Here is a 72,089-nt window from a genome sequence, read left to right on the forward strand (position 1 = left end):
CGGTGCCTCCGATCATTTACAACATTCATCATAGGCGTTATCATAACTCGGCGCCTAGCTAGTTGCGGCCGAGGGATATGATGTTTTATATTGATATACTATTAATTTTCTATATATGTGTGCTTGATTTATGATTGTCAACCGACAATTTGTCATATTTTGTTCACTTTGTTTTTCCTCTTTATCTTCAGCTCTCGAGACCACATTTCATCTTCTCCAACTCATTTAGAGGGTCGTATAGTAGCAAAAATAGCATCTCAGCCCTATAGAGAGACCCCTCGTGTGTATGCCAGTCACTGCACAATAAAGATGAACGTCGTACCATTTTACATATCTTGTGTGGACAATTTATAAATTTTATTCACGTTTACGACATTAAGCATTATTGTTGAAAAAACTGCATAAGTTTTTCGATAAGCCTGATCTACCATGCGTACACTTAGTGTGGGACAATTATTATCCCAATGTCAAACTACCAGGGTTCACCAAAAAAAAAGGTACTGTAGCTTCTGGTGGAGAAGCAACATTTAATTGCTCAATACTCACAAAAATTTAGCAGTGGCCACATCAGATCTTTAAGCTGCCTCTGACGGTGGAGGGGTATTAGCAATATCAAAGACTCTGTCAAAGCCTTGATGATATTCATCTTGTGCAAGCACATGGTAACTAGTCGTACATTTGGGGTAATAGCTCCTACTCAGTCAAAACCTACAAGAGGTTGATTGGACATCAAGAGGTCCATCCTGCCTTTAAATGGTCATGGAAATCTTCATGCCAACCTAAGCACAATGTATTTTTCTGGTTGCTTTGGAAAGATCACCTTAATACAAGAGGCCTTTTGCTTTGCAAAAAATATGGAGCTGGCATCATATGATTGTGTTACATGTGCAAGCCATGATGCAGAAACAGTGGAGCATCTCTTTCTTTACTGTGATTTTGCAAAGGCATGTTGGATTACTCTGGGCTTGATAGTGCCAGCACATCAGACACCGATGCAGATTCTTCAACACTTCAAAGCAACCTTGTGGGTGCCATTCTTTATGGAGATCATCATCCTATTAACCCGGTTAATTTGGACTGCCCGAAACAATCAGATATCTCTCCTCTTGATCTCTAAGGGCGCCATTCTTTATCAAGTAGTCATAGGCGGAAACACAAATATAAAGACAGATAGGACACATGCAAGGATCGAGCAGTTGTAAACACGATCAGCAACAAAATCATTGAACCAATGATTGGTAGATGAAACATGAAGCATGAAGCTATTTACGTAAAAGACGTATACAGAGATGAAAACTCCATGACCAACACTGCAACTTCCAATAAGACCTATAAACCTCCTCCAAAAGAAAAAATCACCTAAACAAGCTACATGATGGCCAAAGATGTAAACCAAAAATAAGCAACCCAGCTAAGGTAGAGTAAACAACCCACCGCCCTCTGCCCTCTTGTGTGTGGCAGCCTGGATGTGTCTGCACTTCATGCCCTTGATCGACACCATCTTCTCAATATCTATAACAAAAGGAGAATCACGAATCAGATCGAACAATGGACACCCACAAAAAGTTCGAACACTGACAGCCTTGGCGCAAAAGTAAGCAATTACCGGACGGGTTGAGATTGCTCAAGCAAATGGACGACTTGAGGTTGTAGATCCTGGCCTGGACGTGCTTCTCGAAGAGCAGCTCGATGCGTGCGACGAGGTCCATGAGCACGATGTCGAAAATGGCGAGCACCTCGAGCGGGCAGCACACCATCTTGCTGTAGAGGTCGGGGCGTGGTCGAAGACGTCGTGTGCGCGTCGACGTTGTCGGACCCCTCCTTTAGGGTCACCTCGTGTAGCTCATACCAGTCCCTGGATCAGTAGCTGGTACGCACGAACTCCAACAGAAATAGACATAATAGTCATACATCGAATAAATACGACAATAAAGTACAATACATAGTTCATTACAACAGAAACCCGAAGGCATAAATTAACAAACCCTTAAAACACAGCGGAAACACACAAAAGCGACACAAGCCCTTCAGGCAGCTTGAGTGCAAACGAAACCGGCTTCTCTAATCTTCATCTTCTCTTTCGACAAAGTCAGCCTCTGGATCATCTGGATCCACAATTAGCAAGTGTGAGTACATAAGGTACTCAGCAAGCTCTACCTCAAGGGGAAAGATTAGATGCTTAAGGGTAGATCAAGATAAGGCTGTAGAGTCTTTTAGGTTTTACGGAAAGCTAATTTTATTGATGCAAGGTTCATTTTGCAAAGACCAACTTTAATAAAAACATTTTCGAAGAGAACACATAAGTTGAGCTTATGGGGGTTGACGGCCCTGGGGGAGATATATCCGTCCCGCCAGTTCCCACAAGTCTTTTGCCAGAGGACACACAGTCCAGGAGGCTTAGGGCACAAAGCCAAAATCCTTCTTTTCGAAAACACGGGCACACAGCCCACTCACACACCAAGGAGATACTCACGCCGAAAAGCTAATCATTGTGACCAAACCATAGCATGTCCTTGACCGAGGACACGGCTATCTAGATAGGTTTAACACTCTGCAGAGGTTGTACACTTTACCCACAAAATATGCACAGGCTCCCACCTTAGCAACTGGTGAGGCCGTCATAACGAGACGCAACGACCTCACAACGAAGCCACAATATTCACCCATAGGGCACTAAGATACCAGGGGCTTTAGAAGAATCACGGGAAAGATCACTTAGCAATCCCAAGGTTTTGACTTAGCCTCAACAATATCACCAGCCGGACCTTGGGCTACACACTACCCAAGTCTTCTCCTGGTCCCCATTGCCACTACGGGCCTCCGGGTGGGTACCGCACTAAGTCAGAGGGGTTAGGTCAAGTCCTGCCCATACAGACCATGTGGTTGTACGAGTGGTTACTAGGTGAGATGTCACATCGAACCGGTCCTTATATGACCGAGGCAAGAGTCTCCCGGCAAGAACACCACAAAGGCGAACTTTGCTCCAAGGTAGTTCCCACCTTCGTGGGGCACCTTACTCACCCTCGTCAACACTACCCTAGAGTTTTCCCAAGAACACAATGTTTTACACGCACACGCACAAAGCACACATAACTTTACATTGTAAAGCATGATTATCACATGTAAATAATTTAGTTCTTTCTTTTGAGCAAAGCAATCCTAAGCATACTAGTAAACAAGTATTCATCCAAACAATCATTATAGTTGATGTTGGAAACCTTCTAGGGTTTTAACGGAATAAAGATAACAATGACAAGGCATGGGATAAACAAGCTGGGTCATAACTATTCTAGCATCTCTTTAAATCACAATTATTAATTTAATCATGCATACTTCTATTGTTTGAAACAACGGCTCTACGGGTTGTATTTAAAAACATAGGATCAACATGTTCAACGGTTGTAGGACTTGCCTTCGTTGAAGTCCTCGTCTGCTCCTTCTTCAAACTCCGGGTCCTCGGAGTCTTCCTCGAATGCTCCTTCCTCTAATAATTACAACAATGACAAAGGCACAATCAATCAAACAATTAAAACAATGACCAAATAATTTACAAAAATTATGAAATTGTTATGATTGGATAGATCTCGAATTTAGAGGAATATCGGTGGAAGAATCGACGAAGACGGAGTTAGGACGGAGGAGAAACGGGCTTCGGAAGTTTTGCCGGGAGGGAAATTCAGAAAAAGAAAAAGGGGAGAATATTCCCGGAATATTCGGCTGAGTCGGCTCGGGATTAGACTCGACTCACAGCTCAGCTCAGACTCGGCTCACGGCTCAGCTCTATTTGGGCTCGGCTCAGTTTTCGGCTCGGCTCGGTTTTCGGCTCGGCTCTCGGCTGTCCGTGGGCTCGACGGCTCGGCTCGATCTGTTGGCTCGGCTTCAACGGGTGGCTCGGCTCAAAGAAACGGGCCCACCCGTCAGCTACACAGAGAGAGAGCAGAGAGAGGTGGAGAGGGGCGGCTCGGGTGGAGAGCGCGAGGGGGAGAGAGAGAGGGGCGGCTCGGGTGGCGGCGGCGCTGGCGCGGCGGCGCACCGACGGCGGAGGGCGGCGGCGGCCGGAGGGAGGCGGCGGACCGAGGGAGGGCTTCGGCTGGCATGGAGAAGCAGCGGCGGCCGACAGCGGGGAGGACGGTGGCAGCCCGACGATGAGAAAGCGGCGGCGGCCGGCGACGGAAGGGGCCCAGGTACGCTTCGGGGAGAGGGAAAGGAGGGAGAGGGAAGAGGAGAAGGGGGTGGTGCTCACTGGCGGCGACGCGCTCGGAGAGAGGGGCGGCGGTGGGCAAAGGGGCTCGGGAGAGAGAGAAGTGGAGAGTGGGAGTGAGGTGGGGGGGGAGGGAAGCACTGTTCATCGCCTTTTATAGCGGTCAGCGACGGAGCGGCGCGCAGGACGAAGTGGCTCGGGGCGCGAGACAGCGCGAGCTGCGAGGCGCGAGGTCTGCCGACGAGAGGCGACGGGACGGCGCGGCGCGGCAGTGACAGTCGGGTCACGGGGAGAGAGAGAGAGAGAAGAGAGAAAAGGAGGGGGAAAAGGGGAAAATTTAGGGATTTTACAAACCTACCCCACTTAGGAAAATCTCGTCCTCGAGATTTGAGGTTCTTCTTCGAAGAGGTAGGGAAACTCCTTCCGAAGATCATCTTCACGCTCCCAGGTAGCTTCAGCCTCAGTGTGGTTGCTCCACTGTACTTGACAGAATCTGACCACAGATCTTCTGGTTTGTCACTCTGTTGTATCTAATATTTTTATTGGTCGCTCTTGGTACCGTAGGTCCGGTTGAAGGTCCATCACTTCTAACGGTACTTGCTCTTCAGGAATCCTTAAGCACTTCTTCAACTGTGATACATGAAAGACATTATGAATATCCGCCATTTCCTCTGGTAGTGCGAGACGGTATGCCACGGCACCTATCCTGTTTAATATCTTGTATGGTCCAATATATCAGGGTGCTAATTTTCCTCGAATTCGAAATCTTCGTGTGCCTCTTATCGGCGATACCTTCAGATACACATGATCTCCTACTTCGAACTCAAGATTTCTCCTTCTAGTGTCGGCATAACTCTTTTGCCTGCTTTGAGCTGCTTTCAAATTCTCTCTTACTTTGGCTACATGCTCTTCAGCCTCCTTTATCAAGGCTGACCCATAGAGACAGCGTTCTCTGACCTTAGACCACATAAGAGGAGTTATGCACTTTCTCCCATATAATGCCTTGAAGGGTGACATCTTCAGACTTGTCTAATAGCTGTTGTTATAAGAGAACTCTGCATAAGATAAACTTTTCTCCCAATCTTTTCCATACGTGAGCACACAAGCTCTTAGCATATCTTCTAGGATTTGGTTCACTCTTTCTGTCTGCCCATCGGTTTGTAGGTGATAGGCTGAGCTGTAGTCCAGCTTGGTTCCTAAGGTGGCATGTAAGCTTTTCCAGAATCTTGCGGTGAATTGAGGGCCGCGATCTGATACAATTCTACTCGGGACACCATGAAGCTTGAGGATATTGTCCACATACAATTGTGCTAGCTTATCTCCTCCATAAGTTACTTTTACCGGTATAAAATGAGCTACCTTGGTCAAACGGTCTACTATGACCCATATAGAATCATGTCCTCTTTGAGTATAGGGTAATCCCACAACAAAGTCCATCCCGATTTCATCCCACTTCCAAACTGGGATAGGAAGTGGTTGCAATAATCCTGCTGGTTTCTGATGTTCTGCCTTAACTCTTTGGCATATATCACAATATGCAACAAATTTAGCTATGTCCTTCTTCATTCCTGACCACCAGTATTTCTCCTTTAAGTCCAGGAACATTTTTTTCGACCCAGGGAGGATCGAATAGGCAGAGTTATGGGCTTCGTCCATAATGAGTTTCCTGAACTCTTCTTTATTAGGAACACATATCCTATCTTTGTACCATAAAGTTCCTTGGTCATCTACTCGGAATCCAGGTGCCTTGCCTTCTCCGGTTTGGACCTTAATTTTCTGTAGCTCTTCAACTTCTTCTTGAGCTTTTCGGAGTTGGCCTTCTAAGGTAGGTTGGACCATCAAGGTATTGACATAACCTTCATTGACCATCTAGCTTCCGTTTCTGAACTTTCAGGTTGTAGCAATGAGCCTTCCTGCTAAGTGCATCTGCTACGACATTGGCCTTGCCTGGATGATACTGGATATCCAGATTATAGTCCTTAATCAACTCCAACCATCTTCTTTGCCTTAGGTTTAAGTCTGGCTGGGTGAAGATATACTTCAGACTCTTGTGATCAGTGAATATCTCACACTTATTTCCAATTAAGTAGTGTCTCCAGAGCTTAAGGGCATGCACTACGGATGCTAGTTCCAAATCATGGGTCGAATAATTCTTCTCATGCTCTTTTAACTGTCTAGATGCGTAGGCAACTACCTTACCATCTTGCATTAGGACACATCCTAATCCTTGTCTAGAGGCATCACAGAATACCGTGAAATCCTTGTGAATATCTGGCAAGGTTAGCACTAGGGCTGTGATTAATCTATCTTTTAGCTCTTGAAAGCTCTTCTCACAAGCCTTGGTCCACTGAAAGGGTTTTTCCTTTTGGGTCAGTTCAGTCATAGATTTTGTTATCTTTGAGAATCCTTCTATGAACCTCCGATAGTATCCTGCCAATCCAAGGAAACTTCTGATTTGAGTTACATTAGTCGGCGGTTTCCAATCCGCGACTGCCTTAACTTTAGCAGGGTCCACTGCTACTCCTTCTTCCATTATGACATGTCCAAGAAAAGCAACTTTCTTTAGATAAAATTTACACTTGTTAAATTTGGCATAAAGCTCATGGGCTCTTAATTTCTCCAAGACTATTCTTAGGTGTTGTTCGTGCTCTTCGGCACTCTGAGAGTAGATGAGTATGTCGTCAATGAAGACTACGACAAACTTATCTAACTCTTCCATAAATACCCTGTTCATTAGGCTCATAAAGTAAGCAGGAGCATTGGTTAATCCAAAGGACATTACTATGAACTCGTATTGTCCATACCGGGTTACAAAGGTTGTTTTAGGTATGTCACTTTCCCGAACCTTTAGCTGGTAATACCCTGACCTCAAGTCAATCTTAGAGAAGAAATTGGCTCCTTGTAGTTGATCGAAGAGGTCATCGATCCTGGGCAGTGGGTATTTATTCTTTATTGTTACTTCATTTAGGGCTCGGTAGTCTACACACATCCTAAGGCCACCATCTTTCTTCTTCACAAATAAGACAGGCGATCCCCACGGGGATGAGCTAGGCCTTATATATCCTTTCTCTTGCAACTCTCCTAGCTGCTTCTTTAACTCTACTAGTTCATTTGCTGCCATACGGTAAGGTCTCTTGGCCATTGGGGATGTTCCAGGGATAAGATCTATGATGAATTCTATTTTCCGGTCAGGTGGCATTCCAGGTAGTTCCTCTGGGAACACATCTGGGTACTCCTTCACTATGGGCACTTTGTCCGGAGTTGTGGCTTCCAAGTTGCACAACATGTGCTTGGGTTTTGGCCCCTTAGGCTGACATTCCACTTTAATACCACGGCTGTTAACTAGGGTGACCTTTCGAGTGCCGCAAGCTATGTTGCCTTGACATTTGGCTAACCAATCCATCCCAAGGATGATATCTATTCCATCAGATTGGAGAACCACTAAGTCCGCTAGGAACTCTACCCCACTTATTATAATTTTAACCTGGGGGCATCCTAATAAGCACTTGATTTCCGCTCCGGGAGAGCGTATCATAAGGGGGGTTTTAAGCATAACAATTGGAATTCTATGCTTAGCAACAAACTTTGATGATATGAATGAATGCGAAGCTCCAGAATCAAATAGTATTGTTGCTAGAGTTAAATTGACAATGAACTCACCGAAGACGACGTCTGGTGCTTCCTGGGCATCACGAGCATCGATGTGGTTGACGCGGCCTCTTCCAAAGGATTGCGTTGTCCTCTTCTGCTGTCCTGAGGCTTGCGGTCCACCACGTCCAACTCCCGACGCTGTTGTCCTAGCACTTGCTGCGGGGTTCGTCAGGGCTCGTGCTGCGATGGGGTTCTTGTGTGGACAGTTGGCTATCACATGCCCGGACTCCCTACAATTATAACAGACTCTATCCTTATTCATTTTCGTCACCTGTGTAACAGTTCCACTGCTATTCCTGCCTTATTCCTGCCTTGCTTCTTTCCCCTGCAATGATGGTCGACCCTCGTCAGATAGACGGACGTCATGCAGGGCAAGTGTGAGGCTGTGAGCCGACTGCCCTGGCGCCAAGTGGCCAGTTGGTAGCCGACGCCCAACAACTCCCGTCTCGACCCAGACTGAGTCTGCTGTCTGCCTGGCGATGTCAGCCACCCGCGCGACGCCAACCGAAATCGCCCGCCGCCTCCTCTCCTCCGTCATCCAGTGACAGAGTTGTGACTTGTGACGCTACTGCGCGCGAGCAGGCAAAGTTTTTCCACGCGCACCGCGTCGGCTTAGTTTAGTGTAAGCGACCTGGCGTGAGAACAAGCCAAGAAATTACTTCGCTGATCCCGCCCTTCCGCGGCGTTCCCGTCCCCTCCTCCTCCTCCTCCTCCTCACACTCCGGCTGCCGCGAGCAGCACCCGAACCGCCGTCCTCCTCCGGTCTCGATGATGCCTCGGCGTCGACAAATCGAGCATCTTGACCATGAGGACTGCGGCAGCCCGGAGCACTGGTGCTCGCCTCCTCCGGCTCCGGTTCTTGCTCCCCCGTCACCTTACGCTCCTCCGCCCTCCTCTCCTGCCTCCCACGGCCGCAGTACCTTCGTCACCGCTCTCATCATAGCCGGCTCAGCGCTTGCCTTCCTCGTCGTCTGCCTCTCCATATTTCTCGTCGCCCACCGCAGGGGGCAGCGACGGCGACGGCGACGGCGGCGGCGGGACGCGCTTCTTGAAGCCACCTTGGCCCCTGCGGCGCCCGCTGCCTTCCCCGACGGAGGCCTCGGCCCCGAGGAAGAAGTCGTGCACCACGCGTGGAACATTCGGACCGTCGGGCTCGACGAGGCGGCCATCGAGTCCATTGCGCTCACGCCGTACCGCGCGGGGACCGCCGGCGTGCTCGGCGCCTCCGACTGCACCGTCTGCCTCGGCGAGTTCAGGGACGGCGAGCTCCTGCGGCTGCTCCCCAAGTGCGCCCACGCGTTCCACGTCCCCTGCATCGACACCTGGCTCCGCGCCCACGTCAACTGCCCGCTCTGCCGCGCCCACGTGCTGGACCCCGCCGCCGCCGCCGAGCAGCTCGACTCACCCCCGGGCGCCGACTCCAACACCGAACAAGCCGTGAGCGGCATCAGAACCACGGAACCCGAGCAGTTGGACCAACAGGCGAACGAGCAGCGAGAGCTGCGTGTCCAAATTGAGCGTCGCGACCAGCCGAGCAGCTCGCCGGAGCGACTGCACCAAGACCCAGGCCCACGGGGCCGTAACTTTCGGCGCGTGGCTTCCATGGACTCGCCGTCGCCGATATCGTCAGCCGAGGAGGCTCCAGAAGAGGAGCAGGCCGGTAGCGAGAAGAAGCAGGGGACAGGCGGTGCTGTTTACTGCGAGTTATCAACAGGCTCCGGCCATCTGAAGAACCACCGCGGCATGAAGCGGTCCTTGTCCGTCGGCAACCGGTGGGCGCTCCTCTCTCGGCACTGCCGCAGGTCCAGCTCATTGCTGCCGTTGTGATTGCGGCCGAGACCTCTATCTGTTGTAGAAAGATGGATTTTTGCCTGTGAATGGTCATGCGTGGTAGAATATGCTTGTTCTTCAGCAGTGTTGGTTGTTCTCTATACAATTTGCGAGTTCAGAGGGGTTACACTTGCACACTTGCTCACAAGTCACAACTACGCATCAGAGCCTCTCGTTGGAGAATCTCCTCCTCGCCTTGAGACTTTGTGTTGTGGTGTTCAACTTGTTCTTTGCGAGATTAAATCATGAATACAAATTCACATGTTCTTGGTGCCATCATTTTGTCTTTGGGTTGTTCATTACGGGTGAAAACAGACTAAGTATGTCCAACCACGTAGGTGTATGGGGGCTATCTGATACCACTATGTCAGAGCTCACCTTTGGGTTTAAACATTATTAATCACTGGATCAGTAGCGCTGATATACACAATTTTAACAGAAATGGATATCATATACATACATTGAATACTATACTGAATTAAAATCTTACGATGAAATATAATCTTAACGTGCGGACCTAAGATTTAGGCAACTTGGATGCAGACGAAACCTTAATCTTCTACCCTTCATCGTCATTGGCATAGTCTTTCGCAGGACCTTCCACTAAGCAAGACTAAGTATATAAGATATTCAATGAGTCTTACCTCAAGCGGAATAAATAGATGCATAAGGATAAAACAAGGATAATAGACTATAGTCTTTAGGTTTTAACGAAAAGCCAATTTTTAATGTAGGGTTTGGTTTGCAACAACCTTTTTAAAGTGGTAGAGAAAAGCATACACTACTTAGAATGCATTTAGTAGGACGCATCTGTACAGACAAACCTATAGATCCGCCTATATAAAGGGTACTATAGATGGCTCCAAACTAGAGCCGTGTGAGAAAATGATAACAAACAATTGCAATAAAACGGGACGCTAAAGTACAGATAGTTCTAAACTAGAGTCGTCTATACTATTAGTACAAACGGTTGTAGTTTATAACTATTTATACTATTGGCAGTAATAGTACAGATAGTTCAAAATTAGAACCGTACAGAAAGAAACAGTATAGATGGTTGTAAATTTAGAACTGTCTGTACTAATAGTGTTCCACTCATTTTGAGTATATATCTTATATATCTTATATTTATACAATGGCCAGCAATGAACGACAGGTGAGATGGTAAGAAATATTCGCGCGAGGTTAGAGGTTGCAGGTTTGACACCTAGAAATCGTGTGACTAGCGATGGCACATACATAATAGTATAGGGGGCTGGTGTGGGTGGAAAAATATATTTATATATTCTTTTAGCACCAGAAAACTTAGTACATATAGTTCCAATAATGAGTCGTCTGTACAAATGATTTGTGCAAACGGTTCAAAAACCGTTTGTACAAATATGATATTTACAAACACTTTTCCACCGATGATTCAAAAAGTGTCCCGCGCGGAGTTTCCAAACCATCTGTACAAATTATTTTTCTACTAGTGATAATTGAGTTTAAGGTTATGGGGTTGTTGGCCCTAGAGGAGATATAATCCATATCGCCAGTTTCTAAATTTTCCAGTTGGTGGACACCATGTCCTCGCCAACTCAAGGCAGAGAGCCTGCTCTTTCAAAAAACATGGGTATTCTTCCTATTCACACACCAAGAAATACTCATACCATTGAGCTAATCATTAAGACCACACTGTAGCATCGCCCATGACTGCGGTCACGACGATCCCATGACTCAAACATGGCCTAGTATATAACATGGTCCTCACAATAACATCAGCCATACCTCAGATTGCCCATAGTCCGAGTATTCTCCTAGTCCATGTTGCTACTACCGGCCTCCGAGTGGGTACTAAACTAAGTCGAAGTGGTTGGGACAAGTCCTACATATACAGGACGTGTGGCTGCATGATGGTTGCTAGGTGAGATATCAAAACGAACCATTCTTTATGCGACTGAGGTGGGTGTCTCCTAGCTTCTTGCTCACCTTACTCACCACGTCAAATCATCTTTGGGGTTTCCTTATTAACTCACTCGCTCTCATTAAGCACACACACATTACACACATTTTGAAATATGTGATCAACACCAGTATTAATCATTGTTCAGCATTTATGCAAGCAATCCTAAGCATGCTGGTAGTAAACAATAATCCAAACAATCAATATAGTTGATGTTAGGGATCTTCTAGGGTTTCAACGGAATAAAGGTAAACAATAACAAGGCATGGTTTTAACAAGCTAGGTTATAACTATCTCAAACAATTTAAACTAGACATAATAACTTAATCATGCATGTTACAATGGTTTAAAACAAGGCTATACTAGTTGTGTTTGAAAATATAGGTGCAATATGGCCAATGGTGTAGAACTTTCCTTCGCGAAGGTCAATTCTCGATCGGTCTTGATGTCCGAGTCTCATGGGTTTCTTCATGACCAGGTCTTGCCTTTAGTTCCTCCCTCGTACTTCGGGTCCTCGGGGTCTTCTTCGAATACTTCTTCTTCTTGTAGTCTACGCAGGTGAACATCGATAAGCGTTTGATTGAGAAAACATCTACATGGAAAATCTAACGAGGAAAGGATGCTAATGAAAGAGGGTCTAGAAATTCTAGAGGGATAGGTGCTACTACTAACTACTGCTATCTATTGCTATAGGAGTTTGAAGTATCTGGTCTAAGTGATTACTCTAAGCTATTAGGTACACTAGGGTTTACTTCATAAATCTAGGAGTGCATGTGTGTCATATTCCCTATTTTCTAACATTTTTACCTAATTCACTAATAATAGTTATTAATTATTATTTGTCCTAAGGGGATATTACTTTTAATTATTATCTACACAATTTAAACTAGTATAATTTAGGCACTAAGATTTATTTTTAAATCCTAAGCATGATTACCTAAATTATCTACACTTAAAACTACTCTTAACCTAGCTAAAAGCTAAGTCTAGGCTTATGGCAACACATATACAACCTAAATGAATTATATGAAAACTAATTAATTAAATTATGAAATTATGAAATCGACATGGTTGGTTAGACTCGAATTTAGATGAATATCGATTGAAGAATCATTGAAAACGAAGTTAGAACGGAGGAGAAACAGACTATATTCCTAGAATATTCATGGGCTCGACTCAACTCTAGCTAGTCGGCTCGACTTGGTTTAGGTTTGGCTCAACTCTTGGGTGGCTTGATGGCTCGGTTGACTTGGTGGGTCCTACCTGTCAGCATGAGGGGAATGGATAAGGCGGCCGACTCAATTCTGTCGATTGGACTCGAGATTAGAGAGAGAGAGAGAGAGAGAGAGAGAGAGGGTGGGAGAGAGAGAGAGAGAGAGAGAGAGAGAGAGAGAGAGAGAGAGAGAGAGAGAGAGAGAGAGAGAGAGGTGTGATGTGTGGTGACAACGCCAACAATGGAGGTGGTAGCGGTCATATCTACACTTGGGAGGAGGCGGTGCCTTCGTTGGTAGCGGGGGAGAATACTAGCAATGGTGAGGCTCAGGTATGGGCTCGGTCCGGGGTGGCTAGGGTTAGGGTGTGGATTAAGGGGTCTTGAGTGAGGGAGAGAGAAGGAGAGGGAGAGAGGGAAGAAAAAGGATAATGAGATCACCGGTGAGTGGTGGTTGGTGATGGCGGTGAGTTTGGATGGCAACTGCGATGACCAAAATTGGGTGTTATAGAGGGGAGAATAGGGAAGGGTGAGGTGGTGGTGCAGAGAGTAATTGAGGGAGAGATTGGTGGCTGTAGTGAGGTGAGAAGAAAGAAGGGGAGCTTGGCCTCCTTAAATAGGTGGCTCGGGGCGAGATGCGTAGACACGATCGTGAATCACACTACATGTGCGTCGTGTCCAACGAGGAGGGACGATATGTGGCATAGTGTAGCAGTGGGATTCACGCGGTGTGCTAACGCAATGGGGTGAGGTGATGACGATGGCACAGAGGTGCTGCAGTAGCATGAGGACAAGTTGATGCGAGCGGCAGTGTGGCTATAGTGCTAGGCGGCACACTGTTGGACAACACAGAGAGAGAAAGAGAGGACATAGGTGACGACAGAGAGAAAGAAATTTTACTTTTTATTTTTCTCTCTTGCTCATCTTTTTTATTCTCTATTGTTTGATGAATTCACAGGTGTGACAGATCTAACCCACTTAGAAAAAAAAATCCCGTCCTCGGAGATTTAGAAGTCTTCCACGAAGAGATAGGGGAAATCTTTCTTGAGATCATCCTCACGTTCCCAGGTGGCTTCAACTTCTATGTGAATGCTCCATTGTACTTGGCAGAGTCTGATAGTTTATCTTTTCGTTCGATGCTCTACTATATCCAATATTCTGATTTGCCTCTCTTGGCAGCGCACTGTTGACAACACACAGAGAGAGAAAGAGAGGACAGAGGTGAAGAGAGAGAGAGAAAAAGAAATTTTACTTTCACTTTTCTTTCTTTCTTTCTTGCTCTTCTTTTGTCCTCTCTGTTGAATGATGAATTCATGGGTGTGATATCATATTTTTGTTTTGAGACTTTCATATTGTACAGCACACTCAAGACAATTTTAACTGAAGTTCCAAATAGTTACGGAAAATTTCAACTGTAAAGCACACCTCGATGTTTGTAAAACCACTTTCCTGGGATCTCCTGTGCCTCATGTATCAGTCCCTGGATCAAGTTGTTGATACGTATAGTACAACATTTGTGGCATCTACGGATTGGGGTGAACATTTGTGCCTCATGTATCAATAGCAACAAGAAATCGTGGTGGAGCTTGGCTGAAAAAACTCACTGGAGTGCGTTCCCGTTGGATATTCATGACGAGGGTTACGGGCCAGGCATCTACGGACTGGGGTGAACCCATTTTGGCGTTCATCCTCGGCAAGCGACGACTGGAGCACTCCCAAATGGCGACTGAAGAATTGGGAAGCGCCTCCTCTATTTTTATCATGTTTTTGGCTCCTTGCAAAAGACCTAGACTAACCTATAGCTACTTGGCATGATGGTCGTTGCACAGAGAGGGGCGAGGGTCACCGGCGGTGACCACATCGTGGTGGTTGGGAATAAATCCTACTGCCAACCTTTGCCTTGTGGAGGCAGGTCACAACAACTTAACAAGCTATGGGGAGGGGGCATCAAGGAGTGGGGAGGCTCATCGGTGTCCGAGAGAGGGTGTGGTGGCCACAGGTGTAGGATGCGTGGTGGTTGTGGCGGCGGCAAGCTTGGCTTTGCATCCTCATGGTTCCTCCCGGCCTCTGGACAAAGAGGGATGGCACCAGGTGGACGGCGAGCTCCACGTGCTTCTCGGTTGCCCACGAGGGAGAGGTGGCGACGGCGTTGCAGTGGCATCGACAAATTTGGGATGTAAATAGGGGAGAAGAGGAGAATGGGTTGGCGTGCCCATTTTATAGAGGGAGAGGAAGCACAAGGTCACAACGTCGGCTTGTGCTCCCAGTGAACAGAGAGGTAGGTGGGGCGGCGCCCATCGGAATTTCCGTAGTGCGTGGCAGCGCAACAGCCGGCCATCCACTTGTGGCAGGCGCCAAAGTCACGGGCGTGCCAGGCTTTCCTCCTAGGTTGTGCGCGTTGGTAGCAGAGATAATGAGAGAGAGAGAGAGAGAGAGAGAGAGAGAGAGTGGCGAGAAGTCGTCGGTGCTTTGAATGCGAGGAAAGCGGTGGCGACTAAGCACAGTGCAACAGAGGTGAGCTAGAGGTGGAGGAAGGCCCTGGACGGTGGGGTCTACGTGGCGGCGAGAGATAAGAGCAGCATCGCTGTTGGGTTGCGTACGCATGAGTTGGGCCGTGTGCCCATGTTGTGGCCCGCACGCGGAGGAGGGGGATGCCGAGCTACTGAGGTTGGCTGTGCCGGCGTGGTTGGGCTATGCACAAGAGAAAGGAGAAAGAGCAGCCCGAGAAGAAGAAAACGAAAATAAAATTAAATTGGGATTAAATTCAAATAGGGTTATTTGAATTTGGTATTAATTCAAATAAGTTTATTTGAACTAGTATTTGGATTTGAACCCTGATTTTTGGGAGGGGTTTGAACTCAAAGGATTTGAATTAATTTGGCTTTCAGCTGAATGGAAACTAAGGATTTAGATTTGAATTTGAGAGACGTTTAAATTCAAATTTCCACTTAAAGAACCATAAAAACAAATAAACCAAAGATGCATATGATTGTCTTATTGCAGAGATTAATTTAGAAATTAAATCGCACTTTGGAATACTTAACCAAGAATAATATATTTGAATATATACATACAGGTATATATGTATATATATATATATTCAAATATATACTTCCTTGATTTTAAGTTGCTTTAAATAATTAGATTTTTTTTAAAAAAAGAGTGAATTTTGGTATTATCTAAATGCTAAAAACTCAGGATGTTATTGTTCACAACGACAAAAAGGGATTTCTTAGTTCGGTGTTTGCCTCTTTGGGACAGTTTTTACTGAAATCCCTACCACTGAAAATGACGTCCATCTAAATAATTTATGGTCGATACCTACTACTGAAAGGGAAATCTATCTAGTTATGGCCAATATATACTGGGCCGATCCAGTAATCTTACTGCTATTGAAGGAGTTGGAGCTAAAGCAAAACGCTAGCTGCCTCAATTTCTGGGCAACCTGTCTGATTCCAAGTGGAATTTGGTTTGGAAAGCTCGAGCAATACGAAGATGTAGATTCTTGTTCCCTCGAAAAAGATGTAGACTCTTCGCATGGATTCTTTTACACAATAAAGCCCTCAGGACCGACAACCTAGAGAATAGAAACTGGCCATGCAATCCAACAAGCTCACTCTGCTTCTCTGAGCCTGAGAATTAACACTGTTCTTAACCTTAACCTCCCTACAAATATCATGGACTATACTTCCCTGGATGAGTGGCTCTTTGATCTCACGAAGACGGCAGAAAAGAAAGAACGGCGTCGGGTAACCGGTATCCTCTTATTCGTCTGACGGGAAATCTGGAAAGAGCAAAACCATCAGGAGAGTTCCTTTCTACGCATTGCTCCTCAAATTACAGAGGCCACGCACAACATCCATTTGGAAAACTCTGCTGCTAGGTGGAGAGGGCCGAGTCCTTGGTCGTGTTTGATGCTCCTCTGCTGCTAATTCCTTTCAGTTCTTTGTTGCCGTAACCCTGCCTTAGCTAATTTGTTTTCGTTTTCTTTCTTGTCCTTAATGAACACACAACGGTTCCTGTGCATGCAAATTCACGCACTCATCGGGCAGCAATAAGAGGCGAAGCTTGAGCTGAAATTACCTTGGTGCTACTTCGTATATCGAGCAACAACACAAATTTATATGTTCGATGTGAACATATTACTAGTAATTTTTTTTTTGCACAAGCCCAGATAAACTAGCTTCGCCTTCTGATGGCAATATTAAGAATAGAAGAGATTTTGAGGCATTTGAATTTTGAAACGCCTTTTTGTTGCCAACTCTTGGCTATGGTTTGAAAATGCAATGGTTATCGGTCGATTATGATTACCAGCCATATTGCTCCGAATCGAATTCATAATGCGATCGATTATCGATTTTGAATTTAAAAAATTCAAATCAGTTTTGAAAAAAAATAAAAAAATTTAGAAAAAAATTCTATAAAGAACTAGAGGTAATTCTAAGATTATCTCTGAAAAAACAAATTAAAAAAATGACGTTTGCATTAGCAAATATGTGTTCAAGCATCGAAACATTGAAAAAAGCCCGAAAAAATGAAAAGGTCGAAATGGGCTGAATGCACAGTACAAACAGCCCGTTTTGGCCTAGCTGAGTGGATAAAGGTGTATGAGGTCTTCTCGTCGGCGTCGTCACAGCTCACTTTCCCCTCGCATCGTTCCATAGCAAAAACCGAAGCTCCATTGCCCGGCCGGCCAGATCCGCCGTGTTGGTGCGGAAATCCGATGGAGACAGCTAAAAAATCGAGTGAGAAAAGTTGGTAACCAACCGCATTGGAGCGGTTACCGTTCGCATACACTGAGCATAGCGGAGCGCCTAACTCCGAGCGCATTTTGACGTGATTCGTTAGGTAACCGTCTAAATCCTTGCGGTTTTTCGTTAAATTTGTTCGGTTATGACCTTGAGCTGGTAAGGGTAGTTAATATTAGTGAAGTTAATTGTTTTTTAAGACATTTATGCTTAAATAGCAATATGACAGAATATGTTTATCAATTTAACATGCATGGACATAATTAATTTCACTTGAAGGTTCATTTAAAATAGATCAATACATTTAGTGGGTCTATGAGTGTTAAGACCCTGATGCTCAGTGAGAGACTCCTATTCAATGGGTCTATGAGTGGCAAGACCTTAATGCTCAGTCAGAGTCTCCTATTCAGTGGATCTATGAGTGATAAGAACCTGAGTTTTATGCCATATTACAAGAACAATGGTCAACCACTTCTGCATGCATGGGACAAAGTTGGGTAAAGTTTAAGGAGAGTTGCTATCTACATGACAGATAATGCTCATGTCCACCGATGACTACAATACAGCCGAATTTAATCCCCTCCGTTAGAAGCTGGTAGTACTGAAGGTGATGATAATTTAATTTTTGCAACTACTTTATTTGCATACCATAGTATTGTACTAATTTTTTTCATACAGTAGGTTTTACGTGGCGTGAATACTATGCAAACTATATTTTAAACATAGATCATTACTTTGGTAAGTATCGATGGATGATATATGATTGTGTTTCTACCTTTTGTATGGACAACGCATATATTCGATAAAACAATTATACGGTCATGCTCGTATTGCTATTAGTATCTATTTGTTTTCTTAGAAATATCCAAAATATAGCGAAGGTTATGCCAAATGTTTTTTTTGATTAAAAAATATAGCAAATCTCATGTCATATTTTTTCCTATTTTTTTTCAGTTTTTTATTTTCTTTGAATTTTGTCCAAATTCAAAAATTATGCAGTCGTTTATTGCTGTAATTCGGTCAATAAATCATCCAATTTGGTTGCGTGTGCTCGGTTATCGTTAAAACCGATCGATAAATCGTTAAATTCGCTCGATAAATCGTAAAATGCAGGCGATTACTAGTTATTCGATTTGGTCTGGATTCTTACTAAATTTACAAATTTAACTAGATGAATTTTTTTAAATTCTTGTCAAATTTTATCTGATTTATATAGTAACCGTGAATTTTCGGTAACCGAGGACCTCGGAACGCATTTTTTGAACCTTCTCTTGGCTGGCAGTGCCGCACGGCATGATCCCATTCGGAACAGATGACATGCCTGCCAGCCAGTCATCTTCGCGTCCAAATCGCACGGCCGAAATCAATTCTGCTGGCGTATCCCACACGCAATTAGTCTGTCATTCTCGGTCCCCAAAACCTCCCCGAGCCGCTAATTAAACCCACCACCGAGCCTGCCCTCTCCGCCCAAACCCTAGTCACGCAGGGGGTGCCATGTCCAGCTCCGCCGCCACAGCCGTCTTGGCAGCGGCGGCCACCGCTTCCGTCGCTGCGGCGCATTCGCCAGAGCCGCGCGACAACCCGACGGTCGCCGACGTGATGAGCATCTCCGTCTTCATGGCCGTCTTCTTCCCCGTCTTCATCGTGCTCCTCGCCTTCGCCTGCCTCCGCCTCTTCCGCCCCCCCGACGAGGACGGTCCCTCGGTGGGCACATCCGCGCCGGCGTCGGAGTGGTCCAGCCGCGGGGGAGGAGGGCTCGACGCCGCGAAGATAGCCGCGCTGCCGCTAGTGTTCTACCGGGAGGTGAGGCAGCACCGGATCGTAGACGGGCGGGGCGACGACGACGCGCTCGAGTGCTCGGTGTGCCTGCTCGAGTTCGATGACGCCGACGCGCTCCGCCTCCTCCCTACGTGCCCGCACGCGTTCCACCCGGAGTGCATCGGCCTCTGGCTCGAGAGGCACGCTACCTGCCCACTCTGCCGCGCCAGCGTCCTCGACTCGCCGCCGGCGCCAGTGACGCAGCTCCAATCCTTGCCGCCGCAGGAAACCGCGCCACCACCACCGGATTCCCCACCCGAGCGTGCAACAGTCGTGCTCATCGGCGACGACAGCGACAACGAGGAGGAGGACAGGATGACGATCCAGTGCCTAGCGAGGAACCGCCGCGCGGCGGGTCGGCAGGCGCTGCCGCGGTCCAACTCGACGGGGCACGACGGCGGCGGCGGGGTGGAGCGGTTCGCGCTGCGCCTCCCGGAGCACGTGCGCCTCGAGATCCTCATGTCGCACAGGCTGAGGCACGTGACGAGCGCGGTGGCGTCCGTGCGCGTCCGGGAGGGGAGCGCCCACGAAGCCAGTACGGTGGGCGGGAGCGTCCGAAGCGCCGTGGCGCGGCTGCTGTCGCTCTTCGTGCCGGGCGCTGGGTGGAAGGGCGACGGCGACGACATGTCCGGCAAGGTGGCGGACGCCGGGGCGTCGTCTCTCCGCCGCCGCGAGAACTCGTCACGGGGAGGAGTGAGAGAAGAGAAGAGAAGCGTCTGATCAACAGAGGCGTGATTAAGTCAATTAAGCCGAGGTTAAGCGCCAATTGGTACGTTGGCACGCCTATTTCCTCGATTCGACTCAACTTCTGCTGAATCCATCACTTGTTCTTTGGATTTAGAATTTGAGTTCGCGCGATTCGCAATCTATTTCGGTAGCGATGTCCGCTTCCAAGATTGAAGCGGTGTAGGTTGATGAACAGTTTTGCGGAGTTTTTTTTTCCTTTTCTGCAGTATTGGTCAATTGTAAGAGCAAGATATCGGATCAAAGATAAACAGGTGAGAAGAGGCATAAAGACCCAAATCGAACATTTGCATCAGATGCATAGGTCAACGTGTTTGGATACATCGATTTGATAGAGATTCTATTCTATAACGGGCTTAAAACGGGGTTAATTAGATTTATGTTATTATAAATATTGCAGTTTTTAAATATGCCATTATAAATTCGGTATTTGAGAATATGTTATTATAAATCTCTTGAAATTAGGACTATGCCATTATAAATCTTCTAAAAATTGTATCCATACTATTACAAATCTTCTGAAATTGGATCATGCCATTACAAAATGTATCTGATTTGTAACAGTAATAGCATTGATATAATTTCAAGAGATTTATGATGACATGTTTCTTAATACCAGATTTGTAATGGTATATTTTAAAACCACAATATGTATAATGACAGAAATCTAATTAACAAAAAAATATCTTGAAAGTACACATGGTCGCTCTTGTTTATAATAACAATTTTGCTAGATCAGGTGACTGAGATGCTGTAAAAATTTAAGTCACTCAAATTTGATTTGGATTTCGTACCAATTTAGTGTTAGGGTTTGAGGATCGTGGTTCAATGGTAGGAATTATCTACGTCTGGCTGGTTCAGAAGATGCTCGGGAGGCAAGCGGCCCAATGGTGGCTACGGGAATGATTGTGAGGTTGCGAGGACACAACTAGCCATGATGACGGAGGACTGGCAGTGAGGCCGGGTCGGGGAGGGGGTGCCTAATATTTGATGGGTTAACTTGCGGTGGCTGATGACCGTGAATCCAATGGTAGGAGCCACCAAAGGCGAAGGAGGCTAGGGAAAGAGAAGCCCACTAGAGTCAAAGAAGGTGAGTGGTGGCTCGGCATAAGGGAGGGAGGAGGTGAGCCGGTTGGCCTTGCCGGTGCTAGAGATGGTACTTGTGAGGCAACAGGTCGAGCGGAATTGAGACATCATCGAGAATGATGTGAAGAAATGAGAGAGGGGTGGAGGGAGGGAAGATAGGGAGGTTGGTTTAGAAAGGAGTTGATCCAGATGGTTGGTTTTTAACCCAACAGTTCAAAAAGTGAAATCGACACTTTTCCTACATATGAAGAATCACCGTAGGTTTGAACTTCAAGAATCTAATTCAGCAAGTCCGAATAAGCTTCGGTTAAATGGGGTCAAATCGTAAGCAATATTGATCTTATGTAGAGAGATCACATTACAAACATGAAAATTGAGTTAGATGTTTATTTTAAGATGCTAAAGTTCAGGCGGCGTAAAACAATGTTTGTTACACTCGACTTTGCTCCACTGTGGGATGGCAATTCAACCACCCACAAGTTGTCTTCCCCTAGGCTATTCCCCTTTTCTCTGTAGCGCCTTGCCTCTTCCTCACATCGCTTTGCTACCCCCTCCTCACGTGCCGGTTCTGTGACCATCATACAATTGCTTTTCCTCCCCACTGCTGGCACTGTTCATGGCTCCACTGCTATTGCCCACAGCTAATCCAACCACCGCTCTAGCCATCCCTCTGAGTCAGGGAATACCTCCCAAACCTCGAACTCTAACCTCACCGACAAGCTGTCAAGTGTAAGCATCCGTATTTTCAATCGATTGGCATATATGGGAAATATTATTTTAAATAAAATGAGCTTTTTTATAGGAAAAGAAACAAGCTTTGAAATCATGAAATTGTTTTCTCTAGGCAATTACATAAGCAATATAATTGGTCTTGGAGATGAGGAGAGGGACGCTATGTTTCACGCCGCCCGAAGGGGTTCCAATTTTTTTACAAAGTAAAGGCTAACACAAACAATTTTTCCAAGAAAAAAGGCAAAAATCAAACACCCACACATAGAAACTAGAAATTAAAAACAAAGTTCATTTTCTTTTTCGTTGTCAGTGTGTGTTTCTATTATCCTTGGTTTTCTTTTCCTTTTCTGTTTTTTTATGGACATTCTATTCCTCCTTTAATGAAATGATGTGCGCTCGATAAAAGAAAATGAAGTCAAGCCAAATTCCTGGCTTTGCATCGGGCCGGCCACCGCGCCGCTGTGGAGCATACCACATGACTGCACGGTGATCTTCCTTCGCCTTCGTCGTGTCCCATGTCTCCCCTCCGCTCCGACCCTTCCCCACCGTCGTGTGCCCACGACGTCGACGTGGCCATTAAGGACGGCCAACGGCGCCGTGCGCCATGACATCTCCCACCACCACCTGCACACATCGAGCTCCCCTTGCAGTTGGAGGCGCCGCCTAGGCTAGTTGCGTGTCGCAGCCACCTCGACTGGCACACCTCCTCCCGAACATGCGGCGGCAATCGCACCGTGAACCTCTTGTGGTCTCCCATCTCAGCCGCGGCTGTCATGGACATCGAGTGCCCTGTCGACCGCAACCGCGGCATCCTTGTCGTGACCCGCGCGCAGCGCAGCTTCTCGAGCTCCACGGCCTCCTCCCTCCTCTCCTCCTCCATCTCCACCCGCACCGCGACGACCTCCGGCGTGTGCGGATGCGGCTCAGGCGAGGAAAGCATCACCGCCGCCGGGGCGGGCTTCTCGAGGTTGGCACGGCACAGTGAGCCAGGGGTCAATGCAGTCCTGGTGGGAGGTGTGGGAGCACTGCGGCAGCAGCCGGAGCTTGAGTTTGAGTTGTAGATTGATTGAAAGTCTTTAGTTTAGATATTTTATTTTTATTTTGGATTGAAATAGATATTTAAACTAATTTATTTTATCCTATAAATTTTAAATCCTACATGGATCTTAGAGCTAGAGCTCTGCCAAATAAGACCTTAATATAACAGCTCTAATATAGAGCTACATGTACTATTATTTTAGTACAAATAGTTCCAGTCTAGAACCTTTTGTGCTATTAACTTAGTACATATCAATCAAGCTTTTGCACATGTTTTTCTCTACATGTATAATGTCGATGCAGTGGCGAATTTCAAGGTGTTGCTAATACGGCAGCTCCCACAATATTGATATCTTCTTCCATATGCCATGGATATTCTTTGATTTTTTACTCCCCTTTTCAATCACATCTTGCCTGCTATAGTGCTTTGGACATAAACCTCTATCTCATTCTGTCGAATCGTTCCTTCACATCGTGATACGGGTGATTCATGTTAAGGAACCTATGGTGGCGCATGAGGGCAAGCCGTGCCTGCTCCTTTACTCTAACCTGAAAGGTTACGTAGCGCAGGAAAATTATTGCTCATGCAGAATGATAAGACATGTATCGTGAAATTCTCTCTTTTGTACGCATCCCATATTTATGCCCCTTCCTTTCATTGTGTTTTTAGATCTTTCACCAATGGTCTTAGGTATACATCAATATTGTTCTCAGGTTGCTTCATCCCTGAGATAAGCAATGGTGTCATCATGTACTTCTACTTCGTACATAGCCAAGGAGGTATGTTCAAAAGGATTCATTCTATCCATGCTCAATGCAAACCTTATATTCCTCGGTTCCGCACTGAAGTTTTCGAAGATCATGTCGATGTTTCTCCACTAGGGAGAATCAGTAGGGATCTTAGCTTTCCATCTTGCTTACGGTTCTCCAAGTGGTAGCACAACAATTTGATCTCTTTTGAATTCGCAAACAAACACTTCAGACGTGGAATTATATGCAGATATCATACCACCTTAACGGGAATTTCTTTCTTCACCTTACCATCATCTGGTTTGACTCTTATACTTCTATCGAGATGATTTGTACGCTGGATATGAATGCAAGTCTGATATATCTTTACGATTGAGGATATAGTTGTTCGGACATGTACATATTCTTTCTATATCCATATCTAATGGACAAAGAACCTGCTTTGCTTCGTATGTGTTTTTGGGTAGCTCATTTTCAATCGAAAACATGTCGGTGGGAGAACTAATATCGATGTGAAACTCTTGCCTGGCCAACCATCACTACTACAGAAAAGGTAATAATGCTGGTTCAAAATTGACATCATTGCTAGTTTTTTAAACGACATTGAATAAGAGACAGTGATAATCCATGATTATCACTGCTGATTGGTAAGTGATAATCCTGATTATCGGTTCTGGACATCCTTCCGCTCGATTTCTATACTTATCACTGTAGGTTCCATCTACGAACCGGCAGTGATACTAAATCCAGAACGAAAAAACATTCATTCATTAATCTAAATGAGATTAGCATTACTAATGATCATATTAATATAGTTTATACAATTATAGCAAAATCTATCGTCATGTTGGTGACAGAACAAAAACCCTAACGCGCGCGAAAACTCTAGCGCACACGTCGACTAACCTAGCTAGCTAACTAGTTATGCTCGAGTTAAAACTCGACCCACCAACATAAGTCCACGGTCTCATCATTGTTATCATCGTCATCCTCATCCTCATCACTACCATCATCGTCGTCGTCGTCACCGTCACCGCTATCATCATCGTCGTTGTTGCCACTGTCGGTATTGGTGTTGGTGTTGGCATCAACGTTGGCATCTTCCTCATTGTCCTCGTCCTCCTCCTCCGACGAGCTCGTAAAAAATCAACTTTCTGGTACGCGGAGAATATTAATGTCTTGCATTTCCTACTAATTAAAAAGATTCAATTCATTCCACTAACGAAACCTTTCCTCTTGAAGTGTATAAGACAGCCACTTGACAACAATCTCTACAGGTTCTATGTTCTTACTTTCATGCACGCATTCAGCAGAGACAAAGACGTTATCATATTTAATGATGTTGATGTATGAAATTACTTATCGATGCCTTCTTTTCAATATCTATGTGTGTTCAAAGACTAATTTTTATTATTCTTCAAACACAGTGCTTTAAACAATGCACAAGTGCGATACTCCCTGCAGAAATACATGTCATTCAAGAACATATCGTTGGTTTCTTCATTGAACATGTTATCAACCCAAACGGCGATTTTGGACATGGTAGTTTGTTTCAATCTACATTACAACAAGTGTGGCATGAAACCATGTGGACTGTATGATGGAAGAAAGAGTAAGGCTCCTTTTGGTGTTCCTTTCTGTACAACACATCTCGTGAGATCGCTTTGATGAAAAAAATCAAAGATAGGTTTAATGGTTTGTTAGCACGGACTTCTTGCAATATTTTGCTAAACAGAGAAAAAAATTAGCATTGACAGTGCACAAGTGGAAGACACTCTAGTTGTTCCATACTATGTTTAGTGTTTATGCCTGTTGTGGGCATGAATAATTGGACCTTGATGATGTGGTGAGATAGAGAAGATGGTGGTTGGAAATCAGAACATGAGATGAGCTGCACCAAGAAAGAAAAGAAACCCACAAAAAAACATTCTCATCCAATCCTCTGAATACCAAATATATCAACTATTGTATGTGTGGGCTGCTTTTAAACATTATCATACCAAATTTGAATATCCTTTGAATTCCGTATCATATGCAGTAATAGACAAAATATATATTATACTTTGAAAATATATGATTGTAATTCAATCGGATTACAATGCATCATAAAAATACCTCTTTAAGCTGTTTCTGGTGTCCCTCCACCTGAAATACATCAATAGCACAAGCTTACCATAGGGGAATAGGTAACAAAAAATGGAAGATATTTGCGTACAAATGGACAATTGGACAAGCTCTAGCCACTTAACTCACATTATTTAATTAGTGCAAAATCATGGTTCCATGCATCATTTAGGTCATGCATTGCAGGGAAATGAAAACTGAATTAGGATAGATAACCGGAGAAAGAACACAAGATGAGCATAGTGAAGAGAACTTTTCAAAAATTCAACCCAGCTAGATTACCAGTAAACATAATGCAATGCCTATATGCATTCAAACTTATGTGTGGTTTCGTAATTTTTTAGAGATAATCATATATAAGAACTTCTTTTGCTACTGTGATCTATGATGACAAAAATCGTGCCCTTAGAATCATTTAAGAAGTCCTTTTGAGGTTACTGAAAATAATTTTTACTGCAGGACACTGTTATTTACCTGGACAAGGGGATAGCAGGGCTCCAGGGACAGCGACGGAGGCGTTGGCTCCAGGGACGGTGATGGGAATGAAGACAGCGGGGAGGCAGCGTCGGATCCGGGGACGATGACGGGGATGATGAGGCGTCAGCTCCAGGGACGATGACAGGATGAGGAGGTGTCGGCTTCGGGGATGCCGATGAGGATGAGGAGGTGTAAACTCCGGGGACGACAACGGGGATGAGGAGGCGTCGGCTCCGGGGACGGCGTTAGGGATGAGAACGGTGGGGAGGCGGCGTTAGCTCCGGGGACGGCGACAGGGATGAGGATGGTGGAGCTCCGGGGACGACGACAGGGAGGCGACGTTGGCTCCGGGGACGACAGAGTTTGTGAGACAGCGGGAATTGGCACGCGCGCAAGGGAGGAATGGAGAGGCTACGGCTAAGTCCTGCTTATATAGGGTAGAGTATCAGTGCCGGTTGTGGTCTACATCCGACACTGATACTAGAATCAGTGCCAGTTGTATAAACTAGCTGGCACTAATAGTTAGAATATCAGTGCCAATTTTTAACCTCCAGCCGGCACTGATAGTTGGACTATTAGTGCCAGTGTTAAACTCCAGCCGGCACAGATAGTTGGACTATCAGTGACGAGTTTTTCCTAGAACTAGCATTGATATTGTTTTCCTTTTTTTGCCAAAATATCTTGTTGTATATCTAGGTCTGCAATTTATTTTATATTAGGGTTTGTATTAGACCTATAATTTGTGTAGTACTTGATCATTATTTTTTTGCAGAAATTAATTTATTGTATAATTTAGGTTTGTAATTTATATTCTTACTTAATATATGTCCTTGATACAAATTACAGTGAATCATGATTTAATTATTACATCAAAGTTGCTTTCATTTAACGATTATAGCTTCTTTATGATCGCAGCGTATGTAGGTAGATTCCTCAGTGTCGTCAATGAGACGAAAGTCAACATCCTGTCCAAAAAAAGGCATGTCATTGAATTGATTGTAGTCTTCCTCATTGACACATCGTCAATGCTCTTTTATGCCAAAAAGGGAGAAAGACCAGCTAACCTTGGCACTGCAAACCAAGGAGCACCCAGGTCGCACCAGAGGCAAGGGTGTGGTGTGTTGGAAAGAGGGATTCCCATAAAACACCGAAAGTTACAGGAGTCGGAAGATAACCAAAGAAGAATTGGCACATGTGTTGGCTTTTGTACGATAAGAACTTATACAAGAGCGACAGATGACATACGTCAAAATTGAAGATGAACTTCAGTAAGAAAACAGGTAGCAGCAAGCCAAAGATAATATTTTGAGCCCTGGTGGTCGTTGGAGCAGCTGCACATTCGCGAGATTTTTAGAAGAAGAATTGGTCTGTTACCCCTTGGACGATATCACAGAAAGCAAAGTGTGCAAGCTTGTCATGTCCACTTGAACATTATCACCACGGTGGCTATGGGGCAGGTTGACCAATGCGGGGAAGGGGCTCTCTTCAACGATCTCCTGATACCACGGGGATACACCAAGGTCCACGTGGACTCATACGAAGGTTGTACCATAAGATTCACATGGATTTCCCTAGAGAGATGAGTTCCAAGAGGCTTGGATCAAACGTAGGTGGTTTTGTTATGTGGCACAAGTGCTACATAGTATTTAAAGAAGCAACGGACGAGCTGTCTGATGCAGAGTTGGACCCACCATCTAGAATATCTCCAACTCCTCCACAGTCGCCATCACCACCACCGTCACCAAGAAGATCTCCAAGTACTCCTCCACTGAACTCGCCACCATTGCCACCAAGAGAGCCAACTCCTCCCCCTCGAAAGTCACCACCATTGCCACCAAAAGAGCCAACTACCCCCCCCCCCCCGTGGAAGTCGACATCACGTGCATAATCTGAGAATTTGAGTTCATCTCAGAAATCGACTTCATCTTAGAAGCAAAGGTCACATAAGAAGGTGGCAGCACCTGAGAAGTTGCCTTATGAACAAACTACAGAGGAAACTAGAGCGATAGTGGATGCCAGTATTAAGAAATTCTTACAAAAGCCAGAGTCTGAGAAGAAAATAACAATCCATGCAGAAACGCAAAAGTTTTTATTGAAGGTGGCAACACCTGTTGAGCCTAAGCATAAATCAGACTACGAGCACATCAGTAGCAAGAAATACTTGAAGGAGTCCTTGATCTAACAGATAATATAAGAACAAAATTTAGGAAGATTTCTTGAAGAATCCAAAATGACAAGAGAGTAATTTTTAGACAAGTCCTTGATACCAAAAGCAACCGAGAGATGTAAATTTAAGCTGGGTGAACTGTTGGTCGCACCGGACGTGTGGAACAACCTAACATTTCAACTTTAGAAATTTCATGCGTGGTACATGAAGGAGTCGAGTGAGGGTATATAAATGTTTGAATCCAAATACAAGCATCGAGATTTTCTCTATGGGAACAACACTATTTTTATATTATTCAAGGAAATATATCGAGTGTACCAGCAAGATGCCCTCGATGTGTCTATCATGAGTTGTTAGAGTCTATTAAGTGGCATATACGTATAGTTCATAGTATACATTTTTGCACCATTAGATTAAATGTCCTAACTTATTTCTTATGTAGAATGGAGGTATGCAAATGTAGGACAGATGGCATCCACCATATGGGATTCATTGACCAACATAAAGTGAACCCGGCAAGGATCCAAACCATACCAAAAGAAGCTGAGGACTATGCATTGAAGTGTATTTTGGAGTTACAATTAAAGAAATACATACTTTTACCTTATCACTTTGGGTATGTGTTTCTCTCCATGAATGTTCTACTCTTTTTGAGCAATACAACATTAAAAATTAGGACAACCTAACCTATGATGATCTATGTGCAGTTTTCACTGGATCTTCCTGGTCATCCAACCAGACATTAGCAAGATCGTTATCTTGGACTCACAAAATATTCCAAAAGAAACCTACCATCCTATCATTGACTTGCTACAAAGGTAAATTTGATCATTTCATTATTGCTCTTGTAATCTTTGATTTGATTGAATCTAAGTCTACTTACGGTAATAGTCACACACATACAGAGTGTACACACAATACATCAAGAAGAGTGTTAGACGTCGGTTATACATGAAAGAATGGATAGTCTAATATGGCTTTCCTTGTAGGAAGCAAGGCCCGGACAACAATTTATGTGTTTTTTTATGTAATGGAATTCATGCACGGATTCACCGAAGACGCATCTCTCCAAGTGATCGATTCTGAGGTAGGCGACATACATATTGATGATTAATTTTCAAGTCCAATACATGTTCATCAGGATTTATTTCTTCAATTCTTGAAATTGCAGCTCATCAAGTTGGCTACAGATTGACTCTTCGCTTTTGAAATCAACGCACTTCAAGAATAACTTATCAGGTTCATCAATGATCAAGTCATCAATCCAACTGGAAAGTACCATGAACTTGGATGGTTAATCTCGTTACCTTCATCTAACAAGAAAAGGCAAAGTCCAGACCATTTGATTAACAAGAAGCCTTAAACTTCTTATCCTTATTGTGATGAAACTTGATATGTATGTGGTGTATATATACTATGATAAGACTTGATCTTTTATGACTTAAATTTATATGTGCTTGTGCATATATGCTGCGATAAAACATGATGTCTTGTGAATTAAATTTATATGTGCGTGTCTATAATTATATCGTACATTGTTGATGGCAACAACCATAATTTGAAAATGGGCACAGTATTAGCGGCAACTGCCAAAATTTGAAAAGGGCATGAAACACTTATCATTGCCGGCTGGATCCATGAACCGGCAATAATGCTGATTTTTAGTGCCGGTTCTATACCTAGCACTAATAGTCACTGACTATCAATGCCGAGTAATCAGTGGTGGTTTAATACCCACCACTGATGGCAATTTTGAAGCACCACTGATGACCAGTTCTGTAGTAGTGTCGGGTGCTAACATTCTTTTCTAAGTGAATGCCAAAGCTCCTAATATAATCTTTTAAAAAGATACTAAGAGTGATGTTTCACCATGTTTGTATTTTCGTCTTTGCTACTTTAAAATAAGGTAGTTGTTGGCTCCTACATAAAGATAAATTGAAGAAGCCCGCAAAAACCTAGAAAAAGCGATATATCTCACCATCAAATCTCAAGTGTGCTTGGAATCTCTTTTTCTTTTCCTAGGTTCTCCTCCCCTAAAGCCCAAATAAAAAAAAATTTAGGGTATTTATGCTATAGTTTTTTCCCAATATTGTTGAGGATAGTTGAGTTTCTGCTCCAATATGAAAAGATGGTCCTTCCTATCCGTCCAAGTCATTTTATGGTATTTACGCTGAAGGATCAAATGTCTAATAGGGGGTGAAATGTGTTCTAAAACTATTCTTATTTAGAAACTATTGCAATGAAATTTAACTACCTTAGCCTAGATATACACTAGTTCCTAGGTGAACTATCCTAATCATAAAGAAACTCAACCAAGTTCTGTACCTAGTCTAGCATGGCAAACCTACTAAAGGAAATTGGAAGAATGTAAATTGCAAAAATTAAATGCTAGAAGTAAATTGCTCAAAAATAAAGAGATGGATATGGACATTCGATTTTTTTTCCTAAGGTATCGAGGAGTTGGTGCTCTCCTAGTTCTTGTTGAAGCACCCGCGCATGGGTATAGCCCTCTTGATCCTGCGTAAGGGACCAAGCGGTCTCTAGTGATAGTCCTTCTCCACTAGATAGATTTCAAACTGGTACATCTTCATCTTAGGGCTTCAACAATCACTTCACCATGAAGCTCCACCAAGACCAAACACCATCAAGTCATCTAGGTGGCACCAATCACAAAGAGTAACAAGCTAAGAATCTCACTTGACCTAATCTAAGCCAAAAAGGTAAATGGATGCACACTAGCTACTCTCCTAGCACTAATGATATCCTTAATCTTGCAATTAAGGAGCATGAAAATCACTCAAATGTTTCTTCTTCCTCTTGAATCTCCAAGGATGTAAATGAATCCCAACCAACCTAGAGAGCCTTCAAGGAGCGGGTCGTATTTATAGCCATCAACCAAAAAACTAGCCTTTATCCCCACATCAACAGGAGAATGGGGTCACCTTATCATACGATGACTCCACCATATCATACAATAATCGGTAAGTGGACTCACCAATGGCTAGTTCCTTAGTCGTTACTGCTCTGTACAAGTCACCATATCATATGGTGACTACGAACTTCCAAGCCAACTAGTTCCCAAAGTCTTTGTCTCGCGGCATGACGTATTGTATCATATGGTGACCTAATCACCGTATCATATGGTGACTATAAGTTCAAAAGGTGCCAACTTCCCAAAGTCTTTGTCCAACGGTACGGTGCACTGTGTCATACAGTGACTAGACCATTGTATCATACAATGACCAATTCTCAGATCCTTCACTTATGTTCAAAAACTCCCGAAGTCATCGTATCATATGGTGACCTCACATTATCATACTGTGACTCTGAAAAATCAGGAACTGGTCCAATTCATTCCAAATTTGGTCCTATCTTCGATCTTCAGTTTCCTAGGCTTCATTTGAGTTACCTAACGCTAGATTTGACTGGTGTGCATCACAACTATATCTCTAGCTCAAACTAGGTACAACTACTATCCTCAACCCCTTAATAGTACGACCAAAGAAAAAACATGAAATCTATCTACTCTAAGTGGTAACCCAACTCCTTGTGACACTTAGAATTAAATAGTCCCTAATCTTCACGCATATCCTTTGCCGATAACCATGGAAATCAATATAAGGGGACGAGAATACCCAAGAATGATCATGGTGGCCTAACTTTCAATAATCCTACAAAACACACATTAGTCACGATGATCGCATTATCATTAATAACCAAAACTTCAATTAGGAACCTAGATGCTTACATACGCTAATTTTTTTTCCTAATGATGGGATTTAAAATTTTGCAAAAGATGATTTTATGTAAGTCTTGTATTCCTACAATAAGGTGCAACGTACTCTTTCCTAAATGATGCATTTTGAAGGGAAAATTCTGAATTTTATATCTGTAGAATCTTTTATGTTATTTGTTCCGTTATGATTTGTTTGTTCTTCATATTAATTAGCTGCTTGGAATGTGTAATTATACTTCGCCTGTTTGCATTTTGTGATTTATAGCAAACTAACGCTACTCTAATTTGTGATGTATTAAAGAAAAATCCAGCTCAATTTAAACACCAAATAGAGATATTTAGGAACTGGCAGAAAATCATCTGAGTTTATGAAGAAATAAAGGAATAGAAAAAGAAAAGGAATAATCAAGAGATCCTAGCATTGTTCTGCATATAAAGGAATGATTTTTGGACTGATCTACGGACATCATATTACAGTATTTTATGTTGGTTGGTGAATCTCCAGTGAAAAGAACCACACGGAAGATTTCTAGTATCCACACTACTACAGAACAATATATCACTGCCGACTAACAATTCTGTCACGTCCCAAATCCGAAATCACATAATTACGCATAAATATGCTTCTTAAGCATTATGTTTAATTTTGTGTGATTTTTTTTTAACTATAAAGCAATTCGTTTAAAGTTATTCGGATGAGAGAAACTAATCCGAGAGAGAAAAGAATAGAATTCACAGTTAAAGTGGACTTCTTTCTCTAGCACGTGGGCCCCACTCGGTGGGCCAACCACCTCTCTCTCTTTACAAGTTTCAGCAGCCCCACTCACCTGCTCCCTCACCCGTGCCTCTCCCGTGCTCAACCGGCCAAGCAAAGGAGTAGCTCCCTCTCCCTTCCCTCTCAAGCTCTCTTTCTTTTTCTCCCAAAATCCGACCTCAAGAGAAGGATTTGAGGTATGCATGTGGTACTCACGCGATTCTTAGCTCATAAGCTTCCCATCCCTCTAATCCGTTTGCTCTTTTCCGAAGGATTTGGGCTGGATTTGATGTCTTTTGGTATTTAGGGTTGAAACGAGAAGAACGTCAGATTTCTTTGTCTCCCGAGCGATTTCCTTCGTTTCCTTCGTCATCCGACGGTCACCCAACTCCATAAGCACCGTGGGTGAGTCTCCTAGGCTCCCATGGCATGGATGCACGAATTAGTTGATAAAAATCTAAGAATTTGGAGATAGGATTGAAGTTCATGAGTTCTTGATGTTTTGATAGCAATAGCTAAGTTTTGGTCGATTTTGGCTTATGCATGTGGTCCTATGCGGCAGAGGAGGTCAAGATGATACTCTAGTTCCAAATCCCCACCCCAAAAGCCACCGGAATCGCCGGAATGGTCGCCGGCGAGCTCGCCAAGTTCCCCCGACCGCATACAGTGGTCTGACCGCGTTTCTTAGCGGTCTGACCGCCGTTCCAAAGTCCGACCACCCCTTGGGCTGGTCTGACCGCCAGAACCCAAACCTCTCTGTTCGCTGGCGGTCTGATCACGATTTCTGGTGGTCTGACCGCAACCCCCGATGGCCTGACCGCCACTGTTGGCGGTCTGACCGCGGTCACTCAGACATAATCGTTTTAGCACAGTTTACTGTTGGCTGAAACTTGTAAAATTCATAATAAATTGTTTGTAGCTCTAAAAATTATGAAACCAATTTTTGTTGGTTTCATAATAACCTAATCTACCTATTAAAAATGTTCCGGCCATTAAATAGTTAATTAAATTTCTGAGATTTATTAATTAGGTTAAGGCTTCATTATTTCGCCGTTAATTCTTCACAAGTTCAAAATGGGTGAAACCAAATTTTCTAGTCTTCTTATGACTTGTTCTATCTAGAAAAAATATTTTCATGCATTATATGGCATATTTGATGGCATTTCTTCATTTGCATATTGCGGCATGCATTATTGAATTTCACTCATGCTCATCATTGCATGCGCTTTTCTTTAGTGAACAAGGAGCTGGAGCGTGATACGACTGTGGTCGAAGACGACTCTAATCTTTCAGATTTTTGTGAGTGTTGCTTGGGTAATTATAGGCAACCAACTGAGCAGTAAGGCAAGCAACTAAGCATATTGCACCCTTTTGTTCAATTGAATAAAGTCTAAAATTGATAAGCTATGCCTTATGTATGTTTGCATGGTTAGTAAGTCATTATCGGGTTGGTGCGGTAGAACCTATGTTAAATTGCATATCCATATCCTTGTAACCTTGGTAGCTTGGTCGATGTCTAAGAGTATTTCTATATGCTTAGCAATGCATAGGTCAACGGTAGAAGTAGAACGACAACGCATCCGTTGTTCACGAGCATAGGGCTCACTTATGGATACAAATGTTTAATGATGTTGAGATGGTTGGATGAGTGGTGAGTATGAGACGAGATGTGGGCGGTGCTATGGGTGTTATCTACTCCGGAGAAAAGTCCTAGGGGTAGGTCGGGAGAGGAACTCGGACACCGTAGACCGTAGACCGCTTGCATCGTTTAAGCACCGATCGTCGGTGTAGTCGGCTTTAGCACTTACCTTACACATCACATACCGATCTAATGGTAAGGCGAACCGAACACCTCTGTAGCTGTGATCATTTGGACGTGAACATCGGCGGTATGAGCGGGCGAGCTTGTAAGAGGTGCTAGTTTGCTCCGGGAGTAGTTCTATTATCTCAACGCCGAGCGATACATGATCCAAATGGTTAGAGCTTATTGATAAAAGTTGACATGAGTACCCCTTATATGGATCTGTGTGGTCATGCAAGCCATATGGTCCTTAAGTCGTGTGGGTCCAAGAGTATCCCCTACAGGGTGTAAAAATATTTCGAAATACCGCGCTCTCAGTCATGAGTATGCTTCTGTCCATCTGCATCGGTTGTAGAGTTTTCGTTTGTGGTTGATGGTTGGATATGTGGGAGATGGTTAAGTTGGTCTTTGTTACATGTATGTTCATAATTGTTTCAATTACTTATGTTCAGTTGGTTTTTGCAAGGTAGAATTATGTTTTGTTGGTTAAGTTAGTTGCTCACACCTATATGTCTAAGTTGCTTACCGCTTATGCTTAACTTAATCATGTGGCTTTTTACTTGCTAATGGCTCAATACATAATCCTTGAAGTCGAGCTATGTATATGTGCTCTATATGGTTTAAGTCTTGCGAGTAACTTCGTACTCATGCCTGTGTTTTCAGATGCTGCTGGTGAGGAAGAGCTGGTGTTTGGCTACTTCGTGCCTGCCGATCAGGGTGACGGACAAGAGTAATTCATCCTACTCTCGGAGGTCGTGCTTTGGGATGGAGCCTAAGGGCACATGACTCTATTCTCTTTTGGTTGTATATGTTTATGTTTTCATTACGCAGATGTTGTTACCTTTGTATGTTAAACTGTTGAAAATAGTTGCATGTTAAAGACTTGTAATATAAATGTTAATTATTTGCACTTTCTTAAGTTATGTTGTGATGCTAAATGTTAGAAGGTATGTGTTTCGATCTTGGACACAAAATACATACTGGGATTACCGGGATGATATTCTGGTTAATTATCGAGGTTGTGATTATAAATAATAATCTTCTTGATGATTAATTAGAATATTATTTGAACGGTTCCTCACAAACTCGTGTCAATATTAGTTTTGAAACCGGCAGTAAAAAAACGGCAAACGCCGGTGATAATCTGAGCTCTATCACTGCCGATTGCCAACCGAAAGTAATACCACTTCCAAACAACAATAAAAAAAAAAGCCAGCTCAAATTGAGCCGGAGCTACCATGCATGACTGCTCAGCCGCCCCCGCCACCGGTCCGGCTTTACCCTATGTCACTGCTAGCTGGTGGACGCGGCCGTGTCCCTGCCCACATGTCCGTCGACTTGCACGATGATGAGCCAGAGCTGCAAGTACATTTCCCCGCCCAGCGCGCTAGCATCAGGGACCCACGCTACTGCCTCCTCCCGGGTGACGTCGCTCGCACGGTCGCACCTGTGTTGCTGCCGCTGCCGCTGCTCCACCCATGGCCGAAGGGCCCCTGGTGGTGCATCTGCGCCTACGAGTGCGATACGCTACCATTTTGCCACAACACCTCCACGAGCTCACCTTCCGGGCTCCATCACGTGAATGGAACCAGTTTTTTTTTTTTTATTTGTATGGATCAAGAACTTGAAAGAAACACGAAGCACACAAGAAAAAATTAATCAACTGAGATCAGAGAGTAGGTCATTCTGCCACATCTTACGTAAGCTTTGAGACTTACGGAAGTGGCCTCTTCTAGGGCGGCGCTGACCTCGCACCGCCGTCCATGGCAAGTAGCCATTTCTTGGACGATCAGCAGCGTCGCACACTTGGATTGCGGTTGAGACGGCCCCTGCTCACCGTCGATGGAGGTGGAGTTATTGCGCACTTGGAAGCTCCGCTGCAAGCAAGCCGCAAGGATAAGCCTGTGAGACGAGAGAGCAAGAGGAGGAGATTAGGGGCTGAGAGAGAGGATGAGTGGATAAGGCCTTGAGCTGTTCGCGGAAACAAAAAAGAGATAAGGGTGAGCTATGAGCCAAAAGTTGAGACAACAAAATTTTCGGATCTAAATCTTTAGTATTGTCGGTTAGTATTATAAACTGACCATAATACTATATATTACACTATAAACATTACTTACTATGAACCAACAACGATACTCCTAAGGAACTGTTGGCCCCTAAGGAATCAGCGATACTCTGTCACCGTTGATCCTAAGGAACTGGCAGTGACGAAGTAGTAAATATAACCATTTTTTATAGTGCCACAAGCTGGTACTCAACACTACCGACATTATGTTAAAAAAAATAGACAAGTGGTCATCGTGATTACTTCAGTGAGTCCAGTCTAGCATTTACAGGTACTACTACAGTTTCTTTCTTCCAATTGGTACACCAATGGATTTTCCTCCAAAAAAAATTGTAACAATTAATGACAACAGCCACAATGCAGAATAAGAAACAGATCTGTCTTGTTAGCGAGATTCTGTACATTGTACTACATAACAACCAAGATGTCTTGCTGATGAATCACAGCTATTGGAAAGAATTTCTTTAGATGCTAATTACATCGGTGTCAGGAAAGACTGGACTTCAACAGGGACCAATAATTCTCGGCCGCAAATTAAGGCTGGACTGAAGGGGAAAAAATCGATGTACTCACCTAGTTCTAGATTAGAATCACAATGCCGTAGCTATTTGTCAGAGCTCTATACGATGAGTAATTTGCATTGAAATTTTGACCTTAGAATAGACATGCCATGGTATTTTGTCCCCGAAGATATTTCGATCTGTATGTGCCATCAAGGTCAATGGGCTGATAAAAGCTGCCTGCATTCCTGGGCAAGATCCTTGCTGCAAGACAAGGCATGCTTCTCACTTGTGATAAGAGGTATTCAACGGCAGCCAACTTTTCAATGGCAATACATCGTTCTAGTTCTAGATCAAAACTCCCAGACAATCCATGTGATCAAGGAAGGGCCACAACATAAATGCAGCAAAATCGATGGCGCTGGGGTGTTGTTGGTCAGTTGATTCCTGATAATTCTACCCATGACAACTATTCACTTGACCCACTGTTTCTCGATGAAGAATCTGCAGAATAGTTGGGGGGTAAATAGCATGAGGAAAGGAGCTTGATGCTTCATGAATAATCAAGTATAAATAATAGATCTGCAAATAAGACCTCGCGAACGACGCTTTCCCTCCATCGCTTCTTTCTTTTCCTGACAGCTATGGCAAAGGAATGGACCATCCCAGCGACGCAAGCTCCCAGGTTGTGATGAATCTTCATGTACTGATATCCCTTGGTTTGGTTTCAACTCTACTTGACAAATGGCACATACGAAGAGCTTGAACATATTCCGAACAGGATATTCAGAATCCAATCTGCATTCAACAGTGATAAAATGTGAAATCATACCTACCAGTCCTGATACAAACTTTCAAAATGAAAATCAGGATGCTGATAAGACATGATTGCGTCCATTGACTGGTGGCCTTTCAATGGAACAACAAGAAATCTCTTTTCTTTTTCTTGTGAATTACTCCATGTAACCTCACTTGTAGCATGCGTCGCTATAAATTTCATTCATCCGTGATACCAATAAAATGGTGTGTTCCATTTTTTTTTCTATCCTTAGGTTATCTCTGTCTCCTGAGAAATGCCTTTTTGTTGCATTATAACGAAAAATATGTGTCCCACCGACCATGAGTTCTCTAAGTAATGACAAAATTGAAAAAACTTCTCAGTATAATCTATCGGTTTAGAAGCAGACACTTGATAATTATTGATTCATTGGAAACCTTCAATGCAGTTGATGTAACTATTATCAAAATGAACAATACATAGTTATCGAGATAAAATTAGGGAACCAACCGTCTAGAAAGAAGTGCACATCCATCCTCAAACATTTCCTCCACAATGTCTTGGTCCATATATTCTCTATCTGCATGGGACGATGAGTCAGATGATGTTTTCTTGCGGAACATATTTTTGAAGACACCAATTCCCGGTTGCTTTTTAGGAAGTGACATGGAAGGGTTCACTTTTTCTGGTATTATGTCAACGACAATACAAGTGGTATCATCTCTCAGTCCTTTTGATTGCACAGCTGTCTGCAAAAAGGTTTCAAATGTGTGAACAAAAGTATCATGTAAGAGTTAGGCTGCACACAGAGAGGGAAGGAGGGGGTGTTACTTTAACAATTTGCTCAGCTGCAGGCTCCGGAGGAAGTTCTCGTGAACAGTTAAAAGCCGCTTCTGCAGACAAGGCATCCCAAACACCATCACTTGCAATAATAAGTCGACCTCCCGCAGTAGACAGCTACATGTATTAGGAGACAAATTAAGGTTTAACTGATGACAATATTGACGTGAATGCTGAATAATGTCTCACATGAAATCAACTAACTAGTAATGATTCTCTCAAAAAACACAGATAAAAAACTCTGAATAAACTAAGCATGGAGGATAACAATGAACCCAAGATATCACAATAAGCGCACAGGCAGTTAGGTTATACAAGAGAACAGTGGAAGCTACAAGTGAATGCAACTTAGCATAGGTGGTATTAATACAGATATAATATTCATGCTGCACACGGTTGTCAATACCAGAGCTAGTATACATGTGGAAATAGTATACTAGAGAAATTTTTGGTCATGTGGGAAGAGATAGTTTCTGTAACCAAATAAAAGTTTTCACAAATGCAAAGTTCAAGACAGAGACTTGGAGAAACTATTATTTACAGCGGAAAGGGGGGGGGGGGGGCATAAGAATAGAAGCGAAAAGCGAACTAAGTAGATTTGCTCAAAGCTGATATTAAGAATTTTACAAGACATACCTTCACTTGCTTGACGAAAGGAACTGGAACGATAAATTCACCAACATCTTGATCTCCAATTGATCTTGATAGGCACAAACCACCAGGCCAACATCTAAGGGGGCCAATCTGGAGGTTGGCAAATGAAATATGGGTCACCCTGGTGGAAAGGAAAAGCTAAAAAAGACACTTAACCAAAACAACCCCCCCCCCTGTACTGTTAACCCTTGTCCTACCCTACCAATTGAAGGGGACACTGTACCACCTTCCCATCTCCCCACTCTCTACCCCTTGAACCGCCATACCCCGTCCCCTCCACCCACATGGTACACGCACTCTCCTCCCCTGCCACTCCTACAATGAATGATGAATGCAAACCTCGGTACAGTATGTCTAGCATATCTATAAGCCAGTGAGCTCTGTAAATATCATATCAAGGTTTTAAAATCGACCATTGAGCAACTCTGATAGCAAACACTTTAAAGCAAGTTCAAAGGCTAATAGAGTACTTGGAGGTAACTTGATTCAACACAAAAAAGAGCTAAATTTCATGATACGATTATTTGTGGCAACAAAAGGGAAGCATAAAACAAACATATGCAACTAGAATGCTACATACATTAGTAGGCAGTTTAATTTTAGAATTGCATCAGGTACAAACCAAAATTATGTGAAGTGACTGGAGCCTGAATGACATATTGAATATTTTCATGCAATAACTTGAAGTAACAACAACAACAAAATCAAGCCTCAGCCCAAAACCAAAGTAGCTTAAAATACAAAAAAAGGGCAAAGTTCAAACCTCAGCACCACCAACAACATTTAGCCTTCCAACATCACCTCCACTTTCTGTTACACGATCAACCCTGTACATCAAAATTAAGTTATAAGAGCAAAGTGGTCGCCATGAGAAATGGGAAGGGACGTGTATCAGGAAAAAACAATCTTACTCCTCTTTACTTGCATCAAATCGATGATCAGAAGATAAATGATAAATTGAACCTTCAGCTTCTAGTACACAACGGGAATCACCAACCGATGCAACAGTAACAACCAATCCATCTATTATGACGAATGTCACAGTTGTCCCTGAAGAACGTGCTGTAACGACAACCATATAGACATAGCAGGCTCAGGTAGCAAGTATAAACATCAAATTTGTTGAAATGAATCAACTAACGAATAGAGATGGTTTTGGTCACAGGAATCCATGGTAAAACATATGGCAGTATAAACTAGTAGTAAGAGATCTAACATTTGTCACTTAGTAAGATTCACATACCAGTTATCCCAAATATGTTGTATATATATGACACTAGAAACAACGAATAAGACAGAAAAAAAAAGTGAAGTTATGGTACGGCAGACTTCATATTTCACAACTTGAGCTTAAAAGATCTCTTTTTAAGGCTTTAATGACAGAAATGCCAATCCTTTTTATGCTGTCTACAAGATAACAGACAAGCGAAAGTACCTTGACAAGTTCATTTGTACAATACAGGAAGATTAGCCAAAGATGCTTTAGTTGTTACATCACGCACCTTTTGTCTGGAAATCTTTGTCAGTTTTGACAAATGCTGCAACCAATGCTCTTGGAAGCGCAGCAAGCCAGTCTTCCCTGTTGAGATCAGCAGGGACTGCGCTCAAGACGTTGTTCAAGAGTTCCTCCTTGGTATAAATTGCGGCTCCATTCCCATTATGCCCATCAAACAGCTGCAACAAAATGACAGCGCTAAGAAACTACTCATGGTTACTGCTACAAGCTGAAGCATACATTTGACATCTAAACACTTTTAATTGGCACGTAAACAAATTCAGCAACTTTCTTCGGAAAGGAGCACCGCTCTTTCGACGAAACATCCATGTGAAGCTAAAAGGTAAAAACATTTATTCATCATCATAAATCGTAGAGAATTGCCATGCTATCTCCCTTATGAAGAACAGGGAAATACGGCCCAAATCAGACCTTTCATTTCCCCGCAAATGAATTCGAAATCTGGCACCCACCTATCCCAATTCCCAAACGAAAATTCGCCGGCGACTTGATCACATTTCGCGCACCCAAGCCGATCCACGTGACGCGGCAACGCCAGATCGGGGCGCGAACGGCGGAGAAGGAGTGGGGAGAGAGAGAGGGGACGCTTACGCCGAAGGCGGAGAAGGAGGAGGACGGGACGCCCGGGAGGCGCTCGCATTCGGGCTTGAGAAAGGTGAAGTCCTCGCCTTTCTTGGCCTGGCTGAAGAGCCCCGTCTGCAGCTCCGGCCGCTCCGACGCGGTGCGCTCGCTGATCACCTCCCGCCGCAGCAGCACGGCCAGCGGCACGGCCGAGCCCCCCGCGCTGCTCCCGCCGCCGCTGCCCACGGACCCCGACGACCGCGAAGACATCTCCTACCCCGTCAGGCCGCCACGCCGAACCCGGTGTGCAGGCGGGTGGTCTCCGCCCCTCCCCTTTTGGTGCGGTCCCTTTTTTTGGGAGGCGAGGAGAGGTGGGGAGGGTGGTGGCGCGGTGTGAGGAAGAGGAGCGAGAGGAGGGAGGGTGGTCGGGTCACATGGAAGGGGAAGAGGAGTACAGAACGCGGAAATCCAGCCCGCCACGCGCATTGGACAATTTCGGCAAAGAGGTCGGCAGGGCAGGGGGGAGGAGGCCCCTCCGGTTTCCTTGGAACGGGGTGTACAAACTGACTATGGCAATGGCACCCTACTCCCTTCTCATGCATCTATAGCGTTAGGATTGAATTGCTAAGGCTTGATAAAGGGAAATTTTCAAATACCCTTATACATGTCACTAATAGTTGCAAACATCATTCAATGAGTAAAATAGTTATATTTATCACCTCATAAGTCTAATCCTGGTACATAGACCTCCAAAGAGTTCTTACTCGATCATATCAACATATTTGTCATGATAATGTGATCTTGAATTTGTACATAAGCTTACAACATATGTAGTAAGCGATAGAAGATGGTTTAACCACATATTATGATTAATTGGACTTCTTATTTGGTCTAGTTCGTGGAGCGAACTGAGATGAAATAGTCAATTTGTTAGGCTTCCATACATGGTTAATACCCTTGATATTACTTCCTTCCCACCTTGGCAATCTATGTGCAGCACACAAAGTTAAATCATGCAAGATGTGTTGACATGACACAGTCCAAGCACCCTCGGGGGTATTTTGCACCGAGGTTAGACATGTAAGGTCCTAAATGCAACTATTTTATTTATAGAGTATTTGAAACTTTAGACAACTTGTACGGAGTATTTGCGATTTGCCCCTTGATAATTTTAAATCTCTTGAAACATGGTCACGTGCTTTTTCATGAGATATACATATGTATTTGAGAAAATTAGGCACAGTGTGCGATGGTGATGTTTACAGCTTAAGACGATTGAGAAGGAACACGTGCAAATAAGAAGCTAATCGTAACGTCATAGTCCAAAGATGGCATTAGATGCAGCTCATGTAAAATCCATATCATAATCCTTCATCGTAAATGCTTCGGATGCTATAGGAGTCTGTTACCAACATTGTTCCTCTATTTTGCACAGCCATGGAAACAATAAGGCTCTAACCCCACAAATTTATGGAATTGGTCTAACTATCCCAAATAGTTTTTTTCCATAAACTTTATAAAAGAAATGCAAAGATGCATGAATACAAGCACACCGCAGCCAACAAGGTTGCTGCCAAAAGAAAAGAAAGACACCACTAGCTCTAACACCACACTTGTGCCTCGAGACTCCAAGACTCGCCGGACCGTAGGAAGGTAGGCTCTCGGTGCACAGGGAGGTAGGGCACCTCCCTGTGCACTGGGAGCGACGCTCTCGCTGTACATCATCCGGCATTGTAGTCCACATGGCACTCCTACCGTTAATTCCAATCCCCACGATTTGTCTCCCTTGCTAGGTGTAGCTAAAGATCTGGAGGTTGTTGATTGCCTCATCGGACATGCGGAGAACAAAGCACCTCCCTACGCACCGGGTGCAGTGCTTTTGCTGCATGACTTCCGGCGTCCTTGGATCACATGGTGCTTTTGCCGCATGGCACATATGACACTCATACTTATGAAGAGAAGTGGCACAGAGAGCAGAATGTCTGATGAGTCCTTAGTGCCAATAGGCAGAGGCAACTAGCACCTATCGTCCACAGCATTGGTGTGCATGCCGCTCATGTGAGGAACCGTCCAAACGGTATTCAAATTAATCATCAGGCGGATCATTTTTCATAATCACAACCTCGACGATTAATCAGAATGCTACCCCGATAGTCCCAGCACGTGTTTTGTGCCCAAGATCGGAACACATGCCTTTTCAACATATACATCACAACAAAACTTAAGAAAGAGCGAGTAATTAACATTATATTACAAGTCTTTAAACATGCAGCTGTTTCCATAATTTACAACAAAAAGGAAACAACAACTACACAGCGGAAGAAAACTATACAACAAAAGGATATGGAGCCACATACCCTTAAGCTCTATACCAAAACATTGAGTTCGGAGTAGAGTATGCTACTCCTGCCTGCCATCCTGATCGGCAGGCACAAAATAGCCAAACACCGCCTCTTCCTCGCCGACCTGCATCAACTTAAGGGCAGCACCCTGAGTACGAAGGTACTCGCAAGTCTTACACAATATAGAGCATATATGCATAGCTCGACTCCAAGGATCATGCATTAGCTAGTAGCAAGAATTAAATATGGTTAAGTTAATTAAGTGGTAAGCATCCTAAACATATGTGTAAGAAACTAACTTAACCAACTTATGTGAAACTACCCTGCCATAACCGACAACTGAGCATATGTAAATGTAACAACAAGTATACCAATGTGAACAAGTGCCAACTCGAACCACCAACCACCATACCCAGACCATAATCACATGCCCAACCATCAACCTCATGCCATCATCCACAAACCACAACGAGAACTCTACGACCGGATGCAGATGAAACAATAGCATGCTCATGACCGAGAGCGCGGCAGTTCAAAGTGTTTATACACCTTGCAGGGGGATACTCCTGGACCCACACGATACGAGGACCATTCGACTTGTGCCACTGGCCAAAGTGCACACAAGGGGTACTCGTGACAACCTTTCCCAACCAGCCCCAACCGTGTGGGGCATGCATCGCTCAGCGCGGTGATACTAGAACTACTCCCGGAGCAAACTAGTACCGCTTACAAGCCCACCCGCTCACACCGTCGATGTTCACGCCCACAAAGCCACAGCTGCGAAGGTATTCGGCTAGCCTTACCATTAGATCAGCATGTGGTGAGGAAGGTAAGTGCTAAAGCCAACAACCCCGATGATCAGCCTTAAACGATGCAAGCGGTCTATGGTGCTCAGGTTTCCTCTCTCCGACCTGCCCCCTGGACTTTCCACCGAGGCAGACGACACCCCTAACACCGCCCACATCTCATCTCATACTCACCAACCATCTCACCATCAGCATGTATTTGTAATCAATAGTAATCCCTATACTCGCGAACAACGAACACCGTTGTTCGACTTCTACCGAAAGACCTAAGCATTGTTAAGCATGTATATTGTACTCGTACCTAGACATAACACCATCTCTAGGCTACAAGAAAATTACTTGAACAATTGACCAAGGTAGAAAGATGCAATCGGCATATGTTCTACCCAAGGGTACCCGACACATGCATACATACATAAGCATATTCATCAATTGAGACTTCCAAATTTAACATGGGTGAAATATGTTAGTTGCTTGCCTTGCTGCCCTGGATCAAAAAGGTGGGACGCGTCGGGATCGAACTCAGCCTCCGGGATTGTCGGATCGGCGTTCTCTAAAAATAATAACGCGTGCAATACCATGAGTATGGATAAAATGCAATAATGCATGCCATAAGATGCGCAAAACATGAATTGTTCAAGTGGTTTCACAATTTTCGGAGATGGTATTGATTATCGGTGATTTAAGCAAGCGGAAACACATTTAATTAACTCATCAATTATCAAAAGTACTTTATAGAGTTCCAACACTTTTAACACGTAGTTAATACTCATACAAAGCTAACGCAACTGGTCTCACGTCGTTTGGAGTTTGGATGAATTAATTATGAATTTTACAAGCCTCTGTGCGCCTGATGAATAGTAACTACGGACCCTCCGCACTTTTTTGCGGAACCTCCGCACTTATGCGGACTATCTGGACTTTTTTGTGGAGGTTCCGGACTACGGAACCTCCGGACAATTTTTCGGAGGTTCAGGACTTTCCAGAATTGCTCCTATTTGAGGGGAAACTTTACCACAATTTGCAATCTTTTCCATTCTAAAGGGGAATATGTTTGGGAGAGTTTAGAGAGTCTAGAACTTAACTAACCACCTAGAACCTCAATTCCTAAATCAAATCTCAACTAAATCCATAATTCGCTCCTAATACTCAAGAACGCATTGATTTCACAAAAATCGATCCAAATCCAAAATCGATCATCCAAATGCGTGTTCATGCCATGGGAAGCCTAGGAGACTCACCAAGGATGCTTTTGCCCCGCTTTGCGACCTTCAGAAAGAAGCGAAACGCTCGGGACAAAGAAGAACTCTGGTGCTCCAAGTGTTTCAAACTAGAACACCTAAAACGATCAAAACCGGCTCGAATCCTTCAGGAAAACGAAAACGAATTGAACGAATAAGTAGCTCTCGAGCGTGTGGTCGCGTGGGTACCACATACGCACCTCGGCTTCGCTTGTAGTGGCGGGAACCAAGGGGAAAAGGGAGAGCTAGAGAGAGAGAGGTGAGAGGGAGAGAGAGAGGAGCACGTGGGGAGTGAGGAAGGAGAGAGAGAGGGTGGGCTGCCCCCTTTTGAGTGAGAGAGAGGGATATTTTCCTCATGTGAGCCTCACAAGTTAGAGAAAAAGTCCGATTTTACTTCTAATTCAATTCTCTCTCTAATTTTCTTTCCGCTCACTTCGTTAATCCAAATTGAGGTGCTATTGTGCTCCAAAAATCCTGAAATTTTTTATGTCATGATTAAAATCCTTAGGAGCATCTGATCACAGAATCGCAGCTCAAATTTCAATCTGGCGATCGGAAGCGATCCAAATTCAAATATGAAGCTATTGATGCATGTTTAATATTAAAAACGCAATTACAGATTTCGGGACGTGACAGCTCACGATGCACAGACCACCATGAGTCCGACCCAAATGACCAGATCAATCGTATGCAAAGAAGAAGGAATAATGTGGCAATCAGTCCATCTAGATCTGGATGAAGGGAGACGGGTGGACAATACTGACCGCTGTAGCACAGCAAAGACGATCACCACTGATCCTCGGAGGAAACCCGATCGACGCTAAAGTAGTGGATGACGGCAGTCAGATCTGAAACACCAAAACCAAATTGAGAATGTCACCGACGGAGGCGACAAGGATGGACGGGTAGCGGGGTCTTCTCATCACGATGGCCACAATGTCCATCCCCACATAGGTATGGACACCACCGCGCAGAGGCCAGCCTTCCGCATCAACTTTGCCAGCTTCAGCATGACCTTGTGTGATTTTGAAGGAAGAAAGAGGGTGGAAGGAGAGGGACCACATGTGTCACTTGGCCCCACTGCTGCTGTCGGTGATAGCCAACAACGAGAGGAGGTGAAGTGGTGGGGCACTGGGCCACCACTTTTGTCCTTGAGAATTAAGTGCAATTTAAATATTTGATAGATCTATTTTTGAGAATGATACATTTAATAGATTTGCACAACGACGCACGGGGAACAACAAATGCAACGATTAAAGAGGTATCTTGTATTTATTATCTATAGATAGAAGTTCAGCAGCCTAACGTAGTATGCGGTTTGAAATGTTGAAATTTTATCGAAACCACTTTAGTTCTCGTATATCAGTTGATTGAAACTCCCATGCTTGAAACTGGGCTTAGATGTGACCAAGACCCACCCCTTCCCCTCCGGCGGGAAACTCCGTCCTGGACCAAGATGGGAGAATGCATGGAGAGCAGCACGCATTGGATTCAAACAGCAACAAGGTATCATCATACATCACCCTAGCTACAGTCGTCGCGTGGGATGTTGTGATTCCTTAACAGGGCCACGATGGGCCTGACCAGACAAGGGCCTATTCTTTTTGCATGGCACAACCACACTCGGGAAAAGCAACTCCACAATATGTTGTGAACGCACGGTCTATCTCAGTCGTTCATCCCTTCCACCTGATACTCATCTATTCGTTGATTCTCTCACCTACCAAGTGTGTTTTCACTTACCCCTCAAGCATGAATCATAATACAAATAAACAGTCCTAATGGAATCATTGGCGGTCACATCATGTTGCGTAATCCAAGGCCTTCCTTTCGCCAGATGAGGCGGCGATTCCCTCTGGCAAGGGTTCCGCCATGGACGGTCATCCTTACGGCGGTGACGGTAAGAGAGCAGTCTGCTCGCCTCGTGACCTTCCGCTAGATGCATTCTCCTTTCCTCCTTTCACATGTCTCTTCTCTCATAGTCGTCGGGCGCTAGAGATTGCTTGGATCAGCTCGCATGTCTTCCTAGGAATACTTGGGCATATGCTAGGTGGGGCTAGGATGCGCATGTTGCTGCAGGAGGGTTTGACATGGCAGGGCGGTTTGGGGGCGGTTTCAGTGTTGTAGAGAGGGGCAGTTATGGCTTTTCACCGTGGAAATCTCTCGGATCCTCCCTAATATAACCCTAGTGGCCCTCCAGTTGCGCCGCTTGCCCCAATTTCATCTCTGTGTAAGGCTCTCCACCACCTCAGGCCTTTATGTTCCTTTGAGAAATCGTTGAATCCAAATTGTAAAGGAACCATCCAGGGCGATACGAAATCATTCGCTCATGTGGCGTCCTCTCCTTCCTTGTCTAGGCGTGGAAGGGCTCAGATTATCATGGTTGGGAGAGACAGATGGGGGGGGGGCGACCTCGCCTGGATGGCTTCGGATCTGGGAGATCCGACAAAGGTGCTGGTAGAACTCTAGCTAGAAGTGGTTTCAACAGAGGTGTGAGTGGTAACCAGAAGGCATGGAAGGAAATCAATGGTGGAAGCTCTAGATCTAATCTGCCGATGCAAAGACAACTCCCTCTACAACATCAAGATGTTGATCCTTGGGCGGTGGTTGTAGCGGCAGACGTGAGAAAAGGCCACCTTGATCACCGTGAAGAGATGAGACAGGAGCGACAACGCTAGATTTAGGATGAATCGGAGTGTACGAGGAGGGAGAGACCACCTCCTCTATCCACTTCTTTAATGAATCCTCAAGCACAGCAAGCTGATGTGGCTGTTGGTTGTGGATCACTCTCATAACAACCCTGGGTACAATCACCCTTCTTCCTCCACTGGCAGGGGTGCTAGTGGTTCTTTTGAGATTGGTGCTTGTTGTGGGTGTTATTCTTTTAGTCATCTTGTGGGGGAATGTCTTGTGATGTCTGGGTGTGTTAGATGTGGTCATGAGGGATATGGTTCCAAACTGTGTCCTGAAAAGAAACCTTGGGAATTTGTAGCTCTGATGTGTGGGGCACAAAGTGAGGGTCAAGCTTTTTTTCTTCATAGAAAATGTTTCAAATGCTAATGCTGTCAAAGAGAGGGCTAGCTTAGCAATGATAATGGTGGTTAAAGGGTTTGCTTCTGTTCAACAAATTGAACAAGAATTTTAAGATTTGTTTGGGATTGTTTGACGCTATCATGCAAAACAATGGATGGAAACTTAGTTTACCATGAGATTCCCTAACGCCCACAAGATAGAAGAATGGTCTCACTTTACTACCATGGAGATGCATAGGGCTCAGGCTGAAATTAGAGTTTCTCCTTGGGATCCAACTGTGGGAGCTAAAGGTGCTTTGCAATCGGCCTGGTTTCGAGTTAGGCGCATACCACATGAGTGTAGGTCTGAACCTGTACTTGCATATATGGGATCTCTTGTTGCTCAACTTTAGAGATTGATAAAAGTAGCTTGTAGAAACAAGATTTTGTTAGAATGAGGATTGGATATAGAAATATCTCCAAAGTTCCTACATCTACTGAAGGAAGCCTTGCTATGCAAGATGGCTATTATTTTTATGACTTCTTATTTGAAAGGGAAATACCTCCTTCTAGTGCTCAAAGTCCTGATGCAGTTGGTGTGCTTGTGAATGAGAACAAATCTAAACATGACTTCAAAGCTGACTTTAGTGAGAGATCTTCTAAGAAAGCTATACTTGAAGGTGGTCATGGTGATACTTCAACTTCTGTGTTCAAAAGTGGTGGCAAGACATACCTCAAAAGTGCCTCATCTTTGAAATTTATTTCTAACAGCCCTCAGTCTGCTCTTGCCAAATTTCCATCTTCTAAAATGAAAAAAGTTTTCAGTGATAAGTCTTTTGGTTAATGTGGTCTTGAATCTAGTACAGGAGCACATGAGCTTATCCCTCTACCTAAGAATATTGAGGAGAAATCCTATGTGAAAGATTCTGAGAAGATTGATGCACTTCAAGGCATAGAAACTACTGATGAGGAAGATGATTTACTTTTTGATGAAATGGAACAGGGCATGATGAAGTTTGGACCTCAGACTTTTGAGGATCCTCAGGTCATTGGGATTACCAGGTGTTCTTTTCCTGAAGCAAATTAACATGAATCTGATTTCTCTGGTCTCTACTAATGATGGGCACAAAGATGTTAGGGGAGATTCTGTTCATGTGGATGAAGACAGCTACATTGGGCAAGAAGACCATCTCCTGTATCCTCTTGTGAAGGAGATTATTGAAGAACCGTAGAAGAAGATTACAATTCCTACTCCTATCTCTGAAGAGTTACTAATAAATACTCATTCTACTATCCCTACAAGGGCTAGTGAAAGATATGCTCCTTTGGTGGGGTTTACTATGGAGTAAATGGCTATCTAGAAAACCAAGAAAAAAAACCTTGAAGGTAATCCTACTGTACTAACTAAATTTCATAGCGGTAACTCTTTTGCTGTTCTTTCTTGTGATGATATGATTTCTAAAGCTTATGGTATGTGAATTGTTTTAGACCCTGATGATTATGAAGTTGTAGACCTGATAAAGACTCTTGAGGATGCTAGATGTGCATTAGTTGCCAAATCCTTACCCCCATCTATTCCTTCAGATTCTATATCTATTTCTGCACAAACCTCATCACCAAGGACGATGGAGCTCAGAGGAACAAAATTTCAGTGATGATGCTAAAATAACATCAATTAAAAGAAGCAATTCTAAATTCACTATTAAGATTGCTTCTTTATGCAAGAAAAAAGAAAAAAAGCCCTGAGTTCAGGTGCTTTACAAGAAAAATTCCCAAATTATAGAGACCTATGAGGGAAACAAGGAAAAAGAACCCAAAAGATACATATAAAAGGTTGTTTTTGGAATTGTAGAGGGATCGGAAAAAGAGGAATGAATCTGTGTCTAAAATAATTTATGATTGCTCATCACCCTGACTTTGTTTGTCTACAAGAAACTACGAAAAAAGACTTCACATTCAATGATATAAGAAAATTGCACCCTCATGCCAAATTCACTTGGTACTGGCTTCTTGCTTAAGGTAAATCTGGTGGCATCTTGAATGACATTGATAATGATTTTTTTATATCAAGCATGTGACTTATGGCAAGTACATCTTACAAATGTGCTTGATTGGAAAAGGTAATGGAAAGAATGGTTGCTTGTAAATGTATATGGACCTGCTCTAATGAGTTTAAACTTTAGTTTCTTAGTGAATTTTCTAGATTATGCTCTTCTTCTACTCAACCCCAAATTATTGGGGGTGATTCTAATATCCTCAGATATAGTTTTGGAAAAACATTCTCACTTATCTAAGTAGAATGGCATACTTGTTCAATGATATCATACATACTCATGAGTTGAAAGAAATTCATATGAATGGTGACAATTTTACTTGGTCCAATAATAGAAGCAATCCAACTTTAAAAAAACTGGATAGAGTATTGATGAATAATGATTAGGAAGTTTTTTTTATCCTTTTGTTGCTGTTTAGAAGATCAGTAGAGAAAATTCACAACATGCTTCTTCTTTCTTCTAATGATGAATCCAAGGTTTTTAAATCTCATTTTCATTTTGAGGTTACTTGGTTGGAGAATGAACAGTTTCTATCAGAAGTTCATAAGATTTGGGAACAAAATGTTCCTGGTAAAAATATTTTGGATGTGGTGATTAACAAATTAAGAAGTTTGAGGAATCACTACAAAGGATGGGGTAGGCGGTTGAAAGGTATGAATAAGAAAAGAAGACTATTGATTAGAGAAGAGTTGTCTCAACTTGAACTCAGGGAAGAAACTGCTTTCCTTGATGAGTAAAATGCTTAAGAAAAATACAATTAATGGCTGATCTCCAAAAACTGTTACTAGAAGATGAACTTTATTGGTTCAAAAGATCTCATGCCACTTGGTTAATTAAAATATGTTACATTTTTCTCCTATTGTTGTCCACATTGGACCTCGTATATCTAATTCCTGGTTTTACCCCTGATGACACAAGTAGTCTCATCACATGCGTGCTGTCATGGATCTAGCAACTATGAAGATACTAAAAATTACAAGTACTGTGAGTAAGGGTCTCTACAAAGGGTGATGGGTTGCCCGCACGAATGCATTCCGGCTTGGCGGATATGTATAATCTCAGAGAGAAGCATATATTGGTTGCCTGCATACATTGTTCCAGTTTAGCCCAACGGATGCAAATGTATGCATACAGCCTGATTCGAGCTTCTCTTCGCAGCCTGGCCCGACAGATGCAGGTTGCTGCATCTGCTCATACAGGTGGATCCACTTGTCAGTGTCATAAAATCACCTTCATATGATCAACCAATCAGAACCTCAGCTTTGCATCTGCTCATATGACCTCAGACTCAGCCAACCAGATAGAAACTCACCTCAACCTGTTTAGACAGATACATTCAATTAAATATTTTTCTTTTCCACCAACATGATTTCGCTCAACCTGCTTCCCCTCAGCCTATGTATACAGTTCATATGTCGGAAAAGTCGGTCCTAATTTAGTCGGATGACCCGTGAATCTCATCGGCGGGGGATGATAAAATCGATACGCAATCGAATAATGTCGGGAACGAACTAAGTTGTAGTCAGGAGATAATGCTGGTGGCAGCAAGGATAAAGAAGGATATCGAACAAAGAAAAAGGGCTTTCACCTAGGCTCACAAACCTAGCAATTTGTACTCTCGTTTATCTCGTTATTAGTGTAGTAAATTGCTGCAGCGTTTTAAGCTGTAAAATGCGTTGATCACTTGGTCGTTTTGCAGTAGTCGTGCTCCTCCAGTCGCTCTCGGTGGCCAGTGCCCGTTGGGGGCAGGTTTCGTGAAGATAGGCGCGTTCAGTCTATGCTTGAACTTTTGTTCTTCCTTACTCCTAATATGAAATTAATAATCCTCATGCCATCTTTTTGAAAAAGAAAAAAGAAAAGAACTAAAGGTGGGACTGAATTTGTAGCAAATCATTGTTAACATGAGGCAGGCTGCCAACCACTAGCCCATCATTCTACATACTGCTGGTGCGTGGCTCGTGATTCGCTCTGTTTGTTTTCGTTTCTCTCTATTTTGTTTGTAATTCGCAAGTCAAAAGATTTGAAGAAGCTTTTGCATTTTGTTTCTTCTCGAATCTTAATCAGGGACTTGCAATTAGAAGAAATAAAAGGCAAAAAGAACACTAAGTAATGAAGGATTCCAACCAGAGACTTGTAAATATACAATACCATATCAAATAAGCTTCCACGTCACCAAAGTAGTGACACCTTGTACCGCAGTAATGGCGATCGACCAAGCAGTTCACTCAAGTCAGCATCGCCGGCGAAACATACCGTCAAGTCCATTAGCAGGTAGCATGTGGTCCCACCACTAGTCGGTGACCGCTGCTCCAGTGCACCTGTTCCACGCAACCCCATCTTCCCCCCACTACCACAGCTTCCTGAACAAGCTCACCGCCGCCTGCCCGGCGCTCGGCGTCTCCGTCGAGTACCGCCTGGCGCCGGAGCACCCGCTCCCCGCGGCCTACGAGGACTGCCTCGCCGCGCTCAAGTGGACGCTCTCAGCCGCCGACCCCTGGGTCGCCGCGCACGGGGACCTCGACCGCGTCTTCGTGGCCGGGGACAGCGCCGGCGCCAACATCTGCCACTACCTCGCCATCCACCCGGAGCTCGTCGCACAGGCGCAGGGTGACGGCGCGGCGCGGCCGCTGAAGGGCGCCGTGCTGATCCACCCGTGGTTCTGGGGCACCGAGGCCGTGGGCGAGGAGACTCGCGACCCGACGGCGCGCGCCATGGGCGCGGGCCTGTGGTTCTTCGCGTGCCCCGGGACGAGCGGCATGGACGACCCGCGGATGAACCCGATGGCGCCCGGCGCGCCGGGGCTGGAGACGCTGGCGTGCGAGCGGGTGCTGGTGTGCGCGGCGGAGGGGGACTTCCTCAGGTGGCGCGGCCGCGCGTACGCGGAGGCGGTGGCCGCGGCAAGGGGCGGCCAGGAGGGCGTCGAGCTGCTGGAGACGATGGGCGAGGGGCATGTTTTCTACCTCTTCAACCCCGACTGCGAAAAGGCTAAGGAGATGCTCGACAAGATGATCGCCTTCGTCACTGCCGCGTGATGCGCCATTGTTGGTTGTGTTGCAACTTTGGATTCATGGCCATCGTTGGACTACCGTGGTCGATGATGACTGATGAGAATAAACGAATGGATCAGGTGTAAAATTCTACCGTCTGTTTGATTGATGGGTAGAGGTTTCGCAGGAATCGAGAAAATGATTGTTGAGACTTCAACACATGCTTCAAGTTTGAACCATCCATCCTCCCGTTATCATATTTATTATTTCACGCTTCCTATAGTTCGGGCTTATGAAAGGTGGCCGAGATACAATCACCGGTGAGTTTAGAAGAAGGGGTTAGGGTTTAGAGTTTCAATGTTTACCGGCGACCCTTGAGGTTAGATCACGCCTAAGGGATTCTCCTCACGGGCGAAATTCTCGTCGTGAAGGGATTTTCGTTTCTTTCAGCACTCAAACGGTTTCCCTTTACGGTTCCCTTCACGACGGGATTCCCAGGGTCATTCCTTCCAAGACAGAATTCTCTCTACTTTTCCTTCGCGATTCCCCTCGAAGGGAAGCTGTTGGAGATGAGAGAAAATAAAGGGAATAGGAATGGGGAAGAGAATCAGAAAGGGAACGAAATGAAGGCAATATGGTTGGGGATGGTTTATGGGAGGCGGTCGGATTGGCGGTGGGTGGTGGTGTGGTGGTGCGGCGAGGCGGCGATGGCACCATCGGAGCCATGGGCAGTGGGAGGGGTTGGCGGCGGCGAGGAAAATGGGGTGGTTAGCGCTATGACGGGTATGGATCTGGCAGCGAGAGAGCCGCTAGAGACGGCCAGAGGCGAGTGGGTGGGGGAGCGAGAAGCGTCGAGAGGAACGAAGGAAGAAGATGACCAAACGCTGCCTAAAAAATATCCGTTTTCAGGCGTTTGAAGATTAGCACGACGTATTTGAAATTAACTTAGAAACTATGCTCACTTGCTTGGTTTGACAAATAGGATGAGTTGCTCCATCCCTAGCTCATCATCCTAAGCATGGCCTATCAAAGAGCGGGTTTAGGGTTATGTCGAATATTTTACTATAGGGTATATACACATACGAAGTGTATCGTGTATGGACATGTTATATTGTACACATCATTAATAGCTTCAGATATTGTGGATTTGAATCTGCAGGACCCGGTATACTCGGAGATCACGAAGATATATACTGGGAAGGTCTCGATCGGAATAATCGATTCGAGTACGACTAGTATCCAAGCTGAATTTGGCTGCCTTATCTTGATCAACAAGACAAAAGACTCCCTATCGACTACGATTCAGGGTGGCGCCAGAACCCCTATATAAGGGGAGACTTGACTCGCAACACAGGGGAGCAACTCATACGTAACAAGCACCAAAACCCTATTAGCGGAGATACTCGGTGACTTCAACCTTAGATTAGTCCAAATCCGATCTACTCCATTGTAATAGGATTAGCTACCTTGCCTGTACTCGAGATAATCCATATACATCATCATCCACATAGGACGTAGGGTATTATTCCAGTCGGAGGCCCGAACCTGTCTATATATGAAAGTGCATCTAGACCCCTTAAGTGGGTTTTGGCTTATTGATGACAAAACGATTAAGAATCTAATATGTTTATCTAAGTCATGAACAGGTCTTAGTCTCAATCGAGAAGATTTATGACGGTTGACACACCTCGGAAAGAAAAGAGAAGCAATAAGGAGTACTCAATAGGATTTAAATTTTTTTATCTTTGAAATTGAGTCTAGGGTAACCGCTCTATTAAGAGGGTTGCATTTGATTGCTGCTATGGTGTCTCAATGCTCAAGATAACCTTTAGAACCAATAAGTTGAGAGACACACTCACCCACGGACACCGGGAAGTTAGACAGAAGTTTACTGGGCCCGGAGTCTCCGGTGTTCACCGGATACTCCGATCCTCAGTGTTTAGGTCGGAGTCTTCGAGACAGACTCCGCCAGAAGAGGCTCGGTTCCGAATTTTTGTTTGTCCGGAGTCTCCGGTGTTCACTGGATACTCCGGTGTCGGTGAGTTTTTAGGGCGGAGTCTCCCCAGAGGTCGCTCGGTTAAGCATTTATTTTTGTTGAAAAAAGACCGGAGTCTCCGGTGTTCACTGGATACTCCGGTAGGAGAAAATGTTTTTACCAGAGTCTCCGGCAAGGGTGGCTCGGTTAGTATTTATTCTTTTATTAAAAGGACCGGAGTCTCCGGTGTTCACCAGATACTCTGGTACCTGCAGAAGCCGGAGAGTCCGGTAAGGAGAGTCCGGTAAGTCTCCGGACTTTGTCTGAGTGGTAGCCCTGTCAGGACCGGAGACTCCGGCAACTTAACAGAACCGTAACAGCTAGTTCTGACACAGTTCTGTGACCGTTCTGATGCCATTTTGGATTTTAGACCGGAGACTCTGGTGTTCACGGATACTTCGGGTTAGGTGTGTCAGAACAGTAACGGCAAATTTTTGAGAGTGAGCTATATATTCTTCCACACCCCCAAGCATTAATAGCTTGCTGTTGCTGCTAAGCTCCACACTCATAAAGCCTTTCAAGAGCATTCAAAGTCCCTCCAAACATCTCTAGTGCTTAGTTTTGCGCAAATTTAGTGAGATTGTGTTTGGAGTGAAGTTAAGACACTTGAGCATTGAGTTCTTCATCAAGCATTCGCTATGATCATTTCTCTTGGAGCCTTGTGCTCCTAGACGGCAAGGCGTCGCCCGTAGAGCACACAATCTTTGTGGAGTGCCACGGGAAGTTTGTAATCGACATCAACTTGAGTAAGGAAATTCCAGCTTGATCTTTGTGGTCGCTAGAAGAGGATAGGGTTGGAAAAGATCCGACTCTTTGTGAGCTCCTCAACGGAGACGTAGGTACTTCTTTGTGAGGTGGCCTAACTCCGGGATAATCCCTTGTGTCTTCATTTGTGCAATTTATTTTAATTGTGTAGCTTTGAGATTTTTCCATATAATTAGTCTTAGAGATCATCTTGCTAGTGTCTATTGTTGTTTAAGCTTTGTGCTGTTAAGTAGATTTAGTATCACCTTTTAGACTCTAGTTGTTCTCGTTAATTCTTAGTTGTTCTCGAGACCCTGTATAGACCGAAGACTCCGGACTAGACCGGATGGTCAGTATCCGACCTTCACTGGAGTATCCGGCATCTGTTTAATCCGCTGTTTAGTTTTAATTTTCAGAAAAGCCTATTCACCCCCTCTCTAGGCACTTTTAAGTACATTCAATAGTATTAGAGCCTAATCCCCTACAAGGCTTCACAGCTTGGAGGAAATCATTATGTCGACATCCGAAAGCCCGAGGGATTTAAAAGATGATCCGTCGAACAATGATGATGTTAATGGTAAGGGAAAGGGAAGTGAAGTTCCTTTCAATTATGATCGTTTAAATTCTTCGAGTAACTATATCTCTGTGCCCTCCGGGCGTGCACCATTCTTCGATGGTACACATTATGCCGCCTGGAGGCACAAAATGAAAATGCATTTAATCTCTCTTCATCCAAGTATTTGGAAGATTATTTGCACAGGCTTTGACTTGCCGGATGAAGATCAAGAGCTCACGTCAAGTGAAGAACAAAATATGCACCGCAATGCTCAAGCTACAAGTGTATTGCTTAGTGCCTTGAGTCCGGAAGAATTCAATAAAGTGGATGGACTCGAGGAGGCTAAGCAAATTTGGGACACTCTCCAAGTTGCTCATGAAGGGACAATACCTATAGACTAACAATGGTGTTTAGTTTGTTAGTAGGTTGTTCCATAGGTGATGCATGGATGAGAGATATGCATGAGCTCTAGGTCAATGGGGAGATTAAAAATGCATCAAGATGAATGAGCTCTAGGTGATGCTCGGGTAAGTGATGACAATTCCTATGGACTAACAATCATATTGAGAATTACTATTAGGTTATTCCATAGGAGATGCATAAATGATGAAGTATGGATTCTTTGAGAAATGCCATGAGTCTAAAGAATTGCATCAAAAGTCATTGAGATTTTAGTGATGCCCAGTTCTGTACAAAACCCGGAGAATCCAGATCGGTCCGGAGATTCCGGAACTGTACAACCCGGAGTATTCAGATTAACCGGGATACTCTGATGAACAGTGTTTTCAGCCACGTGAACGGTATTTTCAGCCTTTTTTAATTAATGTTTTTTTGCATATCTTTTGCTAGAATTGAATAATTGTTGTTACCTTAGGATTGTAATTTCCACAGTTATTTAGGGTAATTGTACACTAGTTGAGCCTAGCATATTTAGGTTTTTCACTTGTGAAAAATCCGTTAATTTATATTCCACTGGAAGTTTAGGCCAACGGTAAAAAAGGACAAATTTTTGTAAAAACACTTATTCACCCCTCTCTAAGCGACATCATTGTCCTTTCATCCAAATCTTCTGCTCCGGTGGTCGGGCTTGAGTGTAATCCTATGAACCAAACTGTAACTGCCCTATCCATATGCAAAAAAACAAGGAAGTGTTGGGGAGTGCGTAGGCTCGCTAGCCTAAAACAAAAATTTCTACCATATTCACCAAGAAATCATGCTAGTAGGAGATCTTAGATCGTTACCACTAGACGTACATCACAGCAGAAGAAGAGTTTGAGTAGACTAATCCAACATCATGCACATCATGCTGTTCGAACCGCTCCTCGATCAACTCCACAACAAGCTCCGCATAGGTGGTCGTGCTCCTCGACCAACTATGAGCAGGTGCGTCGAGTTCTCGACCAATTCTGAGTGGTCGCATCGTGTTCCTCAACCAGTTTCGAGTGGTCACATCGTGTTCCTTGACCAGTTTTGAGTGGTTGCATCGTGCTTTGCGGCCAGCACCAAGTAGGTATGTCGACTAGCCGTACAAGTCCTCGACTAGCCAAGCAGCAGCGCTGCAATCTTCAAGCCAAGAAGATCAGCGCAGCAATAGCAGCAGCGCCTCTACGATATCCACACATACTAGGCAGGATCATCGTGCATCAGTGTGCTAGCACCATGCGCAAGGCTAGGGTTTTGGGAGATCGTGTGGAGGGTTGTGGCTAGGGTTTTTGGAGTGGTTCTATCTTGCCTCACCCCCATTCCTCTGCTTATATAGAGCTTGCTAATGGGATCCTACGTTGAAAACCTTTTATGACTCTAACTCTTCATGGATCACAATCCAATCAAACCCATATATGAATCCAATCCATATGTTTTGGTCTAACTCATTAAGTGTGTGACCCGTTAGGTTCATGTATAAATATTTATGACTCGAAAACTCTTTCCAAACTGAAATCAATAGCGGTCCCTAGCAAGACATGTTGACTTTCAAGTATACAAAAAGATCATATCAGCTGAACCTTGATATACACATGCACCGATCCCTTTGTCTCACGATATCAGTCAAGCTTAAGACGAAATATGTGGCACCCTTAGGATAGCTTGACCATTCACTTGATCAAGTAGTGGATTCATCGTGATTACCTCTTTAATCATATATTGTCATAGTCATGCACTTTCTCAATCCAAATACCTCGAGGGGTCCAGAGATACCTCTCTCATTATCAAGAAAACCTAAGGAATCACATCCCTCACGACCAACACGATCTACAAAGATTGATAGATAATTGCCATGAGGAACGCCGTGGAGATGATCGTCATAATAACGACCGCATATCTCCTGGACGAGATGGTCAATGCGACTCCCTTGTTCGAAGGAACGAGCTTGATAGTCCCCCTCTATCTCCTCCCGAAGAATTTGATGGTGGCTGCGAAACCTTCGCATCGCACTTGAGCTCCGGTCGATGTGATGGCCTGAGAAGTTCAAAGCGGGCTCTATCTAGAAGTATGACAGGAAGGTCAACCCCAACGAGTGGTTACAGATTTACACCACCATTATTCGAGCAGCTCGAGGTGACAACAGGGTAATGGCCACTGTCAGTGACACAGGAACTGGGGGTCCCCGAGTCCCGAGGCCAGAATAGTAGAGTGCCACATGGCGCCCTCCCTCGAGGGATATCTCCCCGAGGTCCGAGAAGACCAAGTTCCGGGAGAGGGTGCTCGGGGCCATGAACAGTGGTCCCCGAGTACCCGAGTTCCCTGATGACCCGAGAAGACCAAGTACCAGGAAGAGGGTGCTCGGGGTTGCGAACAGTGATCCCTGAGCACCCAAGTCCCCCAACGACAAGAAAAGCCAAGTTCCGGGAGAGAATGCTCGGGGCTGCGAACAGTGTCCCCCGAGCACCTGAGTCCCCCGAGGACCCAAGGGAAGTCAGTTCCGGGAGAGAGTGCTCGGGGCTGTGAACAGTGGCCCCCAAGCACTCGGTTCCCCGAGGACCCGAACAGTCAGTTCCGGGAGAGAGTGCTCGGGACCATGAATAGTAGCCCCCGAGCACTCGGTTCCCCGAGGACCAAGAGAGGGCGTATCCGGGAGAGAGTGCTTGGGGATGCGAGCAGTAGCCCCTGAGCACTCACAGTTCCCCGAGGGCCTGAGAAGTCCTTCACCGGTGGTCCCCACAAGGGCTCAGTGGTGAGGTGTCAACTGGTGGGAGGCCCAATGCTGCATTTAAAGAGGGCGCATGGCCTGTCACTTCCAACCACTCCCCTCACGCCTGCTATCAGTCTCTGCCACGGCCTGGCAGGGAGGCGTGGGACATTTAATGCACGGGTCCCATCGCACGTCATCCGGCTCGCCTCGGGATAACGTCGCAGAGCTCGAGGCACACCGCCTGCCGCCCTGCTGTGTCAAGCCTGCTCTGACCGGGCGGGCATGCGGGGCTGCTCGGTGGCTGCCCGGTGGGCCCACCCCGCAGCGCCCGTTGAAAAGCGGCATGATGACGAATAAGACCGGACAGGGGCGCATTTTCAACCCTCCTCGTCACCTCACGCAACAGCCCATGATGGTTGCTTTCCATTTATGGCGTCTTGGAACTCGTGCCATCCTTTCTGGGCACGCTACCGCCCCGACGAGTACATAAGGCAAGGCGGGCTCCCCAGAAGAAAAGAGGACAAGTCTAGGAGCCTTGACGAACACTGAAGCACAGAACACATCAACGAGTCCCGAAGAGCAAGGAGTACGAAGCTCTAGACTTAGACAAATATTCTTGTAACGCAGCAGATCCTCCGAGAGACATTCTCAGAGCATTTATAGCATACACACAGGAGTAAGGTGTTACGCTCAGTGCGGCCCGAACCTGTCTAAAAATCCTCTGAGCATTTACTCCCTTCTGCATCCGATCATTCCACCTCCACCCGCATCTCATTTACTCCCATTTATTTCACCTACGAAGCGGGTTTAGAATCATCCCCCTGACCGAATCTCAAAGGGGGTCCCTCTGGATCCCCGCTTGAGGAGTTCACCCTCCGATAGCCACCTACCTATTGACTGCCCTCGATGGACCCGTGAGGTCCTGGCTCGATCTGATCATGGTCTAAGCTGAAGACTCAGTTCATCGCCAACTTCCAGGGAACGTTCGAGCGCCGAGGAACTGAAGACAATCTTCATCAGTAGAACTAAGTTAAGGATGAATCTCTTTGAGACATCATTCGCAGGTTCAGTCATAGGCGCAATATGATCCCGAACATCTCCGACAACTCGGTCATCATCGCTTTCAAGTGAGGCGTCAAACAATAAGATCTGGTCAGGAAACTAGCCACCCGAAAGATCAATTCAATAAAAGAACTCTTCGAGTTAGCCGATAAGTGTGCGAAACGTTCCGAAGCCCTGTCACATGCTAAAAAACCTTAATCTGGCAAGGACAAGCCTGGGTCCTCAAATGAGGGGAAGAAGAGCAAACCTGGTGATAAACGCAAGGGTCTTGACACGACCATAGATGTAGTCGTAGGAGCAAGTCGCACAACACCAAAGATAACAAGGGCCTAATCCGCGGGGGAGAGAAGTGGTGTCCCGTCCATCGGACCAACTAGCTGACGACTGTCACATTATCAAAAAGAAGGTTGACGATAAGTTTAAGGCAGCTTTTGCTGACCACCATAGCAAACAGGCCAAGCCGGGTGTTAATCATGATGAGTCTGAATTCAGTGGGTGGACCAAAGCTTGACGCACATCTTCGAAGGATCCACCTCGTATGAGTCCAAGAGGCAGTACAAGGCGATCAAGCGGGAGGTGAACTTGGCCCTGATCGGGCCTCCTCGATACCTCAAGCGGTTAGAAGTCTCGATCACTTTCGATCAAGATGACCACCCAACCGTTGTTCCACATCCATGTAGGTATCCGGTCATGGTCCAACCTTCTATCCTCAACATCAATGTCTTTAGGACCTTGGTCGATGAGGGTAGCTCGCTTAACCTCATCTTCACCAAGACGTTAGACAAGATGGGGACCAAAGGTCAGAGCTCAAGACAGGAGCTAAGACTTTACAGGGAATAACTCCAAACTCATCGACCATGACCCTTGGCCAGATCGAGTTGCCAGTCATGTTTGGCGAGTCTGACAACTGTTGCATAGAGAAGTTAACTTTCGATATTGTGGACTTCGAGATGGATTAAAATGTGATCCTAGCTACCAAATGCTCGACATGTTCATGGCCGTAGTGCATTACGCATACCAAACGCTCAAGATCCTAAAGGAGTCATAACCATCAATGGAGATCAACGTGTAGTGGTCAAGTGCGACAAGCAGAGCTTGGATATGGTCGAACACCTCTGCCGAACGATGACTAGCTCGAGAGGTGCGGAATCTAAGCGCTAGAAGCATCAAGCCTCCACCAAGATCATGAGCCTTGATGATGTCTCTAAGTCCGATGATGCCACCAAAGGTGAGCACAATGATGGTGCTATGGATAAGAAAGCTGGTGGCGGCATTAAGGCCGTGTCCCTAGACCCATCTGAACCAACTAAGATGGTCAAGATGGGGGTCAACCTTGATCCCAAATAGGAACTCGAGCTCATCACTTTCCTCTAGGCAAACCAAGACGTGTTTACATGGCAACCGTCTGATTTGTCAAGAGTCCCTAGGGAGGTGATCAAGCATCAACTCACGGTGGAACCCAGCGCCAACCTATGGTGCAGAAGCAGCGGAGAATCGTGGAGGACATAACACAAGCCATCCGGGAGGGCTTCATTCGAGAGGTTCATCACCCCACATGGCTTGCGAATCTTGTCCTCGTTAAGAAAGCCAACAACAGGTGGAGAATATGTGTCGACTTCATCGACCTCAACAAAGCTTGTCCTAAGGATCATTTTCCTCTTCCTCGCATCGACCAAATTGTCGACTCTATGGTGGGTTATGAATTGATATGTTTTCTAAATGCTTATTTAGGGTATCACCAGATTAGCATGGGGATAGAGGATGAAGAGAAAAACTATTTTTATTACTCTTTTATGTGTATTTTACTAAATAAAAATGCCTTTCGGTTTGAAGAATGCTGGTGCTACTTATCAATGGTGTATTCAGAATTATTTATAGTCCTAAATTGGGTGGAACGTTGAAGCGTATGTCAATAATATCGTAATCAAGTCTAGAACCAAAGATGCATTAATTGTCAACTTCAAGGAAACTTTCAACAACCTCAGGAAGTACCGTATGATGCTTAACCCTAAGAAGTGCACGTTCGGCATTCCGTCTGGCAAACTTCTCGGCTTCTTAGTGCCAAGTCATTGGATTGAGGTCAGTCCAGGCAAAGTCGAGACTCTCGACCGAATGCTATCATCTCGAACACTGAAGGAAGTTCAAAAACTGACAAGATGCATAACAACCCTTAGTCGATTCATTTCCAAGATGGATGAGCAAGGGATGTCTTTCTTCAAGTTACTGAAGAAACACGACCAGTTCAAATGGACGAAAGAAATAGAGAAGGCTTTTCAAAACTTAAAAAGGTATTTATCATCTCTGTTAATTCTAACCCCGACAAACAAAAAAGATGAGCTCTTTTTGTATATTGCAGCCACCCACAAGTCATAAGCACGGTCCTGGTGGTCGAGCAAGAATGCCCCAAAAAGAAGGCCAAGATACAGAAGCCGGTTTATTATGTGAGCGAAGTTCTATATGATGTTAAGCTATGATACCCGTAAGTGCAGACGTTGTTGTATGCAGTCCTGATGACTTTCTGAAAGTTATGATATTATTTCCAACCGCATAAGATCACCATCGTAATTATGTATCCACTGAAGGACGTTATACGCAACATGGAGGCTACTGAATGAATCGCGTAATGGGTAGTCGAGCTTGACGAGTTGAACATATACTATACACCACACACCAACACTAAGTCGGGAGTACTAGAGGAATTCATCACCGAGTGGACAAATGTTGAGGAAACAAAGCCAAACGTGGTCGAGGACCACTGGATGATCTTCTTCGATGAAAAGCTAACAATTTTCAAGAAGACAGACCACTCGACCAGTCCAAGATCTGCAAACAATTCCTCTTTCTTAGCCTTTCTCCGTCTAGGGCTTGGTTATTCTAGGACCATTCCCATGGGCCTAAGGTGGTTTCAAATTTCCATTCGTGGTTATCAACACATTAACTAAGTGGATCGAGATCGAACCCGTGAGAAAGATAACCGCATAAGTGGCTAAGAAGTTCATGAGGAGTGTAATTACTCGATACGACATTCCGTTTAATGGTAGGCAGTTCAGAAGTGGGACCTTTCTGCATTTTGTGAAGAATTCAATGTTAAAACTTGTTTCGCCTCAGTAGCTCACTCCCAAAGCAACGACCAGGTTGAATACGCCAATGGTATAGTTTTGCAAGGTATTAAGATTCGGTTTTTCGATAGTTTGAAAGCTTATTCGAAACGCTGGGCGAAAGAACTTCCCTTGGTATGGGTCATTCGTACCTCGACTAACAGGGACACCAGTGAGACTCCTTTCTTCTTAGTCTATGGAGCGGAAGGAATGCTCCCGACTAAGTTGCAGTTCGGATCGCCTCGAGTGAAAAATTATTTAGAAGGAGGGGGGAGGAGCAGTTAAGAGCGAACAATATCAGCCTGCTCAAGGAGTATCAGAATCGAGTGTCTATATGAGCGGTTAAGTATCAAAAAGCATTACATAGATATCACAGATAGAAAATCCAGCCTCGGAAACTCATTAATGGGGACCTTGTTCTACGAAAGGTGCAAAAATAGGCTAGACGCCATAAGTTATCACCTAAGTGGGAATGACCCTACATAGTAGTCGAAGTCACTCGACCTGGATCGATATGATTATCTACCCCAAATGGTGAAGTACTCAAAAACTCATGGAACATTGATCAACTCTGACATTTTCATTCATAGATAAGGTAATGTGAAGGTAAGGCTATTACATTTAATCGCATTGAATAGTCTATTACATATTTTCTCTTTCTAACCTGCGTGGCTAGTGCAAAGTGATAGAAAGGATTCACATAGCTCTGGCAAATAGGGAAGATTCACCACCCTCAAGAGTTCACAAGTATGTGGACTCCTACGTGCCCTCGAACGAGTCGAGGAACTTCTTTTGCTCCTCCTTGGGGTGGCAACTGATCACCCCGGGAACCGGCCGTCGACCGGTGTAAGGGCCAGGGAAAGTGACCGATGCGAAGACCCTCCCCGTGTTGGAGCTGCTGACTAGCACCGGTGAAGCCGAATTACCCTCCGTGGGATGGAGACTATCTGTCGGTTGTCGACGGGGATGACGACCGCGCTTTCTTCATCACCAGAGGCTCAGGGGCTCCGTCACCAAAGATATCGTCGGTGAACTAGTTAATGATCTCATCAAGATCACCACCATCTTCATCTTCCTCCTACGCAGTTTGCACCATCGGCTCACGCGCCACTCGTTCTGCGGCATCGACATCAAGGAAGCGCCAGAGGTGCCGAGTGAAGGGTCGACGACCTCTGACGGACATTCTAGTTCCCCTCCTCTTAGTCCTCTCACTTGATTCCTCTTCATCGGAGGAGACGATGATGATTCCCAGTGAAACCATGGCAATATGCTGTGGGGTGAGAGACCCTACTTCTTCGGTGCTTGGAGATTGCTCAGAAGACGACGATGTAGTGGAAGCCATGGCTTCAAGGTTCTACGGATTCTACTGAGCAATGTGTGGGGAGGGCGGAAGGAGATTGGGGTGAAAACTAACGGCTTCAGGTTCTCCCTATTTATAGTCGTGGGAATGGGTCAAACGGCAAGGTTTGGAGCCGTCAAGATCCGATAACAACGGTTCAAATTCTAAGGACATCTTGGAATTGCGGTGATTCAAGACTGACGCGTCGAGCCGAAGTCGAGATGTCACCAAGTCATTATGGCGAATCCAATCTTCATGCAGAGGGATGCCGCACCATTATAACACATAAAATCAAAGGTTGCAGTGAAAAGGAGCACACAAGATAGTGGATTTTTAATGTTCACCTACTCAGCAGTTTGAATTCATTTGATGACCATACCATGATCACAACCATACACTCGTAGGTGTATACCTTCGAGAATACTAGGTTGAGGCTTTGAACGGGCAATGATATCACCTAGAGGGGGGTGAATAGGCGTTTTTGCAAAACTTCATCCCCTTGTTCAATAGTTGGCCTAAACTTGTAGCGGAAATAAACAAACAGATTTTTCACAAATGAAAAAACTAAATATGCTAGGCTCAACTAGTGCACAATCACCGTAAACAAATGTGAATGTTATAATCCAAGGGTGTGACAAAGATTACTCAAAAATAGCAAGATATGCAATAAAACTCTAATCGGAAATTGTAAAACTACTGTTCATAAGATGTTTCTAATTTTACTATTCATCGGATGTTCCGATAATATTCATGGGAACTTTTGATTAGTGCAAAAACATCATATTTAAATATCATGAAATTAACTCAATGCACATACAAATCGGCATACAAACATGGATATCAATGTAATGCACAAGAGTAAGGAAATAGGGAGACAAATGATTTGTTACCAAAGTTCGTATATCCATCGATATCCTATGTCTCTGTTGAGGAAACTCGGTCACTCTTGTCTTGTTGTTTCTTGATCAATGCTATCTTGTTCTTCTTATTCAAAGGGCAATTCCGAACATGATGACCCTATTTCTTGCACTTGAAATAAGTGATGAGGGCGGTGGTCTTCTCTTGACCTTGACCCTTCCTCTTGGTATCGTTGAACCTGTTCTTCCGGTAGGAATTGAACCCAAGTCCAATTTTATCGTTTGGACGTCTTTGATCTTTAAGCACTTCATCTAGAGTGGTATTCCCTTTAAGGTATATAGTCAAATCTTTTTTTAAAGAAATGACCTGATCCTTGAGCTCCTTTAAGGGGTGATTGGTTGCCTGTATCAGGCTATCCTAGCCCGGATGATGCGTATAATCTCCAAAACATTGTTTTTTGGTTGCCTGCTTGAACTGTTCCGGACTGGCTTAACGCATGAAAAAATATTGTGTTGTCCTGTCCAAGCAGCGGAGCTCGCGAGGCCCTTTGCTCCCAAGCTTGGCCCGAGTCGTGCAAGTGTTGAGCCATCCTCGCTAATCGGCCCCCGCCCTTGCCCCCGCTGCTCCCTCCTTTTGCTCGCCCCCACCCCCGCCCTCGCCCCCGTTGTTCCCTGCATGCTGCTTTGCCCCAACCCCGCTACTCCCTCCCGCTCCTTACTTCCTCCTTGCTATCAGACTATCACCAGTCACAAATCGAGCCCGCAACTAGCACGCAGATTGAGCCCCACCGCCGCAAAAATGGGAGGAGGGCAGGACCAACTGGCGTGTGCCCGCAGACAAAACTAGAGTAGCACCAACAAACGGGGAGAAGAGGAGGTAGATCTGAGCAAAGCTGTGAGCTCTACAGCTTCTCCTCCACTCCTTCTCCTCCTTCTAATCCTCCCCCATCCGGGATCCGCTCCCTTCCCACAGCCAAGCGTAGGTGAGATTCACTAATCTTGGGGCTCCTTCTTAGATTTGCATTTTGGTTCAGAGATCCATCGATTTTAGATGTTGGATTCACTGATTTTGATTCCTGAATCATTGACCTGCTTCTTGCACAGATCTTGGGGCTCCTACCTGCACACACGAACCGCTTGTAGCAACCTCAGAGGTAGCGGGAGAGAGAGTTGCAGGGTTGCACCAAGCTGCCACTAATACATGCAGAGCTACTTCTGCTTCCTTGGCTCTGCAATCAGCAAGGTAAGCTTGCTCTTGTAATCAACTAGTCATTAGGTTTTATCTTGCCATACAAAAGTTCCATTAAAGCTAAGGTGTGATCCTGAAATTGAGAAAAATAGTGATGAGGAATTCTAACATTATTATTCTGAAGAACGTTCATAACTTCAAATGAATTGTGTTATGTTTCTAGATAACCAAAGCTTCCCCTTGAGCTAAATGTCACTCATAATCCTGATAAACTCATAATCCTTATATTCTTTTGCTTCAGCTCATAAACTCATAATCCTGATCAAATTGTTCTTACTTATGCATAGATGGAGGAATTGGCTCATAAGCGTTGTGAACTTATTGTTCGGGGTGCAAGTATAGTTGCTACAATACGTGCATACTGATGTATATGTCAAGGCATTCAGGTAGCCGAACACCAGCTGACACCTACGTTCCTATGCCAGAAAGAGATAAGATTAGAATGGATAACCTTAGATTCATATTTCACAATGACAATCGCCATTATATGGAGCAACTTAGAATAAGGAGAGACCCATTTTTTTCACCTATGTACTTTGCTTAGGACGAGACATTTTCTTACAGGCACAATTCATAGCTCAGTGGAGGAACAAGTTGCGATGTTCCTTCAAGTAGTAGGTCATAATCAAAGGTTTAGGTTGATAGAGCTGTCATTTAGGAGATCAGTTGAAATAATTAGCTGGTATCCAACAAGTGTTGTATGCTATCCGGGAGTTGCGCAAAGAGATGATTAAGATCCCATCCTGTGTTGGATTGTAGGATCACCCGAAAGATGTTGACTTCCTCAATATTCCTCTTGAGAACTATGTACAAATGTCTGTAATAATTGGTGAGGGGCAAGCCACCGAGAGGTATGCCATGGGCTCCAGTGAGCCTTTAGGTACTTCTTCTGATGTAGGGGACAGCTCCTTCCAATATGCTATGGACCCTGAAGGTGAGGCTAAGCCTACTCCACCTGCAAATGACGATCTTCCTGCTACAACCAAGGACAAGGGGAAAGGCGTTGAATCCTCAAGTGTTAGTGGCCAAAAAAGGAAGATGCCCATGATTGTAGAGGAGGAGGTCATCCTCTTCATGAGCATGACTGATGCTGTGAAGGAGGTGTCCTCTGCGATCAAGGTGACTATGCATGTTGAGGTTCATCCCGATGTATATAATGCTATCATGAGCGTGCCCGACTTCACCCAAGAAGCTCTCCTCGCTGCTTTTGGCTGGCTGATTGATAACGAGCCACAAAGCCTTGGCTTTTTGCAGATGAATCCAGAGCAGTGGCACATGTATATCAATACTTGGATCACCTAACACTTCTTCAATGATTAGTTGCTTTGACATGTAACCACTAACCTTTTGCTTAGTTTGGTGGTTGATGGGTATTTTGTGTAGTCTAGTTTGGTGATTGAAATATTTATGTAAGGTGAAACCAACACCTTTGCATAGGATGTGATGATAATGCCCTAAACTTTATATTATGGGCTTTTGATGTGGTGATGATGTGTAAATGTAACATGCTTTTGTTATGTAAGACAAGATAATGCAGCCATACCATGTACATGCATTATCCATAGTTTACTTCCAGCCTACCATGTGGATCACTGTCCATATACATGATTATGGTGTGTAACATACTTCCAGGACCAAGAATGCATCAGTTATGCAAAATCTATTTCCTGTTTTCTCTTTCAAGTGTTTCAGTAGTCTAATTTTTTCTTCAAGAGCCACATTGCTTATTTGTTTTAGTCTGGCCAACTGTTGTACATGATTTTCAAGTGTTTTAGCATGAGCTTGTACATACATGATTTTGCTGCTATAATTTTCTTGGTCTCCAAAGAGTGCTATGTATTGTACTTTTTATCATCATGGAATTTGAAGTGAAATAACATGGTAAGAGGTCCTGTGCTAATTGATATTTTGTTACTATTTTCTATTTGCATTGCACAATATTGAGTCCAATGTGTATTCTTTTTTCTTTTTTGGCAAGATGTATGCTGTAACCTTAGACATGAAAGTTTGAGAGTTTGTGACTTAAATTCTTGTACATGGTGTTTGAATTGAACATTTGTCCCTGGTACCCTTTTACTTTTGTGGGTATATACGCATGTTTTACAAGAACTTGTAAACACGGAACATTTTCCCATATTTGCCTAGTTTTCACTGCATATTTGCCCCAGTGAGTATTTTGTAATCCATATTGTTTTACATTACCTCCAGTCAAATCCTCTGACCATTCTAAAGTGGAATCCTAGGAAGTTAAATTGACACATTTGGCAGCAAGGACATGGCTAATGTTTGCCTAAACTTTGAACATTGTTAACCCTAATGAGCCTGCTGGCTAGTAAATATACGATGTGGTTTATGAAAACCATTTTTGGAGGAGGAAAAGCATGCGACTTTGACAGCCTATTTGACATCCTAATTATATATTTGAACTGCTTGCTTCTTGATGAAGTTCGACATGCCCACATTCTTTCTTCTTGTAAAGTCAGGAGGGGTAACAGACCACACCCCATATGTAGGATCACCACAACACCCTCATGCAATCAACCAATCAGAATCTCAGCTCTTACATCCGCTCATGCGACCTCAGATTCAGTAAACCAAACAAAATCTCAACTCAGCCTGTCCAGAAAAATACAAACAACCAAACACTCTTCTTTTCGGCAAATACGTCTTCCATTCAGCTTGCTTCCTCTCACCCTGCATATACAGTCCACGCGGGCAAAACCCCATGCGGGCAACCAATCACACCCATACTAGTCGACATGAAAGAGAAAGTGTGCTAGAAACAAATTATAGCCCACTAGCAAACAATCAAGACATGCTTGAAATAGGGAATATAACATGACAAGATTGCAATAAAGTCTACACATGCTAGGATAAGCATAAACTCCAAAACAAGCATAGATACAAAACATACACATGCAAATGGGCTAGAAACCTTCAATATTTCTGGAAACATAGGATGTTTTGACATTTCAATCGGAAGTTCCGATATGTGTAAAACACCAGGTTTTCAGAAAACTAACGAACAAGTGGGCTGTTTATATCTCACGATCAGATGTTCCAATATGTGTAGATTACCAGGTTTTTAGAAGCTAAAGAACACATTAGATGTTCCGATATATGTACAATTCATATTTTACAACATCCCAAAACTGTATCGGATGATCCGATATGTGAAAAGTTCCAAAAATCCTATTGGATTGTGTAGCTATCACAAAGATGGAAATATGAATTTAAGACATTGTAATAGAAAGATACCTTCACAAAGTGATATTGGATAGATGATGATTATGCTTCCATATAACTTAGCTCTTTAATCAATTAGATAAATATTCAAATAATTTGCCAAGTCTCTAATGCCCTCTATTTCACCTATTGATCAATTTTGAGAGTTTTGGTCCCCAACATTGTTGAGTCCTAAGTCATTAGATGCAATAGGCTTGGTAACCCAAATGTCTTTTTTATTCTTCAAGTCACCTTGAGTACCAATTAATTTGGCAAACACATTGCAAATTCTATCATTTCTAAGCAAATAATCATTATTGAAAATTTAAGGCTTAAAATGAATACCTTGGGGATATGATGAGACAAATGTCCCATCTTGCAGCATGTGTAGCATATTTTACCATTTAGCCTCTTCATTTGAGGCTTTTTACCTTGATGACCATTTATTTGACCCCTTGTTAAATATGGTCTTGACTTAGCTTGGGGCTTTTTTCTTTTGATGTTGGTCGTCTTGATGAGAACTTTCTTGATCTCTTGATGATGGTGAAGGAGCTTCTTCCTTCATAAACCTCTTGTCTTGTTGTTTCTTGATCAATGCTATCTTGTTCTTCTTATTCAAAGGGCAATTCC

General features: G+C 44.3%; 4 protein-coding genes across 12 annotated transcripts; 3 read left to right on the forward strand and 1 right to left on the reverse strand.

Moving 5' to 3' along the window:
- Positions 1-8,222: 8,222 nt before the first annotated feature.
- LOC133921914 (RING-H2 finger protein ATL54-like) lies at positions 8,223-9,958 on the forward strand. Its single transcript, XM_062367011.1, has one exon. The coding sequence runs from the start codon at positions 8,621-8,623 to the stop codon at positions 9,677-9,679; it is 1,059 nt and encodes a 352-aa protein (XP_062222995.1). The 5' UTR covers positions 8,223-8,620; the 3' UTR covers positions 9,680-9,958.
- Positions 9,959-19,028: 9,070 nt separating this feature from the next.
- LOC133920507 (E3 ubiquitin-protein ligase ATL31-like) lies at positions 19,029-20,439 on the forward strand. The gene has a single exon (XM_062365121.1). The coding sequence runs from the start codon at positions 19,077-19,079 to the stop codon at positions 20,118-20,120; it is 1,044 nt and encodes a 347-aa protein (XP_062221105.1). The 5' UTR covers positions 19,029-19,076; the 3' UTR covers positions 20,121-20,439.
- Positions 20,440-35,887: 15,448 nt separating this feature from the next.
- LOC133921915 (probable protein phosphatase 2C 15) lies at positions 35,888-42,284 on the reverse strand. Of its 9 annotated transcripts, none has more exons than XR_009910350.1 (11): positions 41,754-42,284; positions 41,149-41,320; positions 40,558-40,708; positions 40,410-40,473; positions 39,629-39,736; positions 38,984-39,109; positions 38,663-38,901; positions 37,970-38,172; positions 37,448-37,878; positions 36,558-36,711; positions 35,888-36,378 (listed from the first exon to the last, which is right to left on the reverse strand). XR_009910350.1 is itself a non-coding variant. In XM_062367013.1 (9 exons), exons 1-9 carry the CDS (start codon positions 41,991-41,993, stop codon positions 37,844-37,846), a joined length of 1,338 nt encoding a protein of 445 aa, XP_062222997.1. In that variant the 5' UTR covers positions 41,994-42,284; the 3' UTR covers positions 37,237-37,843. The 9 variants fall into 9 exon arrangements, 1 of the variants encoding a protein (XP_062222997.1); XR_009910351.1 differs by having other exon boundaries at positions 35,888-36,432; XR_009910345.1 differs by having other exon boundaries at positions 36,528-36,711.
- Positions 42,285-49,577: 7,293 nt separating this feature from the next.
- Positions 49,578-54,411, forward strand: LOC133923019 (probable carboxylesterase 2). The gene is made up of 3 exons (XM_062368493.1): positions 49,578-49,863; positions 49,990-50,168; positions 53,472-54,411. The coding sequence occupies exons 1-3, from the start codon at positions 49,578-49,580 to the stop codon at positions 54,207-54,209; spliced, it is 1,203 nt and encodes a 400-aa protein (XP_062224477.1). The 3' UTR covers positions 54,210-54,411.
- The last annotated feature ends 17,678 nt before the right edge of the window (positions 54,412-72,089 follow it).

The sequence above is a fragment of the Phragmites australis genome, chromosome 6 (assembly GCF_958298935.1).
Source record: "Phragmites australis chromosome 6, lpPhrAust1.1, whole genome shotgun sequence".
Classification (NCBI taxonomy): domain Eukaryota; kingdom Viridiplantae; phylum Streptophyta; class Magnoliopsida; order Poales; family Poaceae; genus Phragmites; species Phragmites australis.

What these genes read in the sequence shown, in the direction of transcription:
- LOC133923019 (XM_062368493.1), top strand. Translation starts at nt 49,578, where the DNA reads ATGAGGATTGGATATAGAAATATCTCCAAAGTTCCTACATCTACTGAA. An exon ending in TGGCAAGACATACCTCAAAA is followed by an intron (nt 49,864 to 49,989) that starts GTGCCTCATCTT and finishes AATCTAGTACAG; the next exon opens with GAGCACATGAGCTTATCCCT. An exon ending in AGACTTTTGAGGATCCTCAG is followed by an intron (nt 50,169 to 53,471) that starts GTCATTGGGATT and finishes TCCCACCACTAG; the next exon opens with TCGGTGACCGCTGCTCCAGT.
- LOC133921914 (XM_062367011.1), top strand. Translation starts at nt 8,621, where the DNA reads ATGATGCCTCGGCGTCGACAAATCGAGCATCTTGACCATGAGGACTGC.
- LOC133920507 (XM_062365121.1), top strand. Translation starts at nt 19,077, where the DNA reads ATGTCCAGCTCCGCCGCCACAGCCGTCTTGGCAGCGGCGGCCACCGCT.
- LOC133921915 (XM_062367013.1), bottom strand. Translation starts at nt 41,993, where the DNA reads ATGTCTTCGCGGTCGTCGGGGTCCGTGGGCAGCGGCGGCGGGAGCAGC. An exon ending in CCTCCTTCTCCGCCTTCGGC is followed by an intron (nt 41,321 to 41,753) that starts GTAAGCGTCCCC and finishes ATTTTGTTGCAG; the next exon opens with CTGTTTGATGGGCATAATGG. An exon ending in CTTTCGTCAAGCAAGTGAAG is followed by an intron (nt 39,110 to 39,628) that starts GTATGTCTTGTA and finishes TAATACATGTAG; the next exon opens with CTGTCTACTGCGGGAGGTCG.